This window comes from Molothrus ater, chromosome 3 (assembly GCF_012460135.2).
Source record: "Molothrus ater isolate BHLD 08-10-18 breed brown headed cowbird chromosome 3, BPBGC_Mater_1.1, whole genome shotgun sequence".
Taxonomy (NCBI): Eukaryota; Metazoa; Chordata; class Aves; order Passeriformes; family Icteridae; genus Molothrus; species Molothrus ater.
In genome coordinates, this window is record NC_050480.2 from 13,296,931 (window position 1) to 13,368,818 (window position 71,888).

Sequence of the window (71,888 nt, forward strand, 5' to 3'; positions counted from 1 at the left end):
CCCCCTGGCACACTGCTCTGCCAGTGACGGGGTAATTGGCTCTCCTGGTGCCACAGCAGGGCACACCTGAGCCCTGTGCTGCCCATTCACACCTGCTGGGCATGCCAGGCCCTTCAGGTACTGCTGCCTTTGGGATTTCTTGGTCAGCCCATCAAAACTCCTGCTCTTCCCACTGCCTTGTCCATCAGTCTCTCCGATAACCAGCACCCAGACTTCCCCCCAGTCCCTTCTTACCTTTCCTCAAGTTATTGTCCAGGGAAAATATCACAGTTTTGGGGAAGAGGACCTCCAAACATTACAGCAGCCTGGTGTTTTTGGGTCCTGTGCAATGCCAGGCTGTTGGTAGGAAGGCACTATGACCTGACAGTCTGGTCAGGGGAACACCTGCTTCCCATCCCTCAGTCCTCACCCATTTCCTGCATGGTGTTGAGCAAGCTCCTGATTTTCTACATTCATTTCTTAATTAATGCCAACACTACAGCTTGATTCCTACCTGTGAAGAATAGAAATAAAGATAATAATATTAATAACAATAATAATACTACTAATAATGAAGGCCATTCATAGAATGTGCAGCAACACCCTGCATGTGAAGACAGAGATGGTCAATTATTAGTGAATGTGTAATCATAGAATGGTTTGGGTCAGAAAAGACCTTTAAAGGTCATCTGTCCAACCCCCCTGCAATGAACCTACACCACCAGACATCACTGCACGTCTTCATCATGTTTCTATCCTTATTTCTGTGGCTGCTGCATTCCTCCTGGCTTGGTCAGTGATGATGCTATTGAGATGTTTTCTAAACAGAGACAATTATCTCACACAGGCAATAGGATTTAATTTATCCTGCTAGGAAGATACATCTTGGTTAAGGTCCATGCATCCGCCAGAATGGGAATTAGGCTCACACCTGCCTCCAAGACCTGGCACATCCTGGCTGATGCTTTTTAGCTGAAGTGCTTGGATTTGGTGTGTGATTGCTCTCAGCACCTCTTGCAGCAATGCAGATGTATCAGGGGGATGCCTAAACCTGACCTTTCCCAGTGTGCAGGTTTAACTGTTTAATCCCATAATTTTTTGGCTAATAGAGATCAAAAACAGTGAAAGTTTACTAGCATTGCTCTATCAGTTAGAAAAGTGACTTTTCCTCTGTTATCCAGCGTTTTCCCCCAAATCCAACCACCAAGCAGCATCCACTAAGCGCTGCATAATTCAGCATCATTTGGTGCCTGTAATTCCACAATTACTCTTCAAGGCTCATTTGCTTCAAGGTCTTCAGGCTGTAAAGTTATGGGAGTGTGGTTAGTTGATTTTCAGGAATGTCTGCTCTCTGGCAGGGGCTGGAGAAGGAAAGAACCAAAAAGAAATGCATGCAAATTCAATGACATAGCAGGAACTTGAGAGGCATTTCAACACAGCAATACCCACAGGCAAAGGAATTGTAATTGTGCAGGGGAAATACGGCCTTGCCAGCTCCTATGATTTTATCAGGAGTCTGGTAATTTCCAGAGTGTCCTTAAAAGCCCAGCTGCTGGAGTCATCTCATTGTTAGGGAGTCTCAGCTTCCTTTTAAACTGAAAAAAGAGCATTTCCACTATTTTTTCTTTTTTTTTCCCCCTCAGAGAAAATCTTTAGAAAGTAAAGTAAGCTAGAGGTTCAGACATGGAAGGAAAAGAGAGCTCAGGCCATATCAAAACAAAGCAGAACATTAATGCAAAGATCCATGATCAAAGCCATGCTTATTCAGTGGGGTTTTTTGGTTTTGGAAAAACTCAGTGCCAAAACAAAACCTGTCACCATTTTTATCTGAACATCTGATTTAAAATCTCCAATCTGTGCTTGGCTATCCCAGCCTTCTGTCCTTGCTTGGAAATGCCTTTGGTGGCTCCACTTCGAGGCAAGAGGAGATGTCAAGGCTCTACCCCTGCTCTTTTTCTTTCTCCTCTCCTCATTTTCACCTGTGACCTGCAGTTCTCCAGCTCTTGGGGCCCCAGGAGTGTTTGCAGGGCAGCTGGGCCCTCAATGGGGTGAGTCCTGAGGAGTGCAGGCTCCAGGACCAGTTAAAGTCTCCATGTGGACATGGTGGAGAGGGAAGGGCAGGAGAAAGGCAGCTGAGCAGAGGAGTTTGCCTTGACCAGAGCACGTGCCCTTCCTTTCCAGGGAGGCTTGTGATACAGACCTGAGGTGGGATGGGCTCCCAAACAGAAAGCAAAAAGACTTCTTGCTTTTTTAAACAATGCACCTTTCCCTCAGAAAATGGTTTTATATTGGGGGCTGTGAGCTTTTACAGCACCTTTCAGTAGCACCACAAGTCTGTCCCCTGCTTCCTTGAGCAAGGCTGGAGATAAATACAGTCAGAGATGGCAAAACCTAATGGTTTTAGAAGCTTCACTTTGTACTGGATCAACATCCAGAGGTTTCAGGCCTTATTTTGAGTGCGTTTGGTCTTAACTGGGCCTCCTGGCTCCTGAAGGCAAAGAATGAGCTCTGTCCCATCGTGTGTTCTGGTTCCAGCAGGCCCCTGGCAATGCAAGCACAGCACCAATTGGCAATTCCAGCCCTCTGGAACAGCCCTCTGGCTACCCAAGACACTTCCCAGGCTGGTGACTCCAATCCTCTCCCAGCTCCCAGGGAGCTGCTGGCTCTCACAGAGGAGGTGCATGGACTCTCCATAGTTTTGCTGTTGGTCCAACATCCAAATCCTGAACTTCCAGAACGGGTTCTGGGATTTTTGTGTGAGTTCTGCAGGACATTTCTGGAGGTGCAGCCACTGTGATGTGATGAACTGTTCCATGTGGAAAGCAGGTGGAGCAGCCTGAGCCCTTTCCTGCAGTGCCTTGGTGCCAGCAGCGAGGGCTGTGTGGGAAGGACTCCTGCACACCCAGGGCAGCACTGAGCTCTGATCCCCTTTGCTCTCCATATTCCCATGAACTCCTTCTCTCTGTCTCACTGCCTGTGCAATTCTGCCAAAGGTTTGGGTTCATAATGCTGCCAAAATGCCTTGCTAAAACCTAAGAGTGAAAATATTTCTGTTTCTGAAAGGCCCCACATTGCTGCTGACAAGGAGTGAACTCTTTCTTTTCTTAGACAAAACCCTAAATGTCTGTTCTGGCTGTAGCAGACATCAACTTCAGCCTAAGGAAAACAGCAACAAATCAGGAAAGCCAAGTTTCCTGCAGAAAGCCCAGTGTTTGGCTGGCCAGTAACTGAGTGCTAATTCCAGGAATAAAACAGCTGCTATCCTTGCACACAGGCAGTTGTCTTGGAATTTAAAGAGGAAATAAAATGGGGAAGGGAAACAACAACAAAAAATTCTTTAAACATCATATATAAAACCATGCCAAAAGTATAGAGCAGCAGAAGTTCTCATTCAATGAATTGCTTGATAGGTAAGCAAATGCTGCTGGTGAAATTCTGGGTCCACTGAAGCTGACTGTCAGAATTGGAGGCTGGCTCTTTCTCATAGACCAGGATGTGCATGTGTACCTCATTTTGCCTAAAATCTGCTTTGCCTAAAATCAGATTGCAAAATTTGCCTTTTGCACTCTGTTTTCATGCTGTTCATGGGATATGCTGAGTCTCAATTTGTGGAAAAACAGAGACTGAGATGCAGCCTGAATCAAGCCAATGTGGTCCTACAAGTACAGGTTCAGGGAGGCTTCAAAATCTAAGTAAAAGAAACAATTTCAAAAAGACCAAACAATTGCCACTGCTGATTGAGTTGAAACAGAGAATTTCACCCAGGTGAGAACTTGCACAATCCCCATCACTTTATCATCCTGGTGCTTCATCCTTTATTGCATTCATTCTTGCGCAGTCTCTCCTAGCACAGGTGAGGCAAATAATCAGAGAGATTTGCTGAAGTCTCTTAACCTGGCTGTCTCACCTACAAAAGGCCTTTGTCTTCAGCTGTGGCTTGCTACTGATGCAGAATCTTTTCCTGGTGCACCTCTCTTTTATCTCTACCCCTTCCTCCTGTCAAGCCCAAAATGGCTTTCCCTGTGTTCAGTAGAGGTGCTGTGCAACACTGAAGAGCAACATCCTGAGGTAAGCCCCAAAATAGCTTTTTATTCATGCTGTGCTGCTTCTTACTGAGGGCTCCTGTGTGCACAGGAGCTATTTCTAGTTTCCATTTGCCACGTCTGTTTCACCCTCCTGTCTTGTACTCCCCTTTACTCCCCAAGTTCCTTCTGTGAGGCTCTCATTTTTTTCTCTCTCTTGATTCTGTTTTGCTGTCCATCACCCCTGCAGTGTGTGGCCTGGGTAGGGAGGGTTTGCTGCCTCTTCCTGGGGCTCTGCTGGTGTCCCCTCCCTTTGTAGGAGGCTCCTCTCCTTGTCCTGGGCCTCTTTGTGGCATGGCATCGATCTGTGTGCATCAGAAAACAGAGTGGCTCTGGAGGAGGGATGGCTTTGGACCAGCTGAGAAGCTGACATCACTCAAAAGCCTTTAAAGCTCCTGCCATTGGGTCTACAAAGACTTTGGAGGGTGTTTATAGTTGCAATCTTATAGATTGCCAGAGGGAAAAAATATTCCCCTGTCCTTTTTGCCTTTTCTACTATCAGAAGACACCTGGGGAGGGGAAAGCTGTGCTCCCAGCATCTGAGTGCCCTCTCTGTGCTGCTCCGTGGCAGGAGGTGGGAAATCAGTGACATCACTGTGCTGTTTGCTCTGCCTCCCTGCACAGTGCCACTGCTGCCAGGGAGCCAGGGCTGGGGCAGCCTGCTGAGGTGCTTTGCTCTCTCTTGCTCTCTCCCCTGCAGCCTCTTGCCTTCATGGGAACAATGGGATGATGTGACTGGAGCCTTATAAATACTAACTTGCCTTTGAGGCTGTCTCACCAAACAGGAAGCACAGAGAGCCCCAGAACAGGAATTCAGTCCTCACTCTGCTCCTGGGCAGAGGCTGCTCCCAGGGGATGCTGCCTGCCTCTCCCCTCCTTGTGTGGCCCTGCTGCTCTGCCCCTCACTGTGTCCCCCAGGCCCGGTGCTTTGACTGGCTCATGTCACCAGGAGCTCATCCCCTACCTGGAACTGGCAGCCAGGGGGATTTTGGGATGTGCCTTGCCCTGGCACATCCCTGCCTTGCCAGGCTGGGCCTGGCAAGTGATGTTTCCTACAAGAATGGAGATTGTCAGGAGAGTGGCAGGAACCTAGGGGGGTGACCCTGGTTTTGAGGTCAGAGGGAGGCTGTGCTGTGCCTGCTCCTGTTACCCCAGCTCTGAGGTAGGTTGCTTGTTGCCAGGATTGCAAATATCCCCTTGACCTGTTAATAATGTACCCTCTCCAAACTCCTTTTCCCTTTTGCACCAACCAGTGGGGTGTCAGCACATGAACTTGCAGCTGCTACTGGGGTGTTGTTCCCTCTCTAACACCTTTACTGGGGTATCTGTTGAAATCAATAGACCATCAGGAAATACCTGTAAGGGTGTTGATCCAAGTGGGGATGCACACCAGGTGGAGAGTTTGGATGTGTCAGCCAAACTGCAGGACCTCTACTAAAGCAAAACTTTCACGCCTGCTTGCTTTAAACTGCCCTAAGCATCCTGAGTAATCCCCTTGCTCCCTCTGCTCCTCCTTCATCCTTAGTGTTTTCAGCTCCTGAGAGTGGGCATGCAGCATTTCAATGAGGCTCCAGTCACTGAGACCTGCTGCTCCCTCTCCTGCAGCCCAGGAGTCATGTGGCAGTGCTGGGTTTTGGGTGCCAGAACATTAATTAGTGCTGGGCATATGCTGCTCTGTGGTGCACAGACAGCACTGTGTGGGTCAGTGGTGCTGGGCAGGCACAGGAGTGGGGTGGGGCAGCAGGGTGTTGAATGGTGTTGAGGACAGCCACAGCCTTCCCAAGAAAATCCTGCTGTCCCCCAGGCTTTGACTGGCTTCCTGTAGGAATGAGGATCATGGAGCTGTGTCTGAGACTGAGCTCTTTGCAGTAATGCAATCTCCCAGGCTTTGTGCTGTAATAAACATCTTTATGCTGGCAGTGAGGTACCTGCAGCACTGGCCTCTGCTTTAAAGGCAGGAAACATTTTATGGCCAGATATAAATCTTTGGTGTTGACTTTATTAGAAAGTGTTTGGGCTGGGAAGGGTCTCAGTAGAGATGTTTAGAAAAGACAATTGCAGAGGGGGTTTTCCAGTGTGTGTGGATGAGTTTCCCCTCTGGGTGAAGAGGGATGCAATGATGCCTTCCTGGAGGATATATAGGTTGACTTCCTAGCTCAGGAACCCATCAAACCTCAAAGTTTTCCTGGACACTGATGCACATCCAGCTCTGGGTGTGTGAATGGACTCTGGAGTTGCCATCCTGTCCCTTACCTGGCAGCATGGCACATCATGCCTCTGCCCAGAGTCTCTCCACCAGTGTCTGAATTGCTTCAGGCTTTGCCAGGCAGGGGGAAGAGTTCAGAGAGCTGGGGACAGGCAAAGCTCTTCCTCCCTTTGTGCTGTTGACGTATTTTGGCACATTTTTAGCTGGTATTTCCTGGAGTTTGTCCTGAGCAGCTAAATGTAAGTAAAAATGGGGAATTTCACATGGAGGAAGAAACTGGCTTTGGTAAGTCCCAGCCTGGCATCTTGGATGCTTCTCAGCAGCCCTTTGAAGACCCTGTTCTAGGGGCTTTCACTGACAATGGGGACATCCTGACCTGAGCTGGTTACAACAGACAAAACTTTGCTTTACTTTCCTGACCATCTTCTGTGCTTCTATCTCCTTTCCATTGCTATTCTTTACCTCAGCCTTGCCATCCTCCTCCAAAAAGTGCAGTAATGATGATAATGTGCTGCTTTCATCTGCAAATCGTGCTGGTATCTATTGGTGGAAACACCTAAAAGAGGCTGCTGTGCTACTGGTAGGATGTCAGGCCACTCCTCAAATTCTGTTCTGTTTGTGGGCCCCTTACCCCAAGAAAGACATGGAGGTGCTGGAGTGTGCCCAGGTAACAAGCACTAGGACAGGAGGAAATCATCTCAGGTTGCATCAGAGGAGGTTTAGATTGGATATTAGGGCAAACTTCTTCACCAAAAGGGTTGTCAGGCCCTGTACAGGCTGCCCAGAAAGGTGGTCAGTCACCATCCCTGGAGGCATTTAAGAGATATGTAGATGTGACACTTAGGGACTTGGGTTAATGGCTGAGCTGGATCATTTGAAAGGCCTTTCTAACCTAAATGATTTTATGATTTTCTGCCTTGGCCCTCAGGACTTGCCAGGCTTCCCTTGCATGTGTGTCGCAGACATCTTTCATGAAAAATCCTTTCTTAGGATTTTTCCTTGTGAGAAGCTGCAGTCTCAGCAACCACAGTAAACAATGGTTATCTGCTGCTGTGGAATGCAACAGGTAGACCCTTGATTGGTCTCCTGTGGGTGTTTGGATTTCTTGACCGCTCATGGCAGAGCTGGCTCTTGCTCTGTCTGAGACACAGATCTTTGTTATTCATTCTTTTTCTATTCTTAGCTTAGCTAGCTTCTCAAGAAACCTTTTCCTTTCTATTGCTTTTTAGTATAGTCTTAATGTAACATATATCATAAAATAATAAATCAAGCCTTCTGATCATGGAGTCAACATTCTCGTCTCTTCTTCATCCTGAAAACCCTTGTGAACACAGTCACACATGTGTAGGTAGTCAGGAGGGTCGCCAAGCTTGCTGAGTTTCAAGACAGGAAGAAGATTCTCTGACATTTCTAATAACAATCTCTGATCTTTATTTTAACTGGGGGAGAAGGGGTTGAATTTGTACCTTGTGTGAGACTGAAGGTGTCTCTGGGTTTTAGCAAGGGATTTGTACAATAGTGACCCTCTGGGAGTTAGGCTGAGATAACACATCACTGCATCTTCCTGTGGCTGTGTCTGAAGTTTCCAAGTTACAACACTCCTTATTCATGCCCCAGTGCTACTGATAATTCATTTTTCCAGCTTCTATCATGCACAAGGTCAAACATGACATCTTGTGAAATGCTGAGTGTCTTCTTCCCTGCGCCTCCAGTTGATAAGCTAGGGGCAGATATGCTGAGAAGGAAATAAATTAAAAAAACCAACAAACATTTGAAGATGAGGAAATGTTTTTTCACACTCTGTTTGCAAGCTGAGAGTGAAGGAGAAAGAGAGCAGGGACTGAGCTTCTGTGTGGCAGCTGGGAAGTGCATGGCTCAGGAGGCTGGGTAATGGGCTATGAAAGTCCTTCACCTCTGGGTTCACAGTGTTCATCCAGGCCAGCAGTGGGGGAATATTGTTGCTCTGGCAGAGCTTCTCAGCAGTTTCTGTCAAATTAAAGGGCTTGATTCCTCTTTGAGAAGCTCTATTCCTGCTGCAGCATGTGCTTAGGGGGCCAAGAGCTGGTTTTGGCAAGACTGTTGTTGCCCTGTTGGAAATGACCAGGCTGCAATTAGACCAGCTGATACAGGTGTGCACTTGTGACTTGGGCACACAAATCTTCTCATCTGCTTGGTGCCAGGTGAGAAAATGTGTGTGCTCAACTCAAAAGAGCTGAAGAGATGGGCTGGATCATCTCCAGCAGATCAAAAACCAGTGACTGGCAAGACAAGGAGTGAGTGAGAGCGCATTCCTGTGGGCAGATCAATCCTTGGTGGTGGTAGCTGGGAGCCTGGAGAACCATCCAAGATTGCAACCAACTCCCTGACTGTCCCTTCCTGGGAAAAGGGTGGCTTCACATGTAGATACAGACCATTACACACTTGTTATCAATGCCATATCAAAATGTGCCTGTGTCAGACCCTGGAGAAGTGGGCATTCAAGATTGGAGAATTTCTGGCTGAATGACCAGTTGTATGAAATTCAGGAAGGGAGAGGTTTAAAAAGCATTTGCTGTTCAGGAGAGGGCAAGGGAGGTGGCATATGCTTTTGGTGACTTTGCAGGCATCAACAGTGACAAAGTGTAAACTTCCCAAGTCAGGCTGCGCTCGGCTGGAGGTGGTGGAAATGCAAAAAGATTGGTGCAAGCTGTGGCTGCCTCAGCAGCTCAGGGCAAGGAGTGAAATAATTGGCTTGACCTCGGGATAGGTGTCAGACAGGCCATGCTTGAACACTGCCTTGTTTCAAGAGACATCAGAAAAAAAAAATGTTCAAAACAACCACTGATGGAAAATCTACAGGAGGGAGCTTTGGAGCCCTCTGAGGATGGGAGAGCAGTTAACTGTGTGCTGCACTGATGAGACTGGACTAAACAGAGCTTTTGCAGCAACTCTGATGAAAACTTTGGGGAAAAAGGCTCAGGAAGAAGAGGGAATATCCCTGCATTGCCTGTGCAGATCTTGAGAGGCTTCAATGCTTTACCCATCCTATGTGTTTTAGGCACCTTGACAAGGAACTTTAAGCATTGCCTCAAAATCCAGTGCAGGCAACAGCTGCATCTCTTGCTGGGGTTGGGGGGGCTGTGAGCTGATGTCATGGGCTGAAATCCTTCTGTCAGTGATCAGAAGGAGAATTGGGGCCCTCAGGTTTGCCTTAACATCTGATGCCAGCTCCCCAGAGCTGCTTGGGGCTTTCTGAGTATTGCATTATTGCAGTGACCTTTCTTGCATTGCTTTGGGCTTGGTGTCTGCACAGCCCACCCCTGTCTGCATTGAAAATAGGATTACTTCTTACTTTCTACCTCAAGAGGCAGATTGAAATCCATAGAGCAGGATTTAAGCCGTTAAGGCATTCCTATTAATTAGTCTCCTGGAAGTAGAAAAGGCAGAGAGGTAAGATGCAAAGCCCCTTATCTCTGGGGTGGGCTGTGCCAGAGTGGTTGGGGGCTTTTCTGCTTGTTCTTTTTCTAGAGTAAGTATGCTCACTAATGTCCCGTGGGGGAGAGCAGGGTTTAGCAAACAAAGCCCTGTGAAAAGGGAGAGCCAGAAATAGAAAGGCTGTGAATATAGAATCCCCAGGCAGTGTCTTCCTCTGCCTGGAAGAAGCTTTCCTTATTACAAAAGCCACCCTCTGACTGGATCTCTGATGGCCTCAAGCAGTCAGGGGAAAACAAGGCCCTCAAGAGGCAATTTTTTTTTTTTTTGAGTCACAGTAAAGACTTATCCATAAAAGAAGCAGCAGGAGGGAAGGTGGAAAGGGAGGAGGAAGAGGGAAACAAAGGGAAGTTGTAGCCAGACTTTTCACTGTCTGAAAACAGTCTCGGTGTTAACCCTTTAACAATGCTTTGAGCATCCTCAAGTCCTGAAAATCTGCTAATTAATCCACAAGTTTGTGCAAAGGTGAGCACTTTTCACAGGCCAAATTTGGACTGTGTTTTGCTGGAGAAATGCTCTGCTTGTGGTTGGTTCAGTGGTAAAGAGAAGTGTTGGGACCAAGGAGAAAGTTCCTGGGGCTGGAGTTTGAATGGCTGAAAGGCAGTAAATCATTGGAAAGCAAACCTGGGGAGATCTGGCAGTGTAAAGGTAAAATCTCACATTAAGGCTGTGGACCTGAAGTGCTCTCTGGAGAGTGTGACAAGCATTCAAGGGTTAAAAAGGATCACAAGGCAGAGGGACTTCTGGCCTTTACCAAGTGCTGCTCCTGTACTTAAGTGGTTTCCACAGAAGACATTCTGTAACATTCCTCTGTTAATCCGCATGCATCTCGGGGATTTTTAAGGAAATGTTTTGTATTTGGAGGGAGTAATGGAAATTCACAGAAAACATGAGGGAAGCTCAAACTGATTTCCAGGAAATTTGCTATTAGCAAGTTCTGATTTTGCAGGTTGCAGTAGTCACACACGGCATGAAGGTGTAACATCCCAGTGACATCTCTGTTAGTACTCTTCTGATAAATTACATCTTAAAAGGATTATTCTGTGTCTTTAAAGGGTTACAACCATGTTTTTTGTGTCTGTGGCTTCAGAGGGACTGCCCCACGCCAGCTGCAATAACCTCTATTCCCAGGAGAAGATTTTGCAGGGATCCACCTTGGAACTGCAAGCTTCAAAGACAACTCTCCTGCTTCCACTGTCCCCTTCTCAGCTCTTGTGGTCCTGCTGTGTCTGACACAGAAGCTATGCTGGTGACTTTTTGTGTTTTTTCCCCATCTCCAGTGGGGAATATAGTGCATGTGAGAAGGAGCAGATGTGGGGCAAACCAACCAAGCAGAAAGAAATCCTGCAGAAAGCTCCAAGGGGATATTCCTTGTGGGCAAGTGAAGACTCCATAGGTCTGATCCACTGATGTTACATTTCTTGCTGATGATTTCCAGCAAAAAGTCACTGGATATTCCAAGACCTGAAATAAGGGACATGTGAATGGCATAGGAACACAGTCCTGTCTTTTGGGGGTGCCACATATGTTGCTAAACTGAATTACTGATTATGATTACCCAAATTCATATCAGAAATGTGTATGGCAGCCAAATACAGTCAGAAAATCTCAGGGTGATGAGGCTGCTGAGGAAGGGTTAAGTAGAAACAATGGGATAAACTGGGTGAGGGGAAATGTAGGCTGAATACCAGGAAAACATTTCTTCACACAAGGTCACTTGGGCTGGGAGAGAGGGAAGTGGCAGCTCAGCCAGCTGCCTTCTCCAGGCTGGGGGTGCTGGGGGAAGAGGGATGGGGCTCTGCCTGGCAGTGTTTTCTGCCTCTGAGTGCTCCTGAGAGGCTGGAAAGGGGAAATGTCCTAATGCTTCTGTGCTCCCTGAGGGTTTTTTCTCAGGCCCAGCAGCGGCGGTGGGCTCTGAAATAAGTGAGAAGGAAAACCAGGGATTAAGTAAGGAAAAAGGAGTGGAGTGGCCTGAAAAGAATTCAATGGAAACCTTTACCTGAGTAGGCAACAACCACTGCCCAGAAATATCTGCAAAGAAAAGTGTGAAAGGGATGCCTTTGGCCATGAACCAGGCTGGTTAGGGATCCCTGACTGCAGCCTGGGGTGAGGCTCAGCCTTGGCACTGCAGTGGTGCTTTTGGCAATTTGGGCTGCAACAATTCCCTGCACCCCTGTCCTGGTCGGGTCAGCACAGCATCTGGAGAAAATCCTGCCTCTGCAGCCGAGTTTTCTGCCCAGCTGGAAGTAAAGCATGTTGCTCTAAATGGTAACTGGATAGGCTGCAGTGTGAATGGTGAAGGTAAACCTGTGAGCAGGTATGAAGGAGTCTGTCTGTCTGTCTGTCTGAGGAGAATGTAGATTTAGATATAAAATACAAAGGGTAAATGTAGAATCATGGTTGAATTATTTTTTTTCATTTAGCTTTTGGGCATATTCAGCCCTCTGTGCTGAAGACAGTTTAACAGTAGATGAGTAACAGGAAATGAGGCTCTGAAATATTCCCTTGTTTTTCTGTATTTTACTTTGTTACAACCCCACCCCCCCACCACCAAAACCAAAATCTAAAAAACACCCCACCTTTTGAAAACTCATTTTCCTTTTGTTCCTAAAGATTATGAATGAAGGACATTTTTGGATCAAGGTTTTTATTGCCCTTTGAGGGTTGTCTGAGTGGAGATGGACTTTGTGTGTCAAAGCTTGACTCCACCTTTTGAAAGGTTGCTGTCACAGCACAGAACAGAGATGGGACACTGAAATTAATTCTGAAATTATTCACCTGCCACTCAGCCAACTCAGCTGTGTTCCTTGTGCAAGTGGCACCCTGGTTACTAGAAATCCTCTTTCATTCTTCTTAATTTTTAGTTGCTAATTCAGATGTCATCTGCAGCTGCAACAGAAGAAAGCACAAAAACTACCATTCACTACCTAAAGAAATTACTTGGGAGAATTTCTCAAGGTGTATTTGTACACCTTGAGGCCACTGAACTATAACCATTACCAGGAGAACTGCAACCAGGAAACTTCAGAAAACCATCCAATCATTTCAGTCCTTCTCTGAAGTCCTCAGAAGAGGAGGCCAGATGGGAAAGGAGTTTATCATGGAATCTGAAGATATTGGCGTCTGCTTTCCTTCTGGACTGGGGACAAAACATCTGAGTTAGTACTTGAAGGTTGCTTTGCTGCATGAAATGGTGTGGCGAAGACATGGTCTCATCCCACTCTGTGGTCTAACTTACCTCCCTGAATTCAGCTTAAGTAAAGATGTTGCTGCCTAGAAAGGTGTAGGGGGGAACTCAAGCCTCCTCCCTCTCTGCAGAGTCAGACAGGAGAAGAACTGGTTGGGGTTGTTCACTCCCAAGGTTACTCGAGGCATCGTTTCCACACTCTGTGGGACACCATTGTTCAGTCACTCCTTGGCTTGGCCTTCCCAGCTCATTGGAGCTGTGGTGTCAGCACCTGGATGGCCCCAGCTGGTGATGGGGCAGCTCCTGGGTGACACTGAGTGCTGGCCATGGGTGACAAGCATTAACTCTTTTGTTAAAGCCCTTTTGCTGGCACCAAGAAGTGGGTGCCACTGGCAGGCTGAAATGTGACACTTCCATATGGATATGCTGGCACTGCTGCAGGCCCCTGCAGGGGTGTGAGCCAGGAACAATAAAAGCCATCCTAGAAGGGATTGCACTGCCTGGGAAAGCATTAGGGCAAATGTGGGGTTGACATTTTCTGCTGCTAGTGACACCAAGGCAGTGATATGAGTGGTAATGCATTGGGTGGAGTCTGCCCAGCCTGCCAGACCCTCCCTGCCTCCCCAGTACCCCCTCAAGAACCCACTGTGACCTCCCGGCAGGGACTGAAACAAGTGATGCAGTTAATGAACAGGAGAAAATCGAGGTGGTGAGAAATCTCTGTCATCTTAGCTGGTGGCAGAGTGTGGATAGATGATGGGGGAGTGAAACCATCACGATATTTTGGGGTGGCTCTGGCTAAAGCCACAGAGTGGGTCCTGGGGTGGCCACAGGGAGCAGGCAGTGTTTGCCTGGGTGCTGAACTACATCATCATTGCTATTCTTTCTTGCTGGAAACCTTTCCCCTGCCTGAACGTCCACTCAGCCTCCCTTGTTTTTCTTTTCCACATTGCAGTAATTGTGCTTGGGTGAGATGGAACTTGGTTTGCTTCTAGCAGCAGAGGAAATCCAGCAAACACCATTGAAAATGGGCTGAAATTTGCTTCTTCTGTCAGGCTGAGTGGGTGGCTGCGAGACACTCAGCTGCCTGGAGCTGCTTCAGATGAGTAAACAGGGGTAGGAAGTCCCTACCCTAAAAGAACTCAGAGCAGAGATCCAAACTGTGCTTGTAAGATGAGTGAGTACAGAAAAGCTGGTTTGATATCTCACAAAGTTTAAAGCTTTGGCTTCACCCTTGTGGAAAATCCTTGGAGAGAGAAGGAAGTCTAGGGAAGAGAGATGAACCAAATATCCAACAGGATAGGAAATTCCCATGCCCCACAAGACCAGCTAACTGCTGGAAACCATCGCTAGTGCCCTGTCAACTGGAGAAAGCAGCCCACTGCAGCAGGGCTACTAGAGACCTTGAGATTCACAAAGGAAGGACACCATTTTATTTTGTTTCTCTTTCCATTTTAAATCAAAGCTAAGTTTTTCCACCCTCCTCAAGCCACCAGACTGAAGTTCCAGTCTAGCTTGCACCCACAAAACCACCCTGACTTCAGTGTGTGAGCTGAATCCAGCCTTTGGCCCTAACCCGCACAGAAGCTGAGACCCCTCAGTTCTGGGTTTTGCCAGATCATCTGGCTGTACACTCACAGTGCAGCCCTGGAAATTGGGGAGGAGTTTTGGTTTGATTTCTGATATTTTCTTTCTCACCAAGCTGGTGCATGGAGAGCTTGGTGCCTGCAGCAGTGAGCTCAGGCACTCGTTTCCAGAGCCAGCTCTGGCTGGAAGCAGCCCTGAGTTTCCTGCATGGTGTGCTGAAGGAGCCCTGCTGAAAGCATCCTGTGGCCCTGACAACAGGGATTAACCAGAGGAGCCAGGTGGCAGTGGCCTCTATGGAACCTCTTCTGCCACCATGAAGAGCAAAAAGCTGTGATAGTTCTTCTGCTTCCCAGTGTAGTTGGTGATGTTGAGCAAGGAAAGCTGAGTTCAGGCAAAGGATTGTATTCAGGCATCTGGGGAAGAGGTTTTGGGAATCACAGTTTCTAACTGATAACACTGAGACTTTTTTGGCCTGATTTTTTTCAGAGGTATGCAGCACATGTGGCCCCTGTGTGACTGCACTTGTAGCATGGGCATTTGCCACTTAAGATCAGGGCATGGATGTGTTGGGCTGGGAGCCTGGACACACAGGAACCCTCCCTGGAAACCTTCCCATGATAGCTCAAAGCATAAAGCTAGAGAAGGGAGGAAAACCAACTATTTTCCATCCTGTTCTCTGTTTTGGTTTTTTGGCCTTTGAAGGAGTCTGTGAAGCTCTGAGAGCAAGGGAGTGAGGGCCTTTGGGTGAGCAGTACTCAACACATTCTCTGTGCTGCCATAACACCTTCAGGAGTCTGTGGGTGAGTGGATCAAGGAAACACAGAGCTCTTGCACTGCAAGAAGGATGAGCTGACAGGTTTTGATCAAGTACTGGGGTCTGATTGGGAGGTTGGGTTCTACTGATGTGTCCCCTCTGCCACATATAACCACTTAATTTCTGGCCCTTCTTAGTGCAAGGACAGAATTCTGAGTTCAACAGGATGGAAATTCAGCTGAATAGTTTAAAAGTTACTATTTATTTCATGATTCCTTGCAGGAAGTGGCATCACTTGTTGGATCTGAGGTCTATACAAGCTTGTGTCTCTGATGCTGGCAGTGAGAGGTTGGGGACAAGGACAATCACTTTTTTTAACCCCCTAACATGCTTGCTATTGTTTTGGCAACCCCAGCATTTGAGTAATTCTGTTCTTTCTATCCTGTACTGGTTCTCTCTTTGCTGCTGGTGAGATGATTTGATATGCAGCAAGGCCAGCACAGCATTTCAAGCCTCCTTGCCTCTGCCTGCCTTCCTCCCAGCTGGTGAGCAGAGTTATCACCCTCTCTCAGACTTCAGATAGGGTGCTTTCAGAACAAGCCCTGAGTACCTGGGAATATTTAAAGCAGCACACACGAGGGTTGGTTTTTTTAGCTCTGCATTGACATTCCTGTGTTATCAAGCCCCAGAGCTTGTTGCTTTCGTAGGAAGGAGAGCTATGAATGGTCCAGGAATGTGATGTTCCACTCAACCCTATCTCTTATCAGCACACATAAGGCTGCTGTGTCTACTGGAGAGCTTTTCCATTGCTGTTAGCAGCTCGTTTCTTCTCCTAAACTGGCTTTTCACTTTATATATATCTTGCCTGTTCTCCTCCAAAATACCCATCCATCTGAAAGGCAGCCACCTCATTTCATTTGAAATCCCTTCAGCTCTGCCTGCTCCTGCAAGCCTGGGGCAGGCTATTCCAGCTTGCTCTGGGGGTGCTTAAGGAATGTCCCTCTGCACCTATTCATTGTGGAAAGAGCCTTCTCTGAGGCAGTGGCAGTGTTGTGCTGCAGAGGATCCTGATGAGCAGGGGGTCTGGTGCAGGGAGCAGTTCCCTGCAGCCAAAAACCAGTCCCGGTGCACCCCCTCAGCACAGTGGTGGGTGAAGCTGTATCTGCAATGAGCAGGTGTAAATATTTAGGTGGAAGGCTGTAGGGGAGGGTGTCTTTCCAAGCCTTGCCAAGGGTGCTCCAAGGGCCAGACTTTGCCTTGAGCATCAGTTGCAGCTCAGGTACCACAGTGGGCACTACATGGACCTGTGGTGGTGCTTGGAGAACCTGACCCCAGAGGGAGTCTTTCAGAGAGACTGATAAGGACAACCAGGCCATAAAAAAAAAAAAGAGATAAAAATAAAATAAAAAAGCCCTTTGGTATTTGTTTAAGAGATAAGATAAGCTGACAAAAATGCAGAAGACAATTGTTTACACACGCGCACAGACACATACACCAGGAAGAAAATTCTTTTCCAAAAATAGCTGCTGACTTTTTATTTATAGACTTTTTTTTCCTCCCCTTTCTTCTGACATGAAGCAGAACATTTACAGAAGGGGCAAAGAGATCTGATGATGAATAACTGTTTCTTGAGCAGACCAAAGTCCTCATTAGACCTGCCAGCAGGGACAGATGTCTGGGCCTAGGGATAGCACCAGAATTAGCAAGTATCATTTAACTGTCTGAAGTCTTCAACTAACAATAGACAATCTCCTAGAAGTTCAGTGGGATTTTTTTCAAAGCATGAAAATTATGGCAGGTCTGATTTATTCAGTTTTATAAGTTTCATGGGTCAGAATAAAAGGTTTAGTTTGTGTCTGACTTACACCTGATTCATTGTGGCTTCTGCTCCCAGGCCCTTGACCACCTCCTGTCCAGCAAGAGAATTATGGTGGAACTCCTTGTTGAGCCTGGGGTGCTGGACTCTGGTTCAGGAGATGACGAAAGCAGAGGAGGAGGCAGGTTACAAATGAGAAGCTTTGCACTTTGCAGTGCACGTAAAACCAGATGCCACCACCAGGCAGAGGATGACGGGAGCAGGGGCGCACAGAAACGCGTTCTTTAGCTTTGTGTGAGGGTATTTTTAGTCTCGCAGAGTACAGACCCAAACTTTGGACAAAAATAGCTATCCACTTACATAACATCCTTGCTTACAAACCTCCCCCCCGGGAGGCTCCTGGAGCAGGGGCTGTCAGTCACAGCGCGGCCGTGACTCAGCGCGGACGCACATCCCAGCACCGCGATGTGCACGGGACCTGGGACAGCAGATGGAAAGCAACTTCCCAGCTCCATGGTCCCAAGGATGAGGCAGGGAACTGAGCAGGGCAGAGAAATGCAGATGGGGCAGCTCTTCCCCTTCTTCCCTATTTGCCCATGGCAAATGGGCAGCATGAAGAAAGGACATGGGAAAGGTTTCCATTCTATGGGTTCCTGGCTTTGCTTTGTTGGGGTTTCCTGAACGGGAGGCAGCCCGGATACTGAGCCCTTGCAGTCCGTTACCTTGCAGTGTGAGTTGTTGGTCCTGTCGTATTGCACTAAATAGTTTTATTTAGTTGTTATTTTGTACTGGGTGATTAGAGTTTTTGCACTGAGTGGTCCTTATATTGCACTGAATAGTTGATGTTATATCAAAGGTTTGTTCTTCACATGGTCTTTCCCTCACCCACCCCAGTACCCCCCCGGTGGTCTCTTCCTGGGTTTCCTCTCCCCTAGCTACTCCTCACTGGTATCCCATCGGCTGTGGACCTCTTCCTCCACCCCCCACTCCCCCACGTACAAAAGTCCCCTGCCCTGCCACCAGGGAATGCTCTCTTCTTTTGCCATGTGTCTGTCCATCTGATGTGTCTCTTGGAATAAAGAGAGAATGTTACCACATGGAGAAGAGTGTTTCTGATCTTTTGATCTGCTCTGTGTAAGACCATGTGGGCTAGGGTCTATAGCTAGCCAGAGTGGACCCCAACAGCCCGCCAATACACGGTCTTACAGGTCTGACATGGCCCAGTTTCAGTGTCATTTTGTCCCTGCCACTGCTGTGGCTGACTTCTCAGAAGTGAGATTCCAGCTCAGAAGCTCTGGAGCTGAAGAGGTTTGCAGTCACGGTTCACCCTTTGACCCTCTCCTTAGGACAGAGGCATACTCATGCTCAGGGGAAAGTTGCCTGGTCACATCCTGGGCTCCAGTTATTCCGGTGATAAACAGGGGAGTGTGGTGTCAAGGGTGCTCATTCTTTCCATTTGCACTTTGAACATGCGTCGTTAGAGATTAGTAATGTGTCATCCTTTCTTCATCCTGTTTTCCCTTGGCAGCCATGCTGTAAGTGGATGAGCCCGGGCAAGTAGGTGATACTGGTTTGTTTGCCAAAAGCAACATTACGTGGTGATAGCACTCGTTGGCTCTGAGGGACCAGTTCTGCTGAACGTGCTTGTTTTCCTGAGGCACCAAGGTGGAATGGGTTTCGGTTAAAAATAACTGACCTCCCCGTGCTGAGCCTGAGCATTTTTTCCTAGGAAGCCATTTTTAACCACAGATGGTCACCAGATGCAGTGGTTATCCAGGAGATCAAAGCTGGAAGCCCACCATGGGGAGGAGTTGAATTCTTTCCTTTTGCTATCAGACCTTCTCAAGTGGAACATCCTCCTGGTTATCCGCTGGTGTGAAGGGAAATGTTTGGGGGGAATACGTGGGAACGTTGGGTCAATGGGAGACGTGCAGTGGTGGGTGTACGTGTGCATGCTTGGGAACAAACACTGACTGCTGATGGATTCTGAGAAAGCCAGGGCTGTCCACCGTGTCCCAGAATAGCTCATGTAAACAGGTGGCCTTACGCTGCATCCATACTCTGTGATGGAGATGTACAGCCCTGAAATGTAATTTGTTACACAATTTATCAAAATAGCCATCCTTCCTTACTGGGAAGAGACAAGGAAAAATGGGAGATGAGCTTGATTTATTGAGATAAATACTAAGTTGTTTTCTAATGCCTTGCAGTGATTTCATTGGGAGTCTTGTGCGACGTCAGAATACAGTGGTGCATTTATAGAAATCTTGTTTTTATCTTAGCTATGTGGAGGGGTAGGGGTGGTGCTAAAATATCCATATTATTACTGGCCATGAAGAAAATACCTTCCAGCTCCTTGTCTTTTCAACCCTTGTCTTTTCAGCATCAGCTTTGGGTGCTGTTGTAGGCCAGTCCCTCTGTCACTCTAGCAGAAGCACATACACATCACATGTAGGATGCAGAGAGGGTCTCTGGGTCCATATGTTGGGGGAAAGCATGGTCTGGCAGCTTGAGCAGCACACAGATCTGCTTTCTGCACAACTTTTCTTGATGACATCACACCAGGTGTTCTGCTTACCCACAGGCTTGGTCTGACACTGAAATGTGGGGGGCCCTTCCCTGTGTCTCAGCTGTGATGGCAGGATCCACTGCAGCTTTGGAGGTGCTGGCAGGGGCTCCTTATCTCTCCTAGAGCAGGGCTGAGCTGTGATTTATGCAGGGACCATCACGTGCTTCCCATTTGCCTTGGCCTCAGCCTGACATATCTCACTTTGGCAGATTCTACCTCCAGCTAAATTTTTTATTCTTTTATTTAGAGATATTCAGACTATTCCGAAAATAGAGGGAGTGAAAATGCAATGGTTTTCCCCAGTTAAAAACCTGGGTAGCTTTTTCTAGAGTAGCTCTAATACTCATACTGCTGGGAATTATGAAATTATGTCTGTTTGCCAGCCCAGTACCTCTGGGTTATGCTGTGTCAAACCTTGGAGGGCAGGAAAGCAGTTTGCATATGCTCATATGGATTTTACAGAGAAATCCCCAGAAGATTTTATATGCTTTAAGCAAGTCCAAGCCAGGGACTGAGTAAGACTTTGGCAGCTGGCAAGTCTGTGTCCAAATACCTGAGTTGGAGGCAAGAAGAATGTCTTCCTGTGCTGTTAGTGCTCACCCTGTTAATATACAGACAAAGATCAAACAAAACCCCTGAGAGTATGCATAGAAGTGTCTTCAGAGCGAAGCCTGAGTATGGCACAATATAAAGGCACATGGAGGGGCATAAAACAAAATCCAGAATTCCCATTCAGTGAGTGATCACGATCCAGAACAGGACCTGAATGTGGGAGGGGGAAATGGTCTGCAGTCATGCATTTGGTGGTTGTGCAGTGCTACCTGCACGGACAGTTAAGAGTTAAAATCCCCAGAGACCTCCTTTCACGTTTCGCTGTCCCCTCAGTAGTCTGTGTTGGACCTGCATGGAGATCCTGATTTCTTCAAGTCCCACTGTAGTGGCTTAAATCCATCCTGCAAGCTCCCTTGATACCTCATTGTTGGAGGAAACAAACCCTAAAGGCCTTTGAAAGCTCCTGCTGAGCATGGATTTCTTTTCTCCTGGTAGCTTTTGCCTAACTCTGGCTTTTTCTGCACAGTTCACTGTTTCATGGCCTGGCATCAGTCCAGGGTTCAGGAGGGTTTGGTTATTGATTTTTACAGGACCAAGATGTTGCTGTAGGTGTTTCACATCACTGTACAACCTGACATCTCTGCCTAGACAGGCTGTGGGAATTAAGGGAAGCATTTGCCCCAAAGGCTTTTCTCCACCCATCTGGCACTCATTGTGTCTGTGAGGACTTTCTGTCCCTGCACAATAGTCTTTCCTAGGATGTTCAAAGTATTAAAAGAGGGCAGGTTTTCATGCAAAAGCAAGTCATAGGCAGCTCTGATCCCTAGCACTGCTTTACAAACAGAAGAGCTAGAAATGTAATTCCCTTACCTTTGTTGAGTAGTACCTTGAGTGCTTCTGGGAGCTACTCAGGGGACAGGTACCACCAAAAGTGGCACATGAGGCATGACCAGCATCTCCTTTACATAAAGCACCACGAACCAAAATGAGCCTTTTTCAGCAGAGAGACGCATGTCGAGTCTTGTTTGTACCCACAATACCATGCACATGTTCCTAACTTTTTATAGAAACACTCTTGTTTCTCTGGGTGTGCGCTGAGTTGGGCTTTTTCCATCTGTGGGGATTTATCCCACGAGTTGGTCCAACCAGCTCCCAAAGTTGGGTGATCATGGGAGGCTCTGTAGTGAAAATAACTCGTGAGAACTGAAAAAGAAAAATGCTCAGGACATCTAGGCTATTAATAAAAGCGAGTGTTGCAGATCCCGGTGTGAGTTTGCTGCATCAAGGACACAGAATTTGCCACCCAAACTATTTTGGCTCATTCAGCCAACAGAGCACTTGAGCTCATGTTGAATTGGTGATATTTTGGTGTCTGCTCTGTGCAGGAGGAGTTGGTGCAAACTTGCATTGGGGGCATGGGTACTGCAGTGTTGCCCTGGAACGCTGTGGAGCATCCTGTGGTGCCTCTCCCATGGAGGCAGAGGGCTCACAGTGATTTTGGCATGGCTAGATCCGCAGGTGGCTTTGGAGAACCTCAGCCTACAGCATGGCTGTGTTGCTTCCCCTCTAACCCATGAACATGCACACTGCTTTATTCCAGAGCCAGGAGCTTCCTACTGTTTCATAAAGCACTTGCAGCATCGATTTCCAGTCCTTGCACTATGGGAGCAATAACTAACCAAGCTGTAATGTTTTCCATTGCATATTTAACTCTGTATGCACAGCCTGCCCTTGCCAGAGCTTGGATTTGCAATTCCATAGCCTGGGAAATGCATGCACAGGGTACATCTCTAGTGAAGGATCTCAGTCAAAGTGATGCCTTCTCCACCACAATTTTAAAGATCAGCGCACAAACAAATTGCTGCGCTTCCGATGGAGCATGTCCATAAATATGGGAAGAGCTGGATTTGCTGTGATCCACATCTTCCAGGCAGATCTCAGCCCCCACCTTCCGCTTCCCTCCGTGTTGTGCCGATGCCAGATCAGCAAATGTTCAGAGAAACAGGATAGGCCACAGCTGTAAACCAGTGATGGTATCTTGCGCGTTGGGCTGTTGTTGTTTTTTTTAGCGTGAAAGGCTGGAGTAGTGCAACACTGAAATTGCATTGCCTAAGATAATAAATGGATCAGACAAATATAGCTGGGCATATGCTGAGTGTGGGTATGGGTTTTTAATTTCCCTTCTTCAAACCAAGATCTATAATAAGATGTTTCCTGGCTTGTGTGTGAGTGTTTTTAATAGCTTCTTTTTTTTTTTCTTCTTGCTGGATATTTCTGGACATGGCTGTACTAGCCAAGCCCTGCACAGCAGCTACAGTGAAAATTGTTTTACATCTCTGAGCTGAGAGTACAGTAGGTGCCATAAACTATTCTTCAAGTCTGCTCTGTCAACGGGTGAGCACATTAGCAGCCTTTCTTTGCAAACTGAAGCAGTGTCAGATGGCAGAGGAGAGAGGCTTTGTTTGCAGGAGAAATGCACAATTCTCAGCTGGCTCCTTGTTGGAGCAACAAGGGGGTGGGCTTTTATTTTATCTGCCTCTGAAGTCACAACAGGTAATGGATTTGCTCCTTGGTCTTCTCCTTTGTCGATCCCAAATCCAGTCCTGTCTAGACCCTAACTCTTCTCTGAGGGTCAGCAAATCCTGCAGCAAGCAGGAGATGCTGCAGGATTAGGGGGCAGAGGAGCTGGTAAGCAGGAAGCTTCCCACAGAATCATGCACACACACACCAGCAGCAGCTACAGCCATGGATTTGCATGGAACCACACTTTCCATAAGCTTTGCTGAGCCCATACTGTGCCCATCATCTCTTAAGCTGAGCTGATTCAGTTTTATATTCCCCATCCCTGTCCCACACTACAAAGGCAGGATGCTTAGAGCATCACCCTGGGCAGCAGCATTTCCCCATCACTGCAAGAGCTGGTACATCCCCTGTGGATAAAGCAGGGCTTTGGGGCTGGAGTGAGTCATACCTGGTGACCACTCCTTGAGCTGACTTTAAAGCACCTGCCAGTGGAGGCAGCTTGTTAGAAGCCCTATGAAATAAATGGGTGTACTTGCTTAAAACCCCCTCGTCAGGTATCATCTGAATGACAAAACTCAGCTTTCACTCAAACCAAATGATCCCATATCTGGCTTTAGCAGCTTTGACCTAGGTGGCTCAGGAACTGGAAGGAGTATCCAAGGTATGTTCTTATTTTAACCAACAGAATTTATTTTTAAAGTCAGCATAGTGGCTGGAAGAGGCCCGAACTGCAGCCATCTTCAGACTGGAGCCAGCTCCCAGCTCCCAGGGAGGACATTTCTAAACCTCCTGCATAGTACTTGAGCTTTATTTTGACATGAGTCAGCATTGTAGTGATGTTATGGGAAAGGCAAACATTGGACTAAGGGAGTGTGTTCCACAAGAAAAGATCAAACTGACTTGACCTACTGAGATGGAGGGAAGGACATTTCTCCAGGACACAAGCCAGCTGAGAGAGGGAGACCTTTCTGCTAAGACACTTGGATCCCACCTCTGTGGAATCAAGTACAGGGACATCCCTGATGGGAAAGGGAGACAGTGGAGCAGTGGAGCATTAGCTCCTGCTCTCACTAAGACTTCAGTGGGGAAATATTTTACTTTTATTTTACTTCTGTAAAATATTTTACTTCTCCTCGTCTAAGGATGGGATCATCATCATCATTCTGCCTTATGTGTGTTAACAGAACAAGTAATCAGACCTTATCATTTCAGGGCCATGCCAGTCCCTCTGATAAGCAAATTTATAGCTCCAAGTGGGTGCAGCGTCAAGAGTCAGCAGTGGCTTTAGGAAAAAATAAGTATGAAAGTGGCTTCTCCTGTGGGTGGAGAAGGACACTGCCCTGATCAGTTCTGGCCATCTCCTTCTGCAAGCAATAATGCACATTCCTCCTGGACCTCTGCAGCAATTAACTGTGGGCAGGGGAGGAAAATAGGACCCAAACATTTCCATAGGAATGCAATTCACTCCAGTGTCTTAAATACCAGCTCCTACCATGATTTTGCCACTTCATCCCCAGTGTGGTCTCAGCTCTGATGAGTTGAGCCCAAGCAGATCCTCTTTTTGGGGTGCACGTGTAGGGCAGTATGCCTGGAATCAACTGTACAAAGGGGGTGTGTCCCTGCCTTCACCCTGTGTCCAGCCGGGCCATGCTCAGCTGCTGGGATGAGGAGTGCTGGGAGCAACTGCAGGGGCAGCTGTGCTGCTGAGGAGCACACCCCTCACACCCCTTCTGCTCCCACTGGAAAGGGGCTGTCCCACTGCTGCTGCTCCCACCATGGTTGTGCTGCCATCCCCCAGGCTCAGTTTCCACTCATGCAGGCCTGGCTGGAAGTGCCCAGGGCTGGGCAAAGTGCTGCTGCTTCTGCTGCTGCTGCTGCTGCTGCTGCTTCTGCTGCTGCTGCTGTTGCTGCTGCAAAGGTGGCTCAGCAGTGCATGCTGAACAGGTTCTGCCTGTAGGAAAGGGCTTTCTGTAAAGCTAGCTGATGTGTGTGGTGTTTTACTGAGGGCTCTGCCCTGCTCAGCCTGCACTGCAGCTGCAGCTACAACAGAGGCAAACCTCACATTATCCTGCAATATATTGAGAATTAGCCCCCATTCCTTGGATCTCTTAGGTACCAGGTCTGCCTGGGCTTGTGTTTCACCTCTGTGCTGAAACATCCCAGGCCAGCTGTCAGGAGCATATTCTGTCTGCACTCAGCTCATTTATCACAACCTCAGTATTGCATCCATCCTCATTTATTATCCTAGATCTACCAGGTGGGATGGCCAGGGTGTCTCATGGCAGGAGGGAATCCTGGGCTGCAAGTGCATCCTCATCCTGCAGCTGGAGGCCCGTGGCCATGGCAGAGCCTGCGCTAGGCATGCCAGCATCTTCTACCTGCAGGAAGAGCACACACCTCACTGCCCCAGCAGGCACCCTGCAAACGGGCTCTGCTCCCGAACGTAGCTGTGGTGTTTGTGCTCCTTCCCTCCAACAGCTCTCACTTCCCAGGCATTGCCAACACATCCGTACATCCAAGCAAACCAAGGCCCAGGGGGCTGTGAGGGTTTCCCAGGTTCCACAGTGACTCACAGGCGTCTGTGTGTCCATGCAGTCTGTGCCTGGCCCATCTCTTCCTATGGAAGTCGTGCAAACCAGGAGTTAAGATTGCGTGATGCTTGCGAAACAACGCAGAGACACCTCTGGTTTGGGAGGAGGGTGCTGAGGAAATTCTTGTTGAAATCAACCCACAGCTGGCTGCTTCCCTCCTGTGCTGGCTTGTGCTGAGTGATTGCTTCCCATTCTCCTCAGATCCAGATTTGCAGATGGGCATGGACACCTCCCCCCAGCCTGAGACGAAATGCAAGGAGAGCATTGTGTCTGAGACAGCCTGCACACATCACATCTCACACCAACAGCAATGGGCTTGGTGATTCCTCCTGCTGCTGCCATGACCATTGTGTCTGAGACAGCCTGCACACATCACATCTCACACAAACAGCAATGGGCTTGGTGATTCCTCCTGCTGCTGCCATGACCATTGTGTCTGGGACAGCCTGCACACATCACATCTCACACAAACAGCAATGGGCTTCCTGATTCCTCCTGCTGCTGCCAGGCACCATCTCTCCTTGGCATGTCAATCACACCTTTCCCCAGGGAACATTCCGCTTTCCCAGGAGGTTGTGGAGCTTTGATTGCACGCCACGGCAGTGGGATGGAGCACATAACCATCCCTAAGCCCTTCCTACACTGACACTGAGCAAGGTGACCTGAAACTGGCTGGCAATGGGACAGCCAGGCACAGGGCAGGGTGCACTGCATGGTGCCTCATGTGCCTGAAAGGAGATAGGAGAGGTCTTCCCTGTCCTTGGAGCAAGGGGGGTTGGTAGCAACATCCTTCCTCTCAAGCCATGATGGGAGAAGGAGTTAATTCACCCCTGACACCAAGTGCTGAAGTTTGTTCTGGCAGCCAGTGCCCGGCAGCAGGAATACACTTTTGACAGAGAGATATTAGGTAAAATGGTGTGGTGACCCAAGGAGGTGTAATTAGCTCTGCTGTCACATAGGAAAGGACATGTTTGTACAGATTATTTCCAATTTCTAGCAACACCTGCTCACTTGCTTTAACCAGGTTTCTCAAAATCAGGACTAATTAGCACTTCCTTGGAAGCCCAGCTCTCTCCAGGCAATGGCTTTACCTCTCAATTGGTGTTCCTTCTGCAGGAAGGCACATTAATTACTGTATCAGGAAGAGCTAATGGCAGCAGGAAACCATTTTCATGCCTAAAGCTAATTCAAGGAGAAGGCAGAGCTCACCAGATCTGGACTTTCTTGCTCATGCCAGGCATGAGGGCTGTGCAGTGAGTTTCCTTCTCTGCATCCTTGAAAGAGAGCAGGAGCAGGTAGAGCAGGAAAAGGACTGGCAGCCTGAGCTAGTGGGGTAGCTCCTGCATATCTGTGCTTGTTGTCATGTCCCTTGGAGACAGATCTATGACCTTCCAGATGATAGAAATCCCTATTCCCCAGCTGACCTAGCTGAGCTTCACACATAATTTAACATGCCTTATAATATTTTATAGACTCCACTCTGTAACTCAGCATTGAGCTATTATTTAATGAAATGATCCCCAGTAGGGACCTTAGGAGAACTAATTGTACATAAAAGCCTCGGGGGTAGGCTGGTGGGAAACATCCACAAATGCTTTTAATACTGAATTTTCGTCTCTTAATATTTATTAATTTATAGCCTCTACTCTGGTTTCAGTTCTGCAGATACACTTCACCGTGGTGTTGATTAAATCTGGTGCCAGTGCAAACTAGTATCAGACTCAGGTCCAGAGAAGTAGTATTTTAATTGTTCTAGAACCATTATGCTAGCTGGGACCTTTTTTTAATGGCACTGGTAGATGTGTGAAAAAGCAGTTGCAGGAGATTTCTAAGGGAAGAAATTCAAGTTAAGTCCCTTTATCAGTGCATCCAAGAATTTGGATACTCTTGCAGGCAGTTTTGCTTGAGGTCTCCGTATGGATCACAGTCCACATCCACAGCAGCAGGAACCTGAGCAATGGGTTGGGCAGCACTGAGAGGAACCAACCCCCTTGTGAGGAAAGAACATCTATTTATTGTTTTTTCCTCTTTATTCTTCTCAACACTGAATGTGCAAAATAAATACTATCCATTGGGTTTTGATGCCCACTTGAATGTTTTGCAAAAACGTGATGCCTTATTTTATTATTGTGTAATTTTTTATATTCTTTATTGTTTTATTATATCAAATATCTCAGCAGACCTGTCAGCTTACAGCAGACTCCAGGGAACTCTGGTGTGTTGAAACAACTTGCAGGGGATGACACAGTCTCCCATAGCGACTTGCATTGGGGATTGGGGGAATGAAATGGAGCAAGTCTCACCCTCAGGGGCCTGGAGAACAAAGAAACTTGAGAGGAACCTGAGTGCTATTGGTGGTATGAGGTGCAACAGGACATTAGGGCTCTGGTTCTTGTGCCCCAAAGGTCTTTTTAGCATGCCAATTGCCATGAATGAGGACAGCTTCTGGTACAGGCTGATGAGTAATATTTTTCCTACTGCTGCTGAAGCCACTGGAAAAATCTGGTTGATCCAGGATGTCACGTCAGAAGCTAATTCCCATTTCTGCAAACACCCATACGCTCCTGCTCAGTGCTTAATAAAAGGTAAGCTCCAGTCAATGGGAAAATGTGCTTAAGAGCTTTACTCCCTTTCTTAAGCACTCTGCTGGGTCTGGCCTCATGCAATGTGTCAAGCACTCATTACCCTTATCTTTTATTGTTTCAATACAGATAGTTGTGTGGGAATAACCCTCTCACCACAAAGGTGGGGATTTTTAGGAGGGGAGGCCACCCTGTGCATATGCACATACAACTGTGCTTGGGTGATGTTCTGGCTTTGTACTCAGAGGAAATAAAGGGGAGGAAACATAATTGTCTTGGAGCAGGTACACAGCTTTGAGATGCCTGGCTTGGAAGAAATTGCAGAGAGTGTTTCCCTTTGTATTGCAGGGCCTGGCAGCCTGGTGAGATAATAGAAGATAAAGCAAATTGTACGACAATGGAAAATGCTGAGCTCCCTGAGTAATTAAAGGTTGTGTAAGACGGTCGCATGGCTCGCAAGGATTGTTAACACAGTCACGTTTGCATTATATAAAGGGTAATTAAAATGCAGCCTGCTTACCATTGATTACACCCTTTGCCTGGCACGGGCAGCAGCGGCTGCACAGCCAGGCAGCAAAGGTGGCTTGGGAAGCAGCGGCTGCCAGCAGAAGGAGAGGCTGTGGGGTGCAGGATGCCCAAAACTTTGGGACCACTGCTGTGCCATAGCTTTGGACAAATCTCCCAGCAGACTGTGTCCTCTCCCTGTCACAGGCAGGAGGGTGGCTTTTCATCCCACCAGGCCACTGTCACTTAAACTTCCCTATAAGAACTATTTGGAGTCTGCCTAATATGGGTAGTAGTGGGTAACCTAGGTATTTCAATAGATACCTAGGCTAGCCATGGATTATAGATTGGTGCACCTGAAGAAATTTTGCCAGGGTAACCTGAGGAAGCTGGGAGGTGAGGGAGGCCACTGGCAACAGCCACTGCACAGCTGGGAGCCACCCTTAGCCCTAAGGAGGCTGCCTTGCTTCTGCCAGCCCCACTCCATCTGTGGGTACCACTCAGGAGCATGAGGTGGCACAGGTCAGCTTCCCAAGGCAGGGCAGAGCAGACCAGGCTGAGGGTGCCAGCTGGTCCCAAAGGGATTCCCAAAGCCCAGTTTCATCAGCAATGAGGTGTGAAAGATGGGAGTGGGCCTGGCCATGGTTTTCTGGCAGCTCCACCTCCAAGACAAAGGGCAGCTTCACTCATATGATGCTGCACGTGGAAGTGAACACCAAGAAGGGCCTGAAGTGATGTGTTACTTGTGTGGAGGTTGCAATGAGGATTTTCCACTAGTCCCTACAGCAGAGAGAGACAGAGTGCCCAGACTGAGGAGAAAGGAGAAAAAACTCCCTGAACATGAGCTCATTCAAGCCCTTGAACCCCCTGGCTGCACTTTCTGTGGCAGAGGGTACCTTCTGGTGCTGAGGAGGGCTTCAAGCAGAGCTTGGGAGGCCTGGGCTCTGTAGGATGCCCTGCTTCCTGGATCTCTGTCTGTCTGCTCCTGGCAGGGCAGGCAGAGGAGACATCTCAAACCCACATCTGAGGCTATTGGGATGCTGTGAGCACCCCGTGTCTCAATGTTCCTGATTATTTGTCTGTGTTCATTATTGTTTCCCTGGGATGTTCTGTCCTTCCCTGGGGACTCCTGCACTCCATAAGTGCAAGGGTGCTTCTTGAGCAGTGACAAAGGCAGTGCCTCCAAGGGAGCTGGAGATGAGAGCACATGGGAGAATGAGCTGGACCTACTGTTTTCTCCATGGAAACATGATTGGCACTGAGCTGCTGGGCCCAGTAAATCCAATTATGGCTGCAGGCAGAAATGTGTTTAGAGAAAAAAAGCCAAGCTGGTGTAAATAAAAATGTAACTGTGTGCTGCAGAATTGTTTGGGATTGCTCCTTGTTTCATACAAAAAAAACCCAGCTTGCCAACTACAAACTTGTGGGATGTGTGTGTTGAGTGATGTTTCCTGTGAAGCCACAGTAAACTACACCTGCCCTGAATTATGGGACAGCCAGCCAATGCCAAATATTTAAAGACTGAAATACTTCTGGAAAGTCACTTTCCATGTAAAAGACTTGAATAACCAAAACCTGAGCTCCTGGAGATGATAGATGGGAATCTTTAGCTTTCCTTCCAGCCAGTCCTGCCCCAACAGCCCTCCAGTGGCTTGTGAGAAATCACTTTTAAATACACACTAGCATTCCTTGCAATTCAGGGGACCTTTTTAAAGATACCTGAGCTACACAGAGAAATGCTGTGAGGAGAGGAAGACACAAGCTGAGTTTGAAAACTCTGGTTACAGGTGGATGTCTATCCCAAACAATCGCCATGAGCTTTCCCCCTCTGTTTTTAAAATTCCCCATCCCCACAGGTGAAATGCTCTCTGTTTTGCTGAAAGTCAAAATAATTCCTTGCAGCTAAAAAGCTTCAACTGGAATGTGAACACAACACTTTTCCATATAACACTTTTCCAGGCAAATTAAGAATAAAAGTTCCCCCAACTTCAGCCTTGCCCTTGACACAGTGTTTTAGCCCACTCAGCCTCCTCCAATGGAAAATGCTGAGCTCCCTGAGTAATTAAAGGTTGTGTAAGACGGTCGCATGGCTTGCAAGGATTGGCAACTTTGGGTAGCACTATTGGCATCTCCTGCTCCCCAGACCATTCCACCAGGCAGAGCAAAAGCCCTTCATCCCACCTTTTCTCATGGGGAGGAATCTGCCTGCTAAGTCAGAGACTTCTTTTTTTTTTCTCCATGGAAGGAATTAACTGCTTTAAATGCACATTGTGGTGAGTATAACTCAGTATCTTTTTAATTGGCATGTCACCTGTGTTTATTGCATTCTCTCATGAAATCTCATGATTGGTTTGAGATCTATTTTGCTTGTTTAGTCACGGATCTGTGGAGAAGTCAGGAGACATGGATGGTTTTTCCAATGTTGCTACCAATTTTGATTGACTCACTTTTAGATGCTTATCCAAAATTTTATTTGTTTCCTTATCTGCAAAACAGAGGTTGTTGCTTAATCCCCCTTTAAAAACTTCTCTGAGAACTTGGGGTAGAAACCAGCCAGTGGGCTCCAAGTTGAGTGAGTTTCCCTTTTTCAAACCCATAACAGTTTTAATTCTGTGCTTTGAAATAGAAAGAAGTACGGAAATGTTAAACTCTTTTTTTTGGGGGGGTGGGTGGTTTTTAAAAGCTCTATAATTTTGGTATGGTGAGAGAATTAAAAATAAATTCTTCCCACAAGACTTTAGCCTTGCACTGGACCAAATCTTGAAGGAAGCAATATTGCTGTTGATTATAGTTGTCAGGCTTTGGCATTTCTGTGTTGTGGAAACAAAGTACCAGGGCTCAGGCACGGGGCCTCATCCCAACCATACTCTGCTTTCTCATCTCTATTATTCCCAACTGAAAGCAGTGAAATGCCTCTCATCTGCAGGGATCCATTTCAGGCTGCTCAGGGAGGAGCTGCCAAGCCCGTGGTGAGAGGCAGCAGAGGAGCACGGTGGCACGTCCAGGCGCGGCCACGCTGACACGTGGGCAGGAATCACCTGGCTCCTCCATGTGGACTCTGCCCACAAAAATCAAGTCCTACTGACTGCTGGAAACGTCATCCCTCCCATCCTCACAGTGCCAAGCAGGTCAGGGATTCATTCCATGGATTCAGGGAGAGGCGCACAACCCCTTGCGTCGTCAGTGCCCTTTGCAGGCCCGGAGCAGGTGGGACTCCTCTCACCTCACCAGCAGCTGGAGCAGCCCCCTGCCTAGATCATTCCTGAGACTGTCCCCCTCCCACCCTGGTGGTGGGTCCAGGCTGGAAGGAGACACCCTGGCACGTGGCCACGGGAAGTTCTCTGGTTACACAGGTGGCCCCACACAGGTAGTTTTGCTTAATGGTATTAAACAGAGGGGGATAAAGTTACCTCAGGGATCAAGTGGTGAGCTTTGTACAGCATGACCTGTGGCAGTAGTGGGAGCCTCTCCTGCCATGGAGAGGCCTGGGATGTCACGGGGAGCCAGCAGGTAGGGGGCAGATTTACTGGGGAAAGAAGCTGGTTCAGTCTGCCTGGAATGGGAGGACTGCTCTCAATAAAACCCACCTGTTCCTAAGAGTGTAGCCCCTCTGTTTGAGCACAAGGGCTTAGTTAAATTTTATAAAATTTTAACTATTAATTTGGGATTACCTCCAAACAAGCCAAAGCCATTTATCCTCCTCTACCTCCTCTTGCCCAGACCCATCATCAGCCCAGGTCTACCTCCAAGCATGCTGGAACCATTCATCCCTCTCCATCTCCTTTTGCCACTGCTTTCCTCCACTGCTACTGCTGGAAATGAGCTCCACAGTTAAAACCAACCATTTCAGAGGTGGCCACGTGTCTGCAGCTGTGTGAGTCTGGGGTAGGAACCAAATATCAAACAACAAATCAGAGAGGCAGTGTCAGGATCTGCTTGCTGGCACATGGGTGGAGGGCAGGCGGACAACGTGCCCAGAAGTTGCTGGCTCAGCTCTGGTGACACTGGCAGGTTGTCCTGTGCCCTCCCTGGAAAGCTGTTGACACAGTTGCCTGCTGTCACCATGCCAGGCTCTGGGTGGTGCATCCAGATTTAGACAGAAGATGATATTTGGGGGAAGTTACAGTGGATATGTATAAGCACATATATACACAGGGCTGCTCATCTCCACTGTCAACCCAGAAAATGCCAATTTCAGTCACATTAAACCATTAAAAGAGGTGCTCCCTTGACTTCTGTGAAGGCAGGACAAATTTCAGGCGGGTTTCTGTTGGAAGGGAGAAGTGATGAACTCTTGATGAACCGGGGCTGGAAGCAGACAGTCGCTCCTATTGAACCAGCGCCGTTTAAGGCCGGCCTCATTAATGAATGTCAGAGAGCCCGCCTGAATCAGAGGTTTCAGGCCTCTGCTTTTTCTCTTTTAATTGCATTTTCCAGAGTTCACAGGCCAGAGTAAGTGGGGAAATTTCTGATGGGTCAGAAATGGCTGTGGTTTGGAAAGAATTTCAGGCATCCTTCATGTGACCTCCTCCTCCTCCTCCTCCTCCTCCCTGTGCACAATTGTTTCTTTTAAAAGAAGCAGCGATAATGGGGGACCAGAGGATCTGCCTTGCAGAAACCTTGCCCTCAGTCCTGCTTCTTGCAAATCCCTTCTTTAACCTGTGGACAGGGAGAGGCCAGGGCAGGAAGATGTCCAAGGGCAGGGGGCTGGCAGTCAGGCCCTGCTCTCCTGTGTGAGCCAAAGCCTACAGCAGCCACCATGGAAGCCTTCCACTTATGGAAGCATCCACAACTCCCATGCTGTTGGTGGAGTTTGGCGTTGATCTGGAGCCAAGTCCAGGTTTGCAGAGCCCCAGGAGTGGTGGGACTCTCTCCCTTCCCAGAGATGGGGGAAAGGCCCCTGTGCTCCCTCGCTGACTCAGCTGGGCCAGGCAGCTGGCCTGGCTGATCTTAAATAAGCCAATTAAGGCTGCACACTGGGAATGCCTCTCAGCTGAAGGCTTGACTGAATAAAGGCTGCAAGATTTAGCTAATATACCCCAAATCCCAGCAGAGTGTTCCTCATTTAGAGAGTCAGTTGTGCCCCCTCAGCTCTCCCTTTGCCATGGGCAGGATATGATTCAAATAGCACCAAGCCACCAGGGAGTGAGGGCAGACTGAGCCTGGAGCAGGGCAGTGAGGGGAGCAGAACAGGTCTCCCAGCCTCGGTTTCCCCACCTGCAAAACCAGTGGTGCTCCTGAAAGGTGCAGGGCTGTCCTGCAGTGGATGTGGGGTAGTTGTAGCACTGGGCTTAAATCACAGGTGTGTCTCTGGGAGGACACATAATGTTGTCACCATGTGTGAGGAAGGAAAAGAGCTGGGTTTTCAACATCTTTTAGCAGCCTGGTGGTGATCTCTCCATGAAGTGTTTAAGGCTTCCTGATGAAAAGGTGAAGGAAGGCATCCTCAGCTCTGTCTGACTGCCTTATGCTTCCTACCATGGACTGTGGAAGAAGCTGGACCCAGCATGAACAGGTACTTATTATCTCTGCAAAACTCCAAAAGGAACTGCTTTCCTTGGGCCCAAGATTTTGTTATCAGGGCTGGCTGCTGCCCACCTCTGTCTGTGGTTCCCAGGCTGCAAAACCTGCTCTGGTTAAATCTAAGAGGCAAGATGATGTGTAAGGGCCCAGATCCTTATTTAGATGTTGTGCTGCAAAACAGGAGGGTGTTTGCATGAGAGGGAGGGATGGGGACATTTTTTTTATTATTATTATCATTTTAATAGTAAGGGAAAAAGAGCTCCCTTCAAAGAGTACCTCCTTATGAATTTATAGTCCTCCAACCCAGTATTTTATGATCTCAACAAGAAGCTCATAAAACCAAGTATTTGGAAAGGGCGAGGAAAAAGCAAAAAAAAAGGGGGTATAAAAGAGGCACTGGCAAGTCTCAACTGCAAACATGGAGGGAGGTTTCCTAAGACAAGAGTTCCCATGGAAGGAGCTGGGCTAGCTCAGCAGGGACGGATGTTTTATGGGATACCTTTACGTGGGCTCTCCTCAGTGCTGGTGGATCAGGAGGCTTGGCTGTGCTGGTGAGGAGCTCTCAGCACAGGGGCATCCTGCAGAGGGGAAGCAGGGAGGACACACTGGGCTTTGCTTCATCCTCTGGCAAAATCCTTACTCATCCCAGGGATCTGCAAGGGGATTGCCCAGCTGGGAGAGGGAGTGGCTCGACTGGAGGAGGCCCAGTCATGCGTCTGCAGGATGCTGTTGTGCATTGTGCAAGCTGCTCAGAGCCCCTCATTTCTGCAGGGATCCAGGAAATGTGTTCTGTTTCACCTGGGGCTGGAGAGGGTTCGCAAAGGTGGAGCTGTGCCCAGCAGAAACGCCTCTGGTAGGTGGGCACAGGCTCTCTGCCACCTGCACATGGCAGAGATGTCTCTCCTTTCAGACACTGACTGCTGAAAATGACAAGGGAGTACATAGTAAAAAACCAGAAACGCTGAAAATCTGGTATTCAGCAGTCTGAATTTCTATGTGAGGGAGGGAAGTTATCTCTTAGGGTTTGGTGGTTTCTTTCTTTTTCTTTTTTGCCCTTCGTGTTCCCCAAAGGCTCTGCTGTATTTTACATGTTCTGGTTCAGTAGTGTCTGAGCACCTTCCCCTTCAGTGCTGCTGGAGAGGAGCAGGCTTGGCTCTGCAGGAGACCCTTTCCTGGGTCTGGTGTGCTGAGCACATGCAGCTGGGCTGCCAATGATCCAGGGAGCTTGAACACCAAAGCTGCAGGTGTCTGCTACCTAGATAAATTCAGTGCTCCTTCCCCACATGCTAAAGGCAGTGAGGAACATCAGTCCCATGCTCTGCCCACAGTGACTGGTTTTCTTGTGTTTAGTCTACTCCATTTCTGTGCTGGATTAGAGTCCTGTTGGTGTCTCCATGAAAGCAGATGAGCTGTAATTAAACCACCTCCCAGGATCACCTGTGCCCTTTGGGGTTCTTCCTTCCTTTCTCTGGGCTATTCCCACCTTTTCAGTGCCCTTCCAAATCCCAGACCTCAGCACCCAGTGCCTTTAGCACGTGCTGGGTAAAAGCAAGCCCTGCTTTCCCTCTCTACTCCCACCACCAACATGCTAGGAGCTCATTCACCTCTTTTGCTACAGGGCTGTGCTGGGAGCTTGGATTTGCTTCTCTGCCCTTATGAGCTAAAGGTAGGTCTGTGGTGTGTCTGGGACCTCTGGGTGAGCAGGCAGCTGTCCCCTACAGCCAGCAGCAGGGAGAGGTGGCCTGCAAGCCATGGCAGCAGTGCCCTCTCCAGAGCTGCTCTTTAAAGGCCATGCAAAGATGTTGTACCTAAAGAGGCATTAAGGACTCACTCCTGACATCACAGAATAAGTCAAATTGGAAGAGACACATAAGGATCAAGTTTAGCTCCTAGCCCTGCACAGGACAGCCTAAGAGTCACACCATGTGCCTGAGAGTGTTGTCCAAATGCTTCTTGAGCTCTGTCAGGCTTGGTGCTGTGAGCACTGCCCTGGGGAGCCTGTTCCAGTGCCCAGCCACCCTCTGAGTGAAAAACATTTTTCTAATATCAAACACAAACCTCCCCTGGCACAGCTTCAGGCCATTCCCTCAGGTCCTGTCCCTGGTCATCACAGAGATCAGTGCCTGCCTCTCCTCTGTCCCTCAAAAGGAAGCTGTAACTGCAATGAGGTCTCCCCTCAGTCTCCTTTTGAGGAGCACACCAAGTGACCTCAGCCACATCCCATGTGGCCTCCCCTCTAGGCCCTTCATCGTCCTTGTTGCCCTCCTTTGGACACTCTCTAATAATTTAATGTGTTTTTAATTTGTGGCACCCAAAGCTGCCCCCAGCACTCGAGGTGAGGCTGCCCCAGTGCAGAGCAGAGCAGGACAATCCCCTCCCTTGCCCAGCTGGGGATGCTGTCCCTGATGCCCCACCCAGACAGGGTTGTCCCTCCTGGCTGCCAGGGCACTGCTGGCTCATGTTCAACTTGCCATGGACCAGGATCCCCAGGTCCCTTTCCATGGCACTGCTCTCCAGCCTCTCATTCCCCAGGCTGTACATCCAGGGCTGCCCCATCCCTGGTGCAGAATCCAGCACTTTTCCCACGATGAACTTCACATGGTTGGGGATTGCCCAGCCCTCTGATTTGTTGAGGTCTCTCCTGCCTTTGAAGGAGCCAACAGCTCCTCCCAGTTTGTATCATCTGTGCACTTGCTCAGTGTCCCTTCCAGTCCTTCATCCAAGTCATTTATGAAGATGTTGAAGAGCACAGGGCCAAGGGCTTCTCTCCTGAAGCCATCCTGGCTGTGATTGATGACTGTGTTGTCCTTCAGGTGTTTTTCAACACCTCCCAGAATAATCTTCTCCATAACTTGACCAGGCACTGAAGTGTACAGAGAGCAGTATCTCTTACTTTTTCTATTTCTTTCTTTGTTTTTTATTAAACTCATCATCGGTTTAAAGATGTGTAAGAGTGGCTCTTTCACAGTTTGCACTTTGGAAATGAGGAAAGTGTAATACTTCCCCTAAATGTGCAGAAATGTGTTCAGTTTTTCCAGAACAAGATATTTACTTCCTGGCCAAGGTCCAGAATGGAAAATTTAAGAGTAGTAAATATTTTTGAGCATGGGGGAGGTGTGGGGGTGTTTGGTTTGATTTTGCATATTCTTTTGTTTGTTTGTCTGGGAGGTTGGGGTTTATTTTAAGTTGTGGAGGGTGACTGCCCTTTTCCCCAGCTCCTTGCACAGCTGCAGTGGGATGCCCCTATTTTGGGAGGTACAAACTGATGTGATTCTCCTTGGTTTCCCCCCATGCCTGGCTTGGGGGCTATGAAAGAAACCTGTGGGAGATGATAAGGTGTGTAATTCTGTCCATGCACACACTGGAACAGGTGAGCCAGGGAGCAGCAGGGAGGCTGGGCAGGGCTGTGGTAGATATCACCTGTGTGTATATATGCATATAGGACTGTGAAGACAAGGGCTCTTCCTTGCACTGCACCCAGATATGTGTATAGGCATAAAGAAACACATTTTTATAGGCTTTATTTTCTCTCTTATCCGTGCATGTCCTCAGAAATACTAATTACTGAGTGTAAATTGTTGGGAAACAGCTGCACAAGGCCATCCATTTGCTGGTAGACTCATTTCCTCTGCATCCTTCCACCCCTGCATTTTAGAGAGGAAAGGGATTTATTATAAGGCAGCACTGTGGAAAAAACTTCCTTAGAGAAACCCGCTGGACAATCTGGGAAAGGCTTGAGTAATGGAGCTTTTTGTGAGCTAACAGAATAAAACTACTCCACAAAAATATTATCATTGGGAACATGAGCTGAAAAGGGAATGATTCATGTGAAATCCGGGATGTTCCTATGAATCAGTGCTGTGAAAAGTAGGAGAGGGCTGGGGCAAAATGAGCACCCGCGACCTGCCCTGAAGCATGGAAAAGATAAAACACCTTTAATAAAGGCCTCGTCATGAAGTAGCAGGGAGTGTGAGACAGACTTGGGAAAACCACAGGATGGAGAGTCCCTAGAGCTAAGGAGAAAGCTGTATGAGGAGCCTGCATGATTGCTGATAGAGTTATGATTAAGGACCAGCAGGCAGAATTTCCTGTGATACTCCCTGCAAGTAAAAACAAATCTCTTCACCCCCCCTGTACCTACGCTACCTCATCCAGGAACGTGAGAAAAGAGACTGCTGCCAAAAAGAAGCTTGGTGGGCTATCTCTGCACTTTTCTGGGAGACACTGCTTCAGAAGAGGCTTAGTGGAACAGATTAGGTCAAAAAGAATCTGTGACCTAGCAATCTCTTTCCTGTCTTTCTGAAGGAGAAATCAGTCCCATCCACCATTTAATGTTTCGCAGGCAGCAGAACTTGTGCTCCTGACTCACCAAGGGCTTTTGAAACCCACCCCTAATTTCTTCCCTGATACTGCCACTGGTTGAGGTGATGGAGGAGAAGCAGGAGGTTTGGCTTTTGTGGCATCTTTGCTTTCTTTGTGCCTTGCTTGAGACTTCATGATAGCACTGAGGTTACCTGGTGGTGCATGCAAGCCCTGGGCCCCAGGGGAGCCACGGAGCCAAAAGCTGCTGTGTTTCCTCTCCCATACCTTTGTGGCTGGGCTGCTCCTGCCTCTGACAGTCCCCTGAGGTGCTGTGTTGATGAATTCAGACTGGGACTTTCTGTCACACACTATATTTAGGCTGTGGATTTGCATTCTTAACTTGGGTGTCTTAATGAGCAGGCACTTGTTTGTGGCAGCAAGCACTTGCCTCTCAGGGGCTGTGGCACTCTGATGTGGGAGCATCTCTGTTGTGTGGTCAAGAATGCTGCAGTAAGGAAGAGAAGAGAAAATGAAAAAAACCCACTTTTTTTTTTTGTCACAGGCAGGTCCTAGATGCTCCTATGTCCAAAGCCTTTGGCTGGTTATTGGTACTGTCTATGGATATAACTCACTCTGTGGTTCCTGTGCTGTCTCACTTTTTGGAGGTGGCACAAATGGCCTGGGATGCCACCAGGCAGGGCTGGGGCTGTCAGACGCTGGGGCCAGGGGGGAATCCCTGGCTGCCACAACAGACCCTTCCCTGCACACTCATGGTTTGCACTGCTTTGCAGGGTCTTTTGCTGAAACAAAATGGTCTGGGTGACAAAATGGAAAAACTGGTCATCACTTCTTCACAGATAGATCCTAAAAATACATGGCTATTGTTCCTTTCCTTATGAACCAGCTGGGATGAGATGTTTTATAGAGGAAACAAGAAGATAAACAAACAATTCCAGTATGCAAGGGTGAAGGCTGTTGTCCAATTTTTTCAGCTTCCTGAATCTGACTCCTAGATCTTTCTTTGCTATCAGGCTTTCCCTCTCCAGCTCCCTTTCTGAGGAGGAAAACAGGAAAGATGGCTGAGGATGTTGGTGTTGAAGGCCAGGCTGAGATACTGCACACAGGGAGACACCGGGGCCCTCGGGCCATGGTGCTGCTCCCCCACATGTCACTGACTCAGGGCTGGGGAAAGCATGCATTGTGACCCTGGCATGTGTCACACGCTGGGAAGCTGCCACAGATGGGAAACCCACTGGTGGATGTCACTGCTCTGGATGTGATCCTTCTGCAGCACCCAGAAGTCCACCACTGTTGTTGGTAAGGTCTGAGGGGGTGTTTATGTGAAAGGTTCTTGCTGGCCCCATCCAGGATATTCCTGCCGGGCTCAAACTGAGCCACTCCTTTCTTCCCACCTCCAACTGCTCAGCAGTTTAACCCTGGTGCCTCTGGTTTGGTCTGAGCACAGGGAGGAACCACAGCACTCATTAGGCTGGAACAAAACAACCCAAACCAAAGCCTATTGCAGGTGGCATGAAGGTCTGGGCACCAGGATACAAATCCTTGCTCATTTTAGCAGCAGGTGAATCTGTCACAGCTCATTTCAGGTCTGGTGGTGTGTTGTTTTTGTTCCATTCAGAGGGGTAGCTGGTCCCTCGTGTGGTTGCAAACGCCTGCGTCTGTACACATTTCCTAAATCACACTGGGTGATTTAGTGCAGAGCTTCACATGGCCTTGATTTGCCCCCTGACATTATACAAAATCAGAAAAACATGGAGTGAGGCAGCCCTGCTTCTCAGTCACCAGCTCTGCAGCTGGTGTGAATCAACCCAGCTCCTTGGGTCTCTGTGGAATTGCACTCCTACACCCCAGAGACTGTGCAGCTCCTCACATGTGAGGCTTCCTCTCAAACCTGTCTCAGTGTCAGACCCTGCACCAGGACCTGGACAGCAACACTGCATTTTGCAAGCCCTGTGCCCAGCTGCTGCTTTGCTTTTTGTGCAAGCTGGCCATCCTCAGCAGGGCAGGGACAGGATGAGCAGGAGCAGCACATCTGTCTCTGGGCTGTCCATGTGCTGCCTTGCTGTACTCGGCTGGGAGGCACTGGAGGGAACAGGCTGCCTCAGCAGCTCCAGCCTCGTTTTTTTTGTTTTTTTTTCTCTGTGATAGTTGCTTGCCACATGGGGATATAAAGTCAGTGTGATCACTTTTTCAGGGTGATGAGGGAAAAAATACCTGTGCAACAACCTCAGACCTGAGAGGTCAGCCCCTGTGCTCTGAGCCTGCTGCTGGAATTTGGTCAGTGGTTTCCTGGTGCATGGCAGGGCACCTCTCAATCAGAGCACCCCCAAGCCTCATGGGTTTGCCAGCCTAGACCCTGGCTCAGCTGCTCAAGAATCTGTTCTTGAGCTTGGATTAAACCAGTGAATTTAGGATGCAGGTTACCTGGTGGGCTGTCAATGTATCCCATTGTGTTTGGACATGAGCAGCCAGGGTTTGGGAGATTTGCCCTTAGCCCTCAATAAGCCTAAAGAAAACCCAAGTGTATCCTTGCATAGTTGTGAGTCTGTAACATTGTTCTAATTGTTATGTGAAAAAAGAACCCGCTATTCTGAAATACTTTTAATAAGCTTCAGTAGGCTGGCACCACATGTCAGATGGGGCTGGGCTGCTGGGCAGGAGGTGTCTGACTCCTCCAGAGCAGCCTGGCCTTCATCACACAGCACTCCTCTCCTGGAAATCTCCAGTGCATTTTGATTCTTCTTAAAGACCTACTTGTGACTCCATTCTAATGGCATCTGGAGTGCCACTGGAGTGTTACCTTCCCTGCAGCTTTGGACACCTGTAGGGCTTTATGCTATCACCTGACTGCTGGCTGGATCAGCATGAATTGCCCCAGGGCTGCTGCTAGCTTGAGGCACGTGTAGGGAGGGAAAACTGGGGAGGCTGGGAACATCTCTCATAGTCCCTGTCTGAGGACATAAATCAGCCCTCAGGACCTTCTGTCCTGGCCCATCCCTGCCAGGGCTGCAGGCACCAGGAGGGCTTGGGGAGCAGCTCATGGGATGGGAGAGTGTAGGGGAGAAGCCATCATCCTGCCTGGGTGTCTTGGGCAGTGTGGGCACCTCGGGGAAGGAGGGTCAGGGGTCTGTGTTCCTCCAGCTTGCAGGGAACAAAGGTCCCTTTCCATCTAGTGCCATTGTGATGGATTTCAAGTGAAACTGAGACAGAGGTCTCCACCAAAAGGCACTGCAAGCAGCTGCCCTTGCTCAGCGTTTGATCTCAGCCTCCCCCCTGTCTCTGTTCCTTTCACCGAGCACCTGGAAACAGCTGACTAATGGAGATGTGCAGATGGTCATCAACTGCTGCATTATACAGCACGTGGCTAAAAATAGCCAAGGTTGCAGGTCCAGGCCCCAGCTCTGCTGGGAGAGATTTGCAGGGCACAGTCAAGAAGCGATTTGTCCCCTGGTGCCATGGCAACAGCTCTCAAATGTGAGCAGCAGGACAGCAGCAGCGTGGTGCTGCTCCACTGGTGCGCGGGATGATGACCTTGGAGAAGTGGGAAACAGCAAGGTGGGCCACTGTTCCCTCCCACAGCCCCTTTCCCCAGCCTGCAGCCATCAGCTCTGGCAGAAGAGAAGAGACTTGTGAAGGATGGACTAAAAGAAGGAAAATGTGCCTCATTGCATTTGCATTTGGATGGCAAAGATAAGGATAATTAGGAATTACCAGTAAAATTGATACAGGAAAAATGCAGTAGAGCAATTTGTAGTTTTATCACTGAGAGTTCCTGTAGAGAACTAAGAGTTCTCTTTTTTTTTGTGAGCTTTTTCTGTTCTGCTTGATTTTAGCTTAGCACTGTGCTGCCTGTTAGCCATGGTGCTGTGGGTTCTTCCTGGAGGACAATTTAAGTAGACTGGTTTCACTAGGAGATGGAACTGGAAGTGTTGTAAATGCTGTCCAAACCAAACAGGGCAAAGGTCCATCTGCAGCTCCTCAGCAATAGCTGTCGTAGCACATTGCAGCTCTGCTGTTTGTCACATTGTCACACGGTCTCTGCAGTCTGACGGGTAAAATGTCACTTTTCCCTCCACTGTGAGAGAAAAGGAGATGGGAACTGAACTGAGATAAACAATTCAGGTACTTCTGCAAATGTTTTTTCTCCAAAGGGCTGACGTGTAAGAGTTTAATATTGTTCTTCACTCCAAATAGCCTTAAAAAATCAGCATTTGCTTGCAGAAAGTTGTTGGGTGCATCTTTGTTTTCTACTTCGTTTTCACGTGTGGAAACAGACTGGATGTTCTGGACCTTCACCATATGTGACATAACCTGTTTCAGTTTTCAGGGGGTGCTTATGGTTAATTTTTTTCTTTCTTTCTTTTTTTTTTTTTTAAGGAGCTTAAGGTTTTCCATAATCTCAGCCCCAAATACATTGATGGCCTGGTTAGTATTGGGCCCAGCATTAGGGCAGCTCAGCCTCTTTGAAACCTCCCTGTGCACACCCAAAATGAGACAACCCCAAGCACCAGACTTGGGTATACAGGTTTTTAATGAGACTCCCATGAGTATTTGATGTCCTCATTTGAGAAGGGGAAGTGGTGTAGGAAAATTGAAATGGAAAGGGGTAGAGGCCCAAATGTTTTGGTACAGGAGAGGAACTGAAGCACAGCCATGTTTCAGAATTCTCCGTCTCCACCCATGCTTGTGCTCAGCACTGTGTCTCCTCCTGCACAGAGAGCTGCTCTCCTGAGGGAGCTGGGTCCAAGGGATCAGTTGGAAACTGAGCTTTGAGGCTGGTGAGCTTGGTTCAGCTGAGTGAAAAGATAGAAACCATTCAGAAAAAACACAATCCAGATTTGAGTTTAAATTTTATGTGCATATTTGAGTTTGGCTGCACTGAATTTTCTTGTAGGCGGGCCTCTTTGTCAGTAAGGCTGAAGAAAAGTCCCTGCTTTATTCTGTTGAGCTCTTTTATGGGAAAGTTAAACAAATGTTTACCTCTCACAACATTGCTTATCTGAATGAATGAATGAATGACTGCAGAAGGACAGCTCTGCCTCTGAGAGAGGCACCTCCCCTTTCTCAGAGTGTGCTCTTGGGCAGGTGTTGCAATTCCCTGTTTGGGACTGAGCAGGAAGCATGGAAGGGGAAATTAAATAAAAGCAATCAAATAAAATATATTTAGGAAGTACAGTCCCCAGCATTGCTTCTGGGAGTGGGCATCCCTTAACTCCCACTCTCCATGTTAGAGCAGATTTAACAAAGGTGGGTTAAATAATGAGTTGCTTGAAATGAAAAGCCTCTGCCTCTGATGCAAAGAGCACTGGAAGAAGAAAAAAATCTGCAAGAATCAGACACCTGCAGGATTCAGATGGGTCTCCTGCAGCTCTGACTCTCAAGCTGCTGCGTGAGGGTGTTCCTGCATATAGAAAAGAGCTTGAGAAAAGACCTCATGGGGTTGCAGTTCCCCTTGGCTGGAGGAGATTATGCTAGTCTTGTCCTGGGAAATGCTGGTGTCTCTCAGCCCATGACCAGAGCCAGCAGATCAGTCCAGTTTTGTGTCTCTGCCTGCCTCTTTCAGCAACTAAATCATTGCTCAGAGCTGGCACTGCCCTGGAACGGTGGCACCTCCCTGCACTTTCTCATTCGTGTTTTGCACTGCTGGATGGCTCTAACAAAGCAGAGCTCAGTTCCCACAAAACCCAGATTTTTCCCAGTGATACTAGCTTCTTCTCTTGGTTAACAAGGCTCTGATGAGATGAGAACCCTGTGTGAAACTGTGCCCACGGCAGCAGGGGTGAGCAGGCAAGGAGCTGTGTTGCCCTAACAGGCACCTACAGGAAGGGCGGTGGAGCAAGCGGAGCGCCTGCAGAAGTTTCCAGGCACCAACAGCCCACCCTGCCTTCAGAGATCATCCATCACTGCAGACACCAAGGGAGAGCATTTACCAGGCACAGACTCGGCTGCTCTTTAAGCTGCTCATCAAGGCAGTGGCTACAAGTTGGGTCGTTGCTTTCTGCCACTCCCGTCGCGAGGGCTCCGTCACCACCCACGTTTCACCCATGGGTGCTCCTTAACCAAGGCAGAGAAACCGAGGACAACCTGCACACTTTCCTCCTCCCCACAAGCTGCCCCTGCACCCTCCACAGCCAGCCAGCCTTGGGCTGGTTTCCAGCTCAAGGCCAACAGTGGGTCTGGAGTGCTCTTCATCCATCCCATGGAGACCACGCTCCACAGGAGGTGCTGCTCTAAATCTGCCATTCCTAGCAAAGCATCACTGTAGATTTCTCTCCACTGCTCTGAGAAAACAAGGTGATTGCTAGGGGGAAAATGTTCAGCAGGTGCTGCTTTCAGGTGTGTTCTGAGCCATGGCTGCCCCACAGAGGGGCAGTGCCTGCAGCACCTGGTGCTGTGCCAGCTGTGGGCAGGAGCAAGGTGGCTGCAGTGGCTATTAGAGGCTCTCATCAGTCTTCAGTCAGGGTGGATGTGAGACAAGGATGTGATTAGGAAATGGGACCATGAGTGAAAAGTCATCTATCAATTGGACTTATTAACCTAAATGTGTCAAGTAAGTTTCCACCGAAAGGAGAAAATTTATTTATTTTTAATTTGGGCCGTTTCAAAAATGGAGAAAGAGACAAATTTGTAATTTTTTTATTTTTAATGTAAGCAACATAACTTACCAAAGCTTCAGAGAGTACATGGTTATATGTTTACCTGTCTCCAGCCTGAAAACAGCTAGTGGCAAAGGACATGCTGGCATGACAAGCAAAACAGGGTGAAGAATAACTCTTCAAAGAAGCTCTTTCCAGGGATTTCCAGGTGCTTTCTACCAGACCAACGCTGCTGCAGCACTCTGTGTCTGCCTCTTGCCTTCTCTGCCTGCACAGTGTCTTGCAGGCAGCTGCATTTGCGCTGTCAGTGTCCCCAGACTGGGAGGACACAGGCCAGCCCAGGCAGAAGCCGCTTGGGCACAGTCAGCCTGGTTCCCCTCCAGCCGGCCTGGTGCACCGAGAGAGCGCACGTGTCTGTCAGCAAGGACTGCAGGCAGCACCTTGCTGCCTTTGGGGGGCACAGACAGGATGGAGCTCCTCTAGGGAAACTCAGCCAGCTCTGGGAGTCGCTCCTGGGTCAGAGTCTCCATCCCAAGGTGTCTCAGGGCATGTGGTACTGAAGAGAAGCAGTGAGCTTTGAGGTCTGGTGTGTTGTGTCAGTAATTTCCCACAGTCAAAACCTACTAAATGAAAATCTGCATCTGGATGTAATATTCTTAAATTTGTTTCTTCTTGGAATCTAAGACTTGTTTGGCAATTATAGAGAGGTTTTTAAGATGGCCCATCTTAAGAGAAGAGGTCCTTTCCTAAACTTCAAGGATATTCATATCTGGAGTCTTGATTTCAGCCCCATCCTTGTTTAAGATCTCTCTGGACAGGACAAGTGTGGGACTTTTTTGTCTCTTGGGAAAAGAAAAAGCTGAAGTTCCACGTTGGTGAGATTCTTTTCTTCTCCTCCATCAGACTTTATTCTGTGCAACACGCTTCAGTAAATCAGCTTTCTGCTTTCAGTGGCAACCAGGACCTGCTGCCTCCCTCTCAGGAGCAGGTGCCAGCTGCTTGTCCAACATGCAGGGTGCTTCTGCATGGCCCCTGCCACTGCCCTCGTGCTGTGGCAGCTGTGCACCCCACAAAGCGTATGTGGGAGCGGGGTCATGTTCTTTCTGTGGAGGTCAGCACCGTGCTGAGGTGACCACTGACAAGGCTTCCAGGGCTGAACCCTTGCTTGTGAGAAATTAAGCATTCTTCCAGTCCTGTGCAGCCATTTACTGTGAAACCAAGAAAGAGAATGAACCACAAAGTTGCAAAGGCTGGAGCCAGTTCCTGCTGTACCCCTTGCAAATTCATTCCTTTCCCAAGCATTGAAAAATAACGCAGCTCTTCTGCGCCCTCTGACAAACTCCAATCATTTTTATAAGCAAACACTGAGAGCAAATAAAAATATTTTGGAGGTTCTGAAATGTTGATTCACTTCATGTTCCGGCCATAAAGGAAATAAAGGGCTAGAGATCAAAACTGTTTTCACAGTCTTGTCTAAAATGGGAAAAGGAATCATGGCAACCCAAATGTTTTTAGATAAACTTTGCCTCCAGTTGTGAGTTTATGCCTGGCTACCATGTTATTTTACAGAGATTAATTTCTGTCAGTATTAGATGCATGGTTACTGTTGGTCTTCTGCTGGCCTCTTTGTCCAGCCTTGACAGGACCAAGAGAGAACTGCCCTAAGTTTGCTGGACCACTGAAGCCCTGAACACTGGGCACTGGAACAAGCTCCCCTGGGCAGTGGTCACAGCCCCAGGTTGTGACAGAGCTCAAGAAGGACAATGCTCTCAGGCACATGGAGTGACTTTTGAGGATGGTGGTGTGTGGGGCCAGGGGCTGGACTCCATGATCCTTGTGAGTCCCTCCCAACTCAGCAGATTCTGTGATCTGGAGCTGAGGTGCTGCAAGGTGCTGTCATGGATTTGGGTGCTTCAGGTGCTTTTGGAGCCTCCACCTCCCTCACTGGGTTTACCTGTGTCTGTTTCTGGAGGCAGCACCCCACAGGGTGTCCCCAGACCACATGGGTATGCAGTGGCTGGTGTCAGTACTGCTGGAGGCTGAGTCCCATGCTGCAAAGCTCTTGGCTTAGGTCTCTCCTGGGCCACAAGCCGTGACCTTGACACATCATTATTAATCTTCTGTGGGTTTATTTTTTTCTTTCTTCCCCTCCCCACCACAAAACAAAGCTTGAAAAATGTCTGTGGGGGTGCTGTAGCCAGACAGGCTGATGCTTTCATTATGTGGTGCTCATGGTATGTGTTGTATGCTCTGGGTTGTCGTGTGTGAACACTCAGAAGAGGTCAGTGTGGAAGGTGGTCCGGGAGGAGGTACCAAAGCTGGGACCTTCCACACCTGCATTCCCCTGCCTCATGGGAAATGTAGGGAAACAATCCCATCAGCTGTGCTTGGTTTTCCTTCTGGAAGGAAGTCCTTAGAGCAAACAAGGAAGAGGTTGCACAGAGAGGTGATGGACGCCCCATCCCTGGAAACATTCAAGGCCAGGTTGGACAAGGCTCTGAGCGACCTGATCTAGTTGAAAATGTCCCTGCTCATTGCAGGAGGGTTGGAGTAGATGATCTTTAAAAGGTCCCTTCCAACCCATACTATTCTATGAATATGTGGTATGGATGACCACAGACTTAGGGCCTTGGAGACAGCTACAGAGCTAAATCTGTCAGTGTAGACACACTTATTTACATTTTAAGCCAGAACTGTATTGGTGGCTTACAAACAAAAGGGGGAAAATTGGATTAGTCCTCTGCATTCAGTGGGTGCATTGGAAAAATTCAGAAAGAGGAAAGGAGGAGGAAGTGACTTATTCCTCCTGAAAAGGTAGTGTGGTAAAATGCAGTGTGAAGTTCAGCAGCGGTAAATATAGCTAAATCAATTGAGTTTAGTTCATATCCTGAGAGCCATAAATGTACACAGGTGAAATTTTATGAGCTTTTAAAAAGAACTTTATGAGCTTAGAGGGAGAAGCAGTATAATTTGAAACTAGCAATGGAAAAATAATGTAATATGGATTGTGGCATACCTAGAAAAACCTGTTAACTTGCCCTACAGAAGGACCATAAAGGATAAGCAAGGAGAAGAAATCTAGGGATCGCTTTTATTCTTCACCAGGAGCTTGATCTAACCTTCTTTCAAAACTGTAGCATCCATTGAAATTCCTCTCAGGGCAGTCCAGGAGTCTAAAGAACTACCAGGGAAAAAGTCTCAAAGGGGAAAAAAGTGAAGAGGAGAGGAGGGAAATGTGCAAGTCCTTGGTAGGCTCTGAGAGTTCTCCATCACCCTCTGGTGCACCCTCTGGTTCTCCTCTGGGGGATTAGAGGTTGCCCCACCGCACACTAGATAAGAAGCAACGTTCTGAGACATGTAAAGATGCCTGGTCTTGTCTGCTTGGTATAAGAAGGGTGGCCTGTAGCCTCACCTGAGGCATCTGAAAACCAAAATATGCTGTCTCTAGATGCTCTTCTTTTATGAGTGGCCTTAAGAGCAGAGGACTGATAGCAGCAGCAGAAGGCTCAGTGTTATGCAGGTGTTCTCATTTAAGAGACAGCACATGTGACACCCTCACACCTCCTGGTTTCCTGCTGAGCTCTGCCAATACTTGGAGCTCTCAGTGCTATCTCCTCCTCTGTGCTGTGTTTCAGCAGAAGGTATCAATTCCTCAGGACTGCAAAGCAAATCCAAAGCTTTTGGGAGGGGAGGCCACTTGCAGCTTAGCTTAGTGACAGACTGGTCAGCAGTACCAATCAGCTTCTGTCCAGCCATGGTGAGATAGGGCTGAGAGCCAACCTGATAACTGCCAAGCCAACTGATCAATTTTAAATATTGGCATTTCCCCAAGTTCAAATAACATAATAATGTTATTTGATGCTATGTGAGCAGGTTATTTTGATTTGGTGAGGTCTTGCTTGCTCCTGACAGCGCTTCCTTAGACCTCTTAGTCTTTTGAGTGTGGTGAGACAGGCTGTGCCCTAGAGAGTTGCACATCAAAGCAGAAGCCTTTGTGACTAACCAAGCCAGTCTGGTTCAAAATCAGATGTCTAGGAGAGAATTTTCAGCAGACAGCTAGATGTAGAGCAGTAATTAGATCAAGAACCTATTATTGACCTCTTCTCAAAGGCAAGAATTTATGCAAGAACAGGAGTAGCCATCCAGCACTCATTTGAGACATGGTCTTCTGAAACAGAGGCTTTATTCCAAATAAAACATTTTCCCCACGTCAGTAATCAGATCTGGCTTTGATAGAAAAGTCATCAACAGGATCCTCGTATGGTGCTAATATCTTAGCTTTTCCTTCTGCAGTTGTGTTTGGTTATATATAAATATATATATGTATATGTATGTATTTAAAGCTCCTCTTGTTAATGCACCAAATATGTGTAGGCAATTAACAGAAGATTGTGTTTGATTATGGCTTACAAGAAAGTCTCCAGAGAAGTTACTGTTCATTAGTCAGTGAGCAGCCCTTTCAGCTATGAATGGTGACCTTGGCAGAAGGTCCTGGAGACCACAGAATTAATTGAGAAAGTTTTAATAAAGGCTGGTGCATGGAAAAAAAAAATCCATATGACTAGTGCATTGTTGGCTTGTGAGGATACGTTTGGCAGATACCTATCCTGTTACAAAGTCAGATACTGAGTTCATTGCCTCACTGTGCTTTCAGGGTAGATTTGATGACAAGCTAGAGAAAGGCAGCTTTAAAAAATGTTCTTTGTTACGTTCTGAAAGACGCCTTGCAGTTTGACAAAAGTGTAGGCTCAATTAATAGGAGTCTGTTGTATTTAGCCAGATGCTTTTTTGGAATAGCATTTTTCCATGGCATCATAGTTACAGAAGTGGTTGTGAATGCATTCACTAGCTCATGTGGCCTAAATGAGTTTTCTTAATGAAAAAAATAGCCTTGTGTGTTGATTCCACTTGCTGTTGTTCCCTCAGTCGCAGTTTGTTGTTTGTGAAAGCTCTGAAACTCTCTGTGTCTTTGAATTCATCGAGCCTACATAAGGGGCCAATATCAGCATGGATGTAACTTCTTAAGCAGGCATGGCTAAACTTCAGGAGGGGCTTGGACCTTCTGAGCTAACACTAAGGAAATAAAAAGGGCTGGCATACACTAAAAGGGTAGTTGGGGTGTCTTTAGGCACCCATTGACTCATGTCCCAGCAAATGAAGTGACATTATCAGGTGCTGATTTCCCCCAAAGTGACAGTGCACTCATTGGAAATAAAGACGAAAGGGAGGCTTTGTGCCTTAACTTTCTCTGAATCAGGGTATGTTGGAAGGACTGCACTATTCTCTTTCCTTGTGGAGCCACAATTAAGCAGTTGCATCAATATTTGTTCTGAGATCATGGCCTCTGAAATCACAGGACTGTGTCATCTTGAAACATGTGGACCATGACCGTGGGGGATGCTGAGCAGTCCTAGAGGATGTGAGGTTTTAATCAAAGCACTCTGAAGTATTTGGGACTCTTTATACTGGCTTGGATGGGTTTTAGATTGAGCTCTTGAAATCCAGCAAGTTTAGGCTAATAGGCATGAGTAACTAAATGTTTTTCCACTGCTCATTTTGTCATCAACAGAAAAAACACTGCAGATGCTCAAGATGCACAATTCAAGCAATTAAAGTAGATGTTGGGTTTTATTCTTTTAAACAGTGAACTTTTTCCCAGGAATACTGAAACCTGGAGGGTTTTCTCAACTCCAAGAAAAGCTATCCCCACTTCCCTGTCTCTCTTCTGACTGAAAACTACTTTTTTTGATGAAATGAGATAGGCTGTTAGCACAGTTCACGAAGATTTACTCCAAAGGGATAAAAACCTGAATGTACGGGTTAGACTGGAAGCCAGCATGTAACTGGCGAGCAAGCAGCCTGCTCCTATAGTGTGGGCTCTAAGTTATCCTGTGTGGTTGGACTTTTATGCTTTTTTTTTCTTTTAACATTCTCCTCAAACAACACTGACAGGCTCGAGAGGAGCCAAAATATCCTGCCTGAACACCTGTGAACTTTGGATCTGGAAGCGAGCAGGGGGGTTGGTGCCAGCTCTCTGCTGGCGTGATGGATGGGTTTCCAGGGGCTCGGGGCCGGGCCTGGCGCTGAACTTTGCCTTTTAGGAAAGGTCAGCTCCTTCCTGCCGTCCCACCACGTGCCAAGTGCTGGGATGAGCCAGGCGACGGGGACAAAGCGTCACACAGCACAATGAAGAGTGTTAATATGAGTAATTATTGCAGTATGTCACTGCACTATTTTAAGGCTGCTCGCTGCATGCCAAAGAGTGCTCTGGGCAGGGTTTTCATTACAAAATCCTGCCAAAACACTTCCTGAGGGGATCGTGATAAATATAGATAGCAGAGAGCCAGTCTGAAGCCACTGCAGCGAATAGCAAGAGTGCACATGCCTTAGGGTCCTCAAGGCTCATAAAGCAGAAGATACTTGAGTTGGCTGAGGTCCCTGAATAATTCAGCTGACTCCAGTGAGGGATTTTCAGGTAGCGTTTTGATATGGTATATTGGACATGCTCAGGAATCGGCTCCCAGCTCCCCCTCCCAGTGCAGTGGGGGTCACTTTTATTTCTGGCCCTTGATTAATCGTGATGGATCCCGGTCAGATGTTTTAGGACAACCGCTTTTCTCTTTTGTTACACAGCTTCATTGTTGACCATCTGCAGAGCAATGCTCTTTGCCTCGTGTCATGGCAGGAACAAATAAAGAACAAAGGAAAAATGTCTGGCTGTTTTTAAATTCTCCCTTTATAGCACGACCATTCCCAGTCACACACGCATGTGAGCAGCACCACTTCTGGTTTTGCAGGCAGCTTTATGTTCTCCTCACTGTCCCCAGGGCTGCCAGAGGTGCCTAACCCAGGTGTTATCTGTAGTGTTGTCTGAGGACTACTGAGTGACCCTGGTTTCCACCTCCCAAGGCTGCCAGACCTTGAGTTTCTACTGAGGTAGTGCAGAGCAATTGGCTGCATTGAAGCACCTGTACGTAGGGGTCTGAGCAGGGTCACCTCACCTGGACCAGCTGGCCCAGGAGCCCCAGTGCTGCTGCATCACTGCAAACCAGTGACCCCATGCATACAGCAAAGACTGTGATGGCTTTGGCTTCTCTGAAAACAGTGGTGGCATTCAGAAGCAAAACCTCGGGGTATGGCCATGCATTTCCTAAAGGCTGATTTTCACCACTAGCCCTGCTGGACAGCAGCCAAAGCTGCCAGGCCAAGAGGTGTTTTGTGTCTCAGTGGGTAGCAGAGTTGGGGCACAGAGTGTCCCCACAGTGATGTGGGATTGAAGATATGATGGACTGTACTACTTCTGCTTGGAAACCTGTAATCCTTCCTGCAGGCTCTGTCTCTTGGGGGCTGGTGTAACTTGTTTCCCGTGTTGTTGTCAGCTTGGGGCTATTGCTACAGTGTGAGATTGATGTTCTGTGTGCTTGTCCTGGACTTCTGCTGCTGTGTTTGGCAGCAGTGTAGCCTCTGCTGGCCCCCATCCTGCTCCAGACTCACTGACCAAGGCTGTTATGGAGTGCAACTTCTGGAGGTCTTCTGTACTTCATATGTTGACTATTGATCTGCTTTGAAACTTTCTCATCTCTATGTCTGACAGGCTCCTCCATGGAATGTTACTCCAAGAAACGCCCATAAGTCCTTACCCCAGCCTGGCCTCATAAGTTCCTGCAGCTCTTCTCCCAGAAGAAACCAAGGAACTTGCTCAACTGATGAAATCATGAGGAGCAGTGGGGAAAGCTAACAAAGGGGCCCAATTCCTCCCACAAGCCAAAAGCCCTGTCCATTCAGGGACAGCAAAAAGCCCTTTCTATTATAATTCCCTGCTGTATTTTCCCTTCTCACCTAACTTCCTCCCATGTCCTGGCTCCTGGAACCACCTGAGAGACTCCCAGGGCAGGCCATGTGGGGTCCTTTCTGCCATTCACCTTCTCCTGTTCCCCTGTTTTGACCAGGCGTGTGAACAGAACCCTTCTGGAGCACACACAGGTAATGGCAAAGTCACAGCAAGTTATTCCCACACCTTCCTGTGAGTGTGGCTGTTCCATATGTTTTTACTCTTTGTGCTTTGAAACTAATTCTGCCACGATGGCTCTAAATGCTTGAGGAGAATTCCAGGCAGCTCACTGAGAGGAGTGATGGTGCATAAGCAGCAAATGAATTTTGGTGTCTAACACACCCCATAGCTCTGAGGGGTTCAGGAAGGCAGAAACCTTTTTTTTTTTCTTTTAAGGTATAAGGCTATCATAAATTCAGAATTGTCCATACTAGATAAGGGGTGTACGTGTGTTATGATGTTTATTTTTTGTTATTTATGACAAGCAACCTGGATCAAAGTCAAAGCCCATTCTCTTATCTCCTATATAATTACATGGGTAAAACAAACCCCTGACTGTCTTCTAAAAGTATGAGAGATGCTGATTTACTCCTCAGTTTGTTAGAGGGCAATGCAGACAAGGTATCCAGCAATAACTCTGAAGATGCAGGAAGGGGTGTTCTAGTAAGGTGATGTCTCTTTGCAGCATCTGCATTGCTTTGGTTGTAAAGCATAACAAGTGACTATGCAATAGGGAAAATGTCTACTTCAGCAGTTTTGTTCCTCACAGAGAACTCCCTGTACCTGCTGGGACAGCTGGATCAGTTGACTGCTACCTGCTCTATTTAATTGTCTGTTTTTGTGAGTGCCAAAAGCTGGAAAACAGGAATAACAACATGTTTAGAGGTCTGATCCTTTCTCACGACCCACAAGGACTGTTTCCACCACTCATTCCAGAGGGAGAGTTGCAGGTGGAAGTGGAAAAAGTTATGAGGAAAGATAGCTGTGAAGGTTTGATTTGGACATGTTGATGTGAGCTAAAAACAATGATTATTTCCACTTCCCACCCTCCCTGTCCCACTCTCATTGTTCCCACCCTCAGCAGACTGACCTGTGGCTGCCTGTGAAGACACAGGTCTTTTGACATACTTCTCTGTAATGTGGGTAAGACAAGTCATGTGAGAAGGGAAGATTTGGGATTCCCACTTTTTCTCCACTCTAACCCTCTTCTCTGGGCTCTCTTCTCCTCTGCTCTGTGCTTCAAAGGAGCTGTTTACAAAGTAGTGAATTACTCCAACCCCCAGAAGGTACCACATCTTAGCCACAACTATAAAAGCAAGACCAACTATGGCACCAAATAAAGTGCTGTCACAGCAGCTCTGAGGACCTGTTATTCCTATTCCATTTCCATTTTACCCCTTGGTTTCACACAACCAGATTAATTCAGGGGTGGACAAGGTCTCAGGCACAGAGAAATGATTTGGGTAAGAAACACTGACTGTTGCCACAGGATGCTGGTGACCTTCAGACTTGCGTAGCTGCTCAGCCTGTGGCCATCTGAGACTGAGAAGAAAAGCTTCTTGAATAGAAGATTCCAATCATTGACCTCATCAGCACAAAATTTGTATTTTGTGGGGGGAAGAAAGCTCAACAGTAAAGAGCTGCAATTGGAAAGCACAACGTTGAAATGTGACCAAATGGGAATTGGAAAAACCTGGAAGTTACAAATGAATGTCACATTTTTCCCTTATACAAAATTTAGTGCTGTCCCTAGAGACCAGTGATTTGTCTTTACTTCACAAAGCTTACAGCAGCAGACCTCAGTGCTGCATTCTTGAGAATTTTGATTTGTGGGGCCTGAAGATTTCCAATCAGCACTGCTCTCATAGCTAATCCAATCCTCTTGCTAGCACACCCAGTTTTTGTGTCTTGTGCTGGACCCCTGGAGCTCCTCCAAGACCCTTGGGGACCTACAAATGACATGCTGAATGGCTCTGTCCTCCAGCTCTGAAGCAGCATCCCAGTTTGAGGGTTCTTTTGTAAGCTGCACTGACTGAATGGAACTTTGGATTATGTTAGAGAAGGTGGTGCTCTGCCTCCATCATCACCTGCCTAGGAGAGCAATATATTGCTTAAGAGCAGCAAGTAGGGAAGCAGCAACTGCTGTCATGGCTCAGCATCCTGAAAATTCCCCAGGGGCAGAGAGCTCCTCCCCAAGCAGAGTAAAAACTAGGCTTGAAATATCTTTATTATTATTATTATTATTATTATTATTATTATTAATTTAAAATCGCTGTTCTGATCTGTCTTTGCCACAGCACAGGTTCCCCACAGGCTGAGTAGATTCTATCCAACTGAAACACATGTTCAACAACAAGAACATCCCCTGGCAGTTATTTAAGCAAAATGCCTTGTGACTGTGTGGGAGCTGCTTTGGTGCAGACAAGCCTGGTGCTTGTCTGAGAGCTCAGGGTCCATTTGTGGAGTCACTGTGACACTGGCTTGGTCACAGCCACTCATTTCTCTGCACCATCCTGACATAGAGTCAAGCACAGCACAGGAGAGTTTCCCCAAAGCCAGGTAGCTCCTGCTGCTGGGAGCAACTGGTTTGAAACCCCACACATGTCCAGTTTAACCAGGATCCTTCTTGTCTGGGAGTGCTGGTGACTGAGAATTTAGCTGAACTCCCATGGAAATAAAGCCAGTGATCTGCTCAGTTCTTGGCTGTGTGATGTAACTTCTCAGCAATTTGGTTTCCTCAACTGTAAAACTTAAATAAAAACTTTGAGGTGTTGTCTGACAAAGAGCTGTAAAAGTTGAGGGAACTTTGACTCCCTCTGCTCCAACGCAGAATAACCCACTTCAGTTAATTATACTACATTTTAAGGTTTAGTCAATATTTGTATACCTATAGGAACATATTAAACACTGTGTGCAGGCTATGAAGTTTTACCAGCATTTTTTTTTTTGTACTCATAATTCTTTAGATTTTTTTCCTCCTTCTTCTCTCTTTTCTCCTCTCCCCTTTTGTACAGTAGTAAGCACAGAGAAGGTATAGGAAGGGCAGAAGAGTCGCAGCAGAGCCTGTGAATAATTTTAGCTCCTCATCTACTGGGGTGATGTGTGTGAAATTTGCATTCAAGTGTGAGTTCCTTAAACCTTGGAGAAATTGAGAGTGCAGAATCACCTAATAAGGAGACTGGTTCAGGAATTGCTGGTCTTAGAAACATCCTCTTTGCACTTAACTTTCAGACCAAAGTCTGCTACTGGTGGGTAACTTTTATCCCTTCCTCATCTCACTTCAGTAAATTGTTGTCAAGAGTTATTACCAACAACCAAAACCCAGGTGAATCTACAGCTCCTGCCCTGTTCTGTTTGGAGGTTTCACTTCTTTTGATCTCTCTGGGGAAGCAGGCTGGCTACAGTCCATGTGTTTTTCTCTAAAGCAACAGAAACTGTTGAGCACTTTGTTCGGCACTGTGATGGTAAAGGGCAAAGTCGAAGCAAATCTGGCTTTGCCTATTGTGGAAACACCAGCCAAGGGTGAGGTGGTTCACAGGGGTGGGTGGAAAGGGCTGCACAAAACAGTGTCAGATCTTCCAGTTCAGCCAGCACAGGGATCAGCGCTGTGGGTACCACTGCTGTGGAAACTGCAAAGGCCATGCTTCCAGGCAGATGGGGGTCTGCCCAATCATTAGGTACCTAACTTTGTTGGCATCCTTTAAAGACTGGGAGAAGGACATGGCCCCAAACACATACCCCAAGATACACAGCATTTGACAGGGCAGAGATGCTGCCAGGAATTTCCTCAGCAATACCAACTTGCATGCCCAAAGCTAAGTGTCTGCACCTGTATTGAAGGACTCTGTTGTCAACCAGCATCCTGCTCATCAGAAACACTGAGTGCCTATTATTTTCTCTTCATAAGATCTAAATTTTCCTAAAATGACACAAAGGAAGTCAGGAAAAGGGAATGATGTAACACACACATCCATAGAATCACAGAAGATTTGGGGTTGGAAGAGATCTTTAAAGGTCACTTCAACCCCCCTGCAATAAACAGGAATATCTTCAACTAGACCAGATTCCTCAGAGCTCCATGCAACCTGTGCTTGAATGTTCTCAGGGATGGGGCCCTTACCATCCCTCTGGACAACCTGTTACCATGGTTCACCACTCTCATTGTAAAATTTTTCTTCCTTATATCTAAACGGAATGACCCTCTTTTAGTTTAAAACCATAACTCTGCATTCTTTTGAAAGAGACCTTGCTAAAAAGCCTGTCCCCATCTTTCTTGTAAGCCCTCATTAGGTACTAGAAGTTGCTAGAAGGTCTCCCCAGAGCCTTCTCTTCTCCAGGCTGAACAACCCCAACTCTCTCAGCCTGTCTTCAGAGGAGAGGTGTTCCAACCCTCTGATCACCTTTGTGGCCTCCTCTGGACTGACACCAGCATGTCCATGTCCTTGTTATGTTGGGGCCCAGGAGCTGGATGCAGCACTCCAGGTGGGGTTTCACCAGAGTGGAGAAAATGGGAAGGATCACCCCCCTTGAGCTGCTGGCCATGCTGCTTTGGATGCAGCCCAGGATGCAGTTGGTTTTCAGGGCTGGGACTGCACATTGCTGGCTGAAGTCCAATTTTTCATCCATCAGAACCCACAAGTCCTTCTTGACAGGACTGCCTTCAATGCCTTCATCCTCCAGCCTGTATTGATATCAGGCATAGCCCTGGGCCAGGTGCAGGAGCTTGCACTTGCTCCAGTGGCCAGCATGCAGGGATGCCATTCCCCCTGCTCAGCCCTGAGTGCCTCCACAGAGGCAGGGCAGAGCTCACTGCCAGTGGATGCAAATGGTGGGGATCTTAGTCCAGTGTGCTCTCACTGCACCCTGGCAGCCTGCTCCAGCTGCAGACAGGTATTGATTGGGGTGGCCAAAGGCTTTACCTTTCCTCAAGGAGTTTTGGTTGAAAAGTCTGGGATGTTTTTGTCCAGTCACGATGGGTTTTCCTGGTACACCCAACCTCTTCCACTGCCATCTTGCATAGTTACACTAATTGGTTTGAGCTTGGCCTTGGGTTCATTTCAGATTTCTCTTCTATAGCTGTGCTCTTCCCTTCCATTGGTAGCTATTACAACCCTTCACCCTCTGCCATGAGCTCTGCCTTCTGCAGTCTGGCCCTTGCATAATCAAGGGAGACAGCCTTCCTGTTGTTACTGTTGAAGCTGCAATAAATAGCATATCCATTTCTCCATTTATCTGCTTTTTGAAATCCAGCCCATAATGCCAGCAATAATTACTCTGTTTCTATATTTAGAGATCATCAGCACCTCATGAATATCAAATTGTACTGTTATTATCTCTGTACAATATGGGCCAGTCTCCTATCAGTGTAAACATTTATAACAGTGATTATCAGTAGGACTGCTAGAGATCCCAAAATAGACAAGGCTGAACAGGAGTCTGCCATTATTTGTTTACTGGGGGAGGCAGGGAGAGAGGCAGAAGAGCCAGCTGAAGGTCTGACAGCACAGAGCCCATCTAGCACCACTGTGGGAAGGCTGGTATGTGGGGAATTGCACCTGGTGGGAACATTAGGAGGAAGTGTGGGGAGTCTGCTAGCCCAAGTACCATCTTAAATCTTGGAATTAGGTTGTCTTCTGCACAAACATCCTGCCCCACAGGAAAATTCCTCAGAACACTTCCTTAGGGTATATTTTTAGTATCTTCATTTGTCCAAGAAGGTGTTTTTTAGAGCTGTAGTCTGACTGGATTGGTAAATCATAGAAACAATTTCCAAATTACAGATTCAACTAATTTTGCTGTCAGTATCAGCTCACCAAGGGGAAATGGTTGGTGTCTCATCTTCCGTGGCACTAAACGGCTGCATCTGAAGGTGCGTGGCCTCCCCAGGCAGTACTTGCTGTTGGCTTGAAATAAAACTGTGCTCTGAGCTCAGGCAAATGGCAGGATGCACAGACAGGAGGGTGGTGAGAGGCTGCTGGTGAATGTTAAGGGCATGGGTGAATGCCAATGGGTTTTTGCACTTGCTAACTTGTTTGGTTTTTTGTTTTGATGGATGTGCTGCATTGCATTGAGAAGGGCTGATCTAAACCTCTGTCAAACAGCTGAAGCTCAGTGGATCTGGCTGCCTCCTAAGAGACCTTTCCCCTGCTCTCCAGGAGGCTTCCAAGGAACAGTCACTCACCATCATCTTTCAGAGCTGTCAAGATGCTTCAGCTGCTCAGCTCTTGGCATGGTTTTCCAGCCCTTGCATGCTCTGCTGTGACCCTGGCCATGTGTACAGTTTTCCATGCAGATCCATACCCCCCCACCTCAAAGGCTTTACTACCATCGATGACTGCAGTGCTTAATGGAATTGCCTTTTCCTTTCCCTCGCTTTTCCCAAGAGTTATTGCTCCTGAGTGTTTACTTTCCAGCTCTTTGGGTCACCTGGGCATGGCTAGGCAGAGCCACCTCCTGGCAGGTCAGTAAGGAAAGCTCCCGACCTGCTAGCCCAACACTTGCCACTGCACAAACATTTGGCCACTATCAAGGGCACGTTCCCAGCCTGCAGAGGCTGGGAGCCTGAGAGGGCAGGGTTACAGCTCAGTACCCAGCTCTTCCCACCCATAAATGGTACATCTGTGCTTCATAGTACCCATTTTGTACTTAAAGTGGGGGTGCAGGTGAGAGAAAATTACTGGCATTTGGAAGGAGTTGGGCAGGAAAGTGACTGTGTGACTCACGTTGGGGCAGGTGTGCTCCTTGTAGATGGGACTGGTGGCACTGAGGGGACACCAGGAAAGTGGTAAAACCTTGTGAAAACAGTGGATGCTGTGCAACTGCAGGTCCTGATACCCAATACTATTTTGCCCCATGACAGCAATATATCCATACCTAAGCACATCCTTTAGAGTCTAGCGGAAAACATTTTAGTGACACTAAAACCAAGCCCTAGAATCATATTTACTAATCTGAATAGAAAAAGTCAGTAAATAAAGCTGGCTTCTTATCAATTCCTCATCCCTGAAAGTGCTGTAATACACCACTCGGCAATTTCTGTCCTAGCTAATTTCTAGAATCAGCTCTCTTTTCAGAGAAACTGCTGCCAGAAGAGGACATGACTAAGCAAGAGAGGAAACTCAACTGTAGCAAAATGTGAGTGAAACAGAAAATAATCACTGAGTAAACTAGTACTTGTCGGTTCAGCAGGGGAAACAAATCTAGATCATTCTCTGCAGCTTTGGAGAGACCTCACTGGCTCTTGTACAGCTGGCTTGGAGAGGCAAACAGAATACAAAACAGGAGTTAAGGGCTCCAGGGCTGTGCACAGCACCTCGCACTTTCATCTCTTGCACAAGGGGACGTGTCCTTCCGACAAGAGAGCTCTTGTGCACGTTTGTGCTGTGAGAATGCTGTCTATGTTTGGTTTGGAAAAGCTATGCTTGCTTAACAAAACCTGAATTTATCCCTGTAATCCTTCCCTGCATCTCCATGGCCAGATTGGAGCAGCCTGTGGAAAAAATTCCTGTCTATTTTCAGAAATAGATAAAAGCATTCAGATTACAGAGTGCAAATCTCATCTCAAAACGGCTGGAAAAATCCATTCAGCGCCACTGTCACTGACCCTTGCGACCTCTCCAAGTAATGAATTTCAGTTGCCTGTGCCTCTCCCCCCTGCTGCCTCCTTCTCCTCCTGCGACCACTGCCAGAACTGCCCATGCTCCCAGCATCTGCAAAATGTCAGCCTTGAATCCCACTGTTTATCCCATGGGGAGCAGGAAGGGAAGCGTTATATAAAAGAGCCGAGTGTGGAAATTATTATTGATGCCAGTGCTTGAAACCACTAGTTGGATCTTTTCAGTCCAGTGTCCATGCTCACAAATTTTGGCAGAGCACTCGTGTGCCAGAGAAGAACTGCTCTTTACCACAAAGGTAAAAGTGCCAGGAGCTAGGTACAGTGTCATCCCCTCCACTGCCAGGAGATCCCAGAGTAAATGAGCCTTTAGCACCACTTACTAGTTCATGAGATGGAAGATTCCGTGGAGGAGATTACTGCTCATTTAGAGGGATTGTGTGATTTAGGCAGTCCCTGAGGTTTGATGAATTCCTGCTCATGGTGGATTAGATGCCCCGTTAGCAGGCAAAATATTTAAGACAACGGCAGCGAGCTTACATCTCGCTCTATTTTGTTTATGGATTACAGTCTTCATAATTAATACCAAGGAAGAAGGCACCCAGATGGACTGTGGCTTTTGAAAGATTAACCTTGATAGAATTTCTTTTTTTAATTTAAAACTTTATTAGTCTTTCTGTGATGTTCAGAGCAGACCTGGGATGCTGATAGCTTTGTGTCTGACTCATCAAGTGCCTAACAGGAATCCTGTGGTCCTCCCTTGGGATTCACACAGCTGACAATCACCATGCTTGTGTTCCCTCAACAAAATCAGGCTGAATCCTGGGAGGTTCTGAAAAAAACATTTTCAGAGCTGAGGATGCCTCAGATGTCTCTCCTTCTGCTTCAGGATGATGAGCAGGATATGAAAATCTAAAAGAGACATGTACGGCGAAAAAGAGATGTTGGAGAGATCACCAGCTCTGATGATGAGTATATGGTTTAGAGTGATAATGTGGGTGTTGCTCCTAGCACTGCTAACCTTCCAGGACCTGGGGGAATCAGCTCACTTCACCAGGAAACCTATAAATATATCCACTTTGCAATAGAGATGAGAGGCTTAGTTGTTACCAATCTACTGTGGACAGAGAGAAGCACAGAACTGAGTGAAATGTGTGAAGAAAGGACAAGGTATTTAAATGACTTCCAAATACTTTGAGATCTTGGATTACAAGGCGGCAGCTACAATATAAGCACAAATTCTGTATTTAATGCATGTTCATGTTCAGAGCTGGATTTATCTCGTGCAGGCACATGAATGTGTATTTGCATGCACATCCTTTGAAGCCCAAACATGGCTCAGCTGAACATGCAAGTGAAGAAAACTGGGCAGTGTGTGTGTATCTATAGATACATGCATGGTGCATGGAGTACATGTGCCAAAACACACTGGAAAGCACAGTGCACCTATTGCAGTCTGCCTGAAAGTCTAATGCTAAGATCAGAATTTGTTTTGTCCCACTGCCTTATTTTTTTAAGCCTAGAGAAATACGCACACTAGCCAAAACAATCTGATTCCTGAGCTTGCTTTGGTATTTTCCACAATTTTCAACCAGATGTCAGGTGAAATTTTCAGCAATTGTAAATGGCTGTTGAACTTTTTAGAAATGCTCTAAATGCACCATTTAAAAGAAATGCTAAATGGTTCTTCTTTTAAGATATTATGAACATTTTTTATAATCTCTAACAAAGCCAATAGTCTTTTTGAAAATCATATATCTGAAACAATGGATATAACTTAATTATTTCAGAAAATGGTGCAAAACAAGGATACTACAGGAAAGGTCATTATTGCCTATAAAGGTTAATGAATTTAATACCTCTTAAAGTAGTCATGAAGGGATACATATTGATTCAAGGTTACTGGATCTATAGATAGGGAGTACATAAAAGGTGTTTGTTACAATGTAGAATCAAATTGCAGGTTATAAAAAATTTGTTTTAATTATCTTCAGAAGATCTGGAGGTGTTTCTGTTGTGATCATGAGCCTGAGAACTATAACAATGCCTTCTCCAAGTGAAAATCTAACCTGTTAAGAGAAAATAAATGTGGAAATCCAGTAAAAGATTCAACTATGACCCATTTGGAAGACAAAATAAGCCTGTGATATCCTGTTCGTTCACCAGGGAGTCATATTTATCATTGAATTGTTACAGCTAGACAGAACACAGGTATTTATATATTCTGTATGATCCAAGTGCTTAAAATTGCTTTCAACTGTTGACTTCACTGGAGATGAATGAAAGACATTAATAGGACCACTGCGATCCAGCCTCTTCCAGCACTGTGTAATGGCCCCAGGAATATCTCTTGTGTACATCATTCCCACCCATTCCAGGAGTTCCCATGGCATTGTGTAAACCCCAGCAGAGAGGTCACCACAGCTCCTGCTGCCAAGATCCCCCACCGGCTGCTGCCAGCTGATGGCTGCTCTGCAGGAAAACAGCTCTACAACACAGGCAGCTCATGGGGCCACTTGGATGGGTGCCTTCTGGAACAAAAAAGAGGAGGGGAGGGGAGGGAAAGGAATGGAAAAAAAGAGGAGAAAAGAACTAAAATGAAACACATGGATATGGGTGGGAAAATGAGTTCTGTTCCTCGCTGAAGCTGCCCAGGCAGATTCTCTAACCTGTGTCCATGTCACACAATGTGTTTGTTCAGCCAAGAGAACAGACATGTTATCCAAACACCAAATAATGCTCTTCACTGCTCCATTAGGACACTGACCAGTTAACGTGACTTCCCCTGGGCACCATCCCTGTTTGATGGAGGCAGAGATGAACAAATCTTCTTGGATAAATACCCATGGACAATTCATGTTGCCCCTTTGCTTCTGCTTGGACTACCTCTATCTTTTCCATGTAAGTCTCCTTTACTCCTGACTCCTGCTGTTTCTTGCTCTGCATTTAAAACCATGTATTTTTGCAATGAAGGATTTCATGAAAGGAGAAAGCACCTTCCTTTTCTTCCAGGAAAGGTAGGTTTAAAGGGTCTCAGAGGGATTATTTTAGGTCTTCTGATTATGTTTCTAGGTTTAGAATGGATGTAATGTATAAATTAGACAGACAAAAGGTTGAAATACGCAAAACCTGGAAAACGTCCAAATCCCCCACACATAGGACTTTCCACATACACCTTCCCAACAATTTCTAACTCTCCAGCTCTGAGAGTAATGCTTAGTTTTGAACTTAGTTTTAGCTAAACATGGTGAAGAATCCATCCTAGACCTCACTGAATTGGTAGCCAGCCCATGGGTATGTCAGTAAACACCAAACAGACTCGGTAAAACAGAGCGGAAGGGGAGAGTAATAGACACTGTAATTAGAAAGCTGTCAGTCTCCTAACATAGACTAAACACGTTAAATCCTCCAGGACTTTCAGACTGAAGATCAGCATTTACAACTTCAACCTCACATCACTCACAAGCAGTTGTAAATGATGGCACCCACGCAGAAATCCCTCACGTGGTAAATACTACCCTGGGCACAGCATAGTTAGCATGAAGCAGCAGCCTCCAAACAGTCTGAAATTATAAGTTCTGGGCAAAGCAGGTTACAGCAACCCAATAGGCAGGAGAAGTGAAGTTCCCACCTCCAAATTGGCATGATGCAACCTCCTAGTAAAGCACAACTGAGAAGATCAAACAGTTCTGGAGACCACAGTGATTCCTTTCCAGCCGTCTGAGGCCCAGAGGCCTTAAAGACACTTGTGTTTAGGACATGCTGAAATGAAAACCTGACTTTTATGATAATGCCTTGGAGGAAGCAGCATCACAGCTGCATGGGAAAGTGGTCTGTCCTTTGGTTCTACATTCTAACGATCACCTTCATTTTTATATATATCAATATAGTTCAGGTTATGTACTCCCCATCTATAGATCCAGTAACCTTGAATCAATATGTATCCTTTCATGACTACTTTAAGAGGTATTAACCTGGATTACTTTCATGACAGGCCAAAAAAAGGGCTGGAATAGTGTTTCTTCTTCCACCTCTGCCTGTAGGCTCCACAAGGAGGTAGAAGTGTGGGTACACTGCACTCCATCACCAGTTTGTTGACAACTGGAGGACATGAGTTGATGGCACTCTGCTGTCTGAACTCCTGCCTTGCAACTCTGGCCACTCTGTGGCCTGATTCACCCAGAGCTGTATCAGTGTGTGTTCTCACCAGGTCCTTGGGTGGTTGTGCAGGCAGCTGACAGATCTTCTGTCCATAGCACCAGTAGCTGGGGTCCTTCTTTGTTCCTTGGGTAGGCCTGCTCCCTGCTCCTGACCCTGGCTGAGGTGTGGAGCCATGGAGCTCTCTTTAGGGCACCTTTTCACTAGACAGGGGGAAGGGAGGTGGACCTCTGCCAAGAGATTTGAAAAAGTGGGTTCTTTTGCTCATTATCTGGATATATATTGCCATTGCTGGCTTTGCCTGGCTTTATGACTGTGCTCCCTCTTGCCTAATAAAGATCTGGGAATGCAAGTGAGTGGTGGAAATCCATCTCTTTAAGAGCTCCTGGGGAGGGTATGTTTAGTTTTCTCAGGTTTCTAAGTGGAGATTGGAATTTAGTCCTTTATCAAGAGGGGCCATGGGTATATTAAATCCAAACATTTTTCTCTGCTGTTAACCACCTGGCAGAAAGGTTACACTAATTACATCAGATGTATTTTCTCAAATTTTCCTGCTTCTATTATAAGCGTGAGGCTTATGGCAGGGGAACCAGTCTGAGCACTGGGAAATGCAACCTGTCTTATTCACAACTCAGTCCCCAGATTAACCAGGAGACAGTGACCCTTATGGGAGGTAAGGTACGGGGACAGAAACAGGCAGGTCATGGGAGAAGAGCATGGCAGAAATTATCCAATTCTGTCACCACAGAGTGCCAGGTCCATACTCTTGGGCAGGGAGTGGACAGGCACTGTGCCAGTAGAAAGTGCACAAGACCATGGTGCTTGGAACTTGGAGCAATGAAAGCAATTTCTGCGCTGTGCAAATGGCTCTTTACCTTCCTCCTAACAATCAGCAGACATTTTTTTGGGGTTGCCATTGTGAGAGTGGTGGGAATGGCAATGCAGATGTTGGCTTGGTCTAGAGAGGGAGGAATAGAAAGGAACAAGAGGTGGGAGAGAGGCCATGTTTATGACACTAAAGATGAGCCTTCATACTCTTCAACAAATCTGTGCCCCTCTGGCAAATGCCACAGCGTGGCCAGCCATCATCTCAAGCCCTAAAGTACCACTCACATAAACTGGAATGTTTGGCCTTTTATCATGTTTCCCTGTGTAGTATTTTACTAAGGGTGTCTCAGAACTTGGATACACAGGCCAGGTTTTGGTGGAAACTTAAGGTTCTAGGATTTTCCTGGAAAGCAACAGTGTTAATTTTTATCTCCATCCAAAACCAAATTGCTCAGAAGTGACAGCGGTGAAAACAGTATTTAGTAGAAAAACACTGTCCTACTCAAAAGAGAGTATAAAGAAAAAAAAAAAGTCACAGTTAAAAAAGTAGAGGAGTAAAATATGATTTGACTGTATTCTTTTAAGTGAGACTCAGGCATTAAAGTGCACTGGGGGCTGAACTTCTTACATTTAGTGACAGATACTCTGACACGCTCCCACCAGATGCTTCTGTAGATTGGAAATGAGCAACAGGGAAGAAATATGGTAGGTTTTTTTTCAAGATGCAACAAGATGTTGTACTTCCTGGCCACATGTAAAATGAATTTACAACGGAAACATGCCAGAAATGCCTGAGGGTAACACTAGCCATAGCAGAATGCTGAGTCTTTCTCTTTTTTTTCTTTTTCTCCAGCATTGAATAATAGTCCTGAATGTCATTTTTCCTAAAACAACCCAGCATGGGTGACTGGTGAGTGAGATCAAGGTTCCATGTTCCACAGGGCACATCAGGAAAAAGTTATTGTGCAATCTGATCTCAACTGCACATACGTCCTCTGTCACACACACTGAGATAGCTCTCAAGGTTATTTATTGCAACAGGCCCCTAAAGAGATGACATTGTGAAATTAATACTATTACTATGAAAAATTGCATCATTTTCTCTGACTCTAGTTATTCTTGTTTTCTGCTAATACATGCATGTCAATGCTGTTCATTGCTGGAGTGACTGGAAACAATTCACATGGTTTGCAGAGAACAGTTAACATTTTCCAAGCAAAGGGGAAAAATGCTCTTTGACTCTTTTTGGCCAGGTTTGCAAAATATTTAAGCACAGGGCTAGCAGGTCTCTGTCAAGGTCACTGTAACCTTAAAAACACTCCCCGTGATTCATTAGGTTTTCAATTACACTGGAGTGAGCAGAGCTGCCTCTTAATTCAAAGAGGAGAAAAGAGGGACAGCCAATCTCATAATGCAGGTACAACAGTAAATTACCCTGCACCAAGCCCTGTGTGCCTCAGAGGGCTGATGGCAGCGCTGAGCTCTGGGTGATGAAGAGCCAGGGCCCTGCAGCCTGAGGGGCAGATTCAGGTGCTGGCTACAGCACTGCAAATCTCCCTTTCAAGCACAAGCAGTGCTTTATGCTTTGCACAGGGAACAGGAGAAAATACCACTGGGCAGTAAGCTGAGAGACCTGGAAGATTTTTATGTCTTAGTTAGGGCTCTTTGCGTTAGTGTCAGCTCTTCCACACTGATGCACATATGCTTTCCTAACCACAATGCTATCCAAAGCCTCCATCTTGGTTAACATTTCATCATTCACACTCCGGGAATTATCATTTCCTCTAGACATGCTGACAAAGCTCATTGTTTATTGCTCACAGCATGTCAGAACTGCTGGTTTTGCTTTGGACTGCAAGATGTTTGGAAAGCCACATGCTTTTTCTGAAGCCGGCTCAGTCCCCTCTGTGCCAGCTTCAGCTGCTGTGTTCGTGTTCGCCCAGAATGTCGGATCCTGTCCAGATGAGCCAGAGCAGAGGAGAGTGTCAGCTTCAGACTGACCAAACAGCACTGGATGTCATGTAACCGTGGCCAAAGTCTTCCTGGCAGCCACAGGTACAGACTTTCCAGCAGAGAGGGCTGGCACTTGGCTACCTTGCTCCCCTCCAGACCCGCGGATAAACCTGCTGCATGAGTGAGCCAGTGAGTGTGACTGGGACACGTGCCTGTTGTGCCATTTCCCAACCCAGGGGAGATTACAGCTCTTCCTGGCAGCAGAATTGCCCATGGAGAGACTATAGCAGGGAAGGAGGCCATGCACCACCCCTTCTGGAAAAGTAAATGATCTTCAGCCATGGTTCTGTGCTCCACATCTCCCCAGCCAGAAATGGGGGCAACACCTGTCTGCTCACTGACCTGTTAAAACACTGCAGTCATGAGCAGTTGCTAAATGGTGCAGAAATGCAGATCATTATTTATTAGTTACTGCATTTCATATGACAGGACATATATTTTTCCCTAAATCCCTGAAAGCTGAATGAACACAGAAAACACAGCACTGTTTCTACAGGTCTGTACAGCGTTACCTCTGGCTTCACGGCTGAGCCTTCCTCTCAGTCTGGGAGGGGTGAGAGCTGAGTATTTTGGTGAAAGCTTAATTTCTGTCTTGCAGGTAAAGTCCTGAGCCACATAATCTGACCTCCCCGGCTAAAATCTCTCCTGGAAGATCTGTCTTGTCCACAGCAGTACCACAGGCCCGAGAGGGGACACACAGCACAGGAGCTGCCTGTCCTGGGAGAAAGAGTGCAGCTGCACCCATGAATAGAGGCAGAGCAGTGGGAATGGACTGAGAGCTGTAACACCAGCAAAGCAGCAGTCAGGGGATGTCCTCAGCACACAGCAATTAATAGCCAGGGATGAGCAGGGTGACTTCCACACTCCTTACTGCATGGACAGACATGCTCAAAGGCACAGAACACATTCTCTGCAGGATGGAGGTTCCTCTGCATCCAGTGATTGCTCCTGAGGTTGTTACTCCCCCCACAGTAACCCCAAAGGGACTAGTCCAGCCCAGGGAGGTAGTAAGGAGGGCTGGAGAGTCTGTTGTCAGTGGGAAATCAGTAAGTGGTTTGAGTAAGTTTTTGGGAAAGCAGGCAACTCTTAAGGGTCACTGGCACTGATGACAAAGAGAAGCTTTACCACAAAGAACCCAGGCAGATCTGTGTTCCTGAGAGCACTGCCCTTCCTCACCCTTCACCTGCACCTCACTCTGTCTCACTCTGCTGCTTTGGCCTGACAAGCCCCTGTAGCTGTGACCTGTCTCTTGGAGCCTGTTATTCCACATCTTATTTGCATCATGCAGGATCTGTCCAGGTGGTTAAACAGAAGACATCTTTTCATTATTGTTGTTGTTTTTACTGTGCCATTGCTATGTCCTTTATAAAAGCTTTGCTTTTCCTGTGAGGAATAATCTCTGGAAACTTGGATAGAATCCTTTGGCTCACACTAGAAAAGGTAATAAAATCCTGGGAACCCAAAATGTTTCTCTGGTTTTTTTCACTAAACATCTTTTTCCAGCTTGAAAAATGCGTTTCTTGTTTCTGATTTGTTTCCTGATTTAGGGAAAATTTCTTCCTAACCTGCCAGTTTTCCTCCTGGCCAGCACACCTGGGCATTTGGAAGACTCTGCCCAAGTGCTCAGAGGGCTCCAGAGACCTTTCTCTTCTCCCTACCACAACTCTGACTCTCCCTACAGTTACAAGGAAGCCACTAATTTCCTCATTGCTCTGGTTTCTCCATCTGCCACCTTATGATATAATATTTACTTATCTTTTCAAAGCATTTTAAATCTCTGTAGGAATGCATTATAAAAGTGCATTAGTGTTATTACTTTACTCCATTGTGTAACTTTGAGGAATGGCTTACATAAGGCCAGCTCCTCTATCCCCTCTCTGACCCTCATCCATTGTCCTGCTGCTCTTGCTGCCTCCTCCCAAGACAGCAATAATCAAGCTCTGGTTTCCCAGTACCCTCCTTGGTTCCTACCAGAGTTTGGGGAGTTGACATCCAGTTCTCTCTACATCAGTCCAGAGATTGGCAGCTTTGGATTCAAAGGTTCTGCTGCTTCTGTCTCCACACCTCTGTCACTTGCATTAGGGTCACAAGATAAATTTTCAGAGGCTCTAGAATTAGTTGTATGAACTCAAAGCACCCTTTTCTGGCATCTAGAAGTACACTATCCACCACAATCTTTGACACTTCTTATAACTGTGACATGAGTTTTATTGGGAGGGCATTTGTAACTTCTTAGTCCCGTACTCTCTCAGGTTCAGCCTTCACAAACCAAGACAGTAGGACCAGAGGAGCAGTCCAGCAATAACCTAAAGCAGAATGTATTCAGATGGTGTGGTGAGAGGAATGGAGTTCTTAATGAGAATGACATAGCTGACTCCTGATGAGCTACTGTGACATGCTTTTTTTTCCACAGCATTTTTCTTTTTAGTAGGTAAGTGATTTTTTTTTGCTCCTTGTATTTTCTGTCATGCCAAAACACCTATTTGCAGCGAGATAAAAGGTTGTCAAAAAAGCAGGAACTTGAATTAACAATACTGTGTAGAAGAGCTTTCACTAAAGGGCCAGATGACAGGACTATGAAGGGTGCAAAGTAGTCAGACTCCTCCTCCATGCTCTTCCTCTTTCTCTTCCTCCTTTCCTGAAGGATATTGGTCCACATCCTGACCATTTTATGTGAAACAGCTGCCAGGTTTAATGCCAGAGGTGACTGCATTTCAGAGACAAGCAAATGTGCTGCTGTACTACTGCCAGATACTGACCTCATGTGCATTAGCCTTGGCTTTTCAAAGTGCTCCATTGGACTTTGGTGGTGCAGCTCCAGCCTGACCCCAGCACAAAAGAGATCTGAGCCCATTCCACTAATTTTTGGCATTGAAAACCATAAAGTGTGTGTCCTATAACAATGTGTTCACACACTGCCACCCTGCTAACACCCATCTCACACAGGCTGTCTCTCTCTCACAGTCAATTATTTGGACAAGAACTGGTGACTAATAGAAGCAATTTGTAGGAAACACGCTGTTCCCAAGTGACCAGCAGCAAATTGCTAATGACTGACATTAGAACGACCATTCTCCAAAGAGGAATAGTTGAAAGCTCACTGTGCACAGCACTGATCACATTAAGCAACAAAACAACCCCTCCTGATTCTGGCATCTGCCATTTATGCTGGCTACTGCTTGCTTCCTTTCCCTGGTACGTCCATAGGACCAATTACACTGAAATTAAGCAACCCCATTCTATTTGTTGACATAAACATGAAATGTAATGAAAGGTACACTTCACTAATGTGACCTTATAAACTTGATGGACAAAACATTAAAAATACAAATGCACTATAGGGAGAAACACTGCATTTTTCAGGAGATGGATCATTTGGCTTAATAGATCATTTCCATCACTGAAACTTCTGAGTTGTGATGAATGGAATTTCTTAGTATTTGAGGCAAGAGAGGGGCATGTTTAAACCGACTGGAGAGGGCTGCAGTGTAAAATCTTTGCACTATAAAAAAGGCAGCCTTGGTTTTTATTGCCCCTGTGGGGAGTCTCCTGCGAACCAAACAGCAACTAAATCAAATAAACATTTCTGAATCAACTCCATCTTCTCTTCAGCTTTGGAGAGTTTAAAAAACCCTGTAATTTATTGAATCGCCTTTTATGGTTGTACCTACAGATGTCTTTTGAATTTGATAGGAAAAACATTTAAACTCATAATGTTTCCCAAATCAGCTAAATCCATTATATCACCTGTGCTAGTTACTATATTTGTAGGGTAGTAAACAGTGGCCTTTATTGTTTGCTGTTCATGGGGCTGTACATAAGAACGAGCTTAGTCTGTCTCCAGAGATATACACCTACCTTGCAGGCACCAGAAATATTATACCAGCTTAAATCAGTGCAAGCTTTCCATGCTGTCACTGCCTCCCCTGTTTTGATTTGGTGACGGTAATCTCTATTCACTGCTGTGCTGATACCCTTCGAGTCAAGGCCCCTTCTCTACTTTTGCTGTTTCTGGAAGAAAAATTAACAAGTGCAGCTTAGGCATGTTATGAACAGTTAGCAAATTTCCACACCTAGGAGGGTATGTGGGTTCAGATATCTGATTTTCTTTGCAAGCAGATGGAGAGGTGAAAATCCTTATGCAGGCTTGTCATATCCTTATCTCAAACCCTCCAGAAAAGTAGGAAAATGGAGGTGAGACGGTGAATTATCCAGACATCAAGTAACTTAGCTCTTCTCACAGGCAGTGAAATTTGCTTAGAAAAACCCAGAAGAGAGGAAAAACCCAGGTGGATGTGGAGCATGGCAGTTTCAGATAATGAGCTACATGAGGTCTGTTAGGGGAGAGCATGGGTGTGAGGGCAGAGCCATCCCAAGGTGCCCTTGGAGTAAAGGCAGTAGGGGCCCTGAGGATCACATCTGCACTGCTCTCTGGGGCACAGGGCTTTGGGGAATGCAGGTCATGACCTCCCACCTCAGGCATTTAATAGCTCCTTCTCATCTTTCACTTTCTCTCATGCAATCCTTTCCTCTTCCTCTTCTTCCCTTCCTTGAATTTATCATTTAATACCATCTCTGGGGCTAATTTTGCAACTGTTTACATG